Source organism: Cinclus cinclus, chromosome 2, assembly GCF_963662255.1.
Source record: "Cinclus cinclus chromosome 2, bCinCin1.1, whole genome shotgun sequence".
Classification (NCBI taxonomy): domain Eukaryota; kingdom Metazoa; phylum Chordata; class Aves; order Passeriformes; family Cinclidae; genus Cinclus; species Cinclus cinclus.
The window spans coordinates 27,275,455-27,339,968 of record NC_085047.1 but is presented as its reverse complement, the minus strand read 5'-3'; the positions used below and the strand labels follow the sequence as shown (position 1 = coordinate 27,339,968).

Here is a 64,514-nt window from a genome sequence, read left to right as displayed (position 1 = left end):
ACTAATAACACTGGGGAGAGTCAATTAGAGACAACATCTAGCTTATATAGGCCAACACTTCTGACAATGTGCTTCCATTTGGAGAAGCAGCTGAAGTCACATCTGTAAAGGGCAGAAGAGGCTTGTGTTTTTTGGAACAGGAGCAGGACAACATTAGAACAATTCCCAACAGTAACATGTCAAAAGCCCTTAGCCCTGTGGGAAGGAAGGGTAGACATCATCCCGTTTTCCAAATCCACATCCTGCATTAGGTGATAAGAGAAATAAAAAGGAGGGGAGTTAAGGATTTAATCACTGGTTTGGGGAAACACATGCAAATAGGGAAAAGAGAGGGATTGCAGCTATGGACAGAGGTACCTTGGCATAGCCCAGCACTCCCGTGGCACACAGCAGCACTCTCACATGCCTTCTGCCCAGGCAACTGCTGCCTCCAGCAAACACAGGACTAAAGTCATGCTGTGCTTCCAGAGTTGGCAAAAGACCACTTTAAACTAGATCCCACTGTAATTTTCTGCTCACAGCAGCTTTCAAAGCTGTTAGCAATAAAACAGGCAACCACTGCTTTCAGGTCTCTCCTTTCCCAAAGACAGAGGGACAACAACAGAAATCCTGCTTTGGCCAACTATTCTTGCCAGCAATATGATTCCTCCACTAACACCCCTGCAAAAGCTCATAGAAGAGCAGAGAGCTCTACCATGTGCAAACTGTGCCAAAGAAGGAAGCCTCTTCCCCACAGGGCTCCTTGGCTGGCAGTGCAATGTGCAACGAAGTAAAACAGCATCCCCACTGCATCCAGAGCTGCAGGCATTTGCACAACACTTGGGCTTTCCAGGGCTCTTCGAAAGCAGAAGGGCATGGGGACCTTTTGTGTACAGAATTCCCAAGCTCTAAGGGCATGTTGTGCCTCGAGAAAACCTTAAGGCATCAGGGTATACAAAAAGGACAAATAAGTATGGGACCATAAGGCCAGGTTTCAGGAGGAAAGGCATGAGGATGGATTTAAACACAGTAAAAGGCACAGCCCAATGTGGAAAATGGCATAATTACTGTAACAAGAATAAAAATCCCCCAGCCTAAGACGTGATGTTAAGACTCATTAACTCCTTAGATTTGTACACAGCTTGTACCTTACAGCTCCAGCAATAGGCTGTGACTCATTAAAGCTGATTTTTACCTCTACTGTCCTGCTAGGCAACCACAGAAAAAATTCTTTCTCTGTGTTTGTCTTCCTCCAATAAATGGGGGTAAGGCCACCACCCCACTACATTCAAAAAGCACTGCAAGGAAATGGCTACACAGGACTTTGCAGTCATTAGGCACCTCGGACCAGAAATACCCTCAGCTGAACAAAAGGTGACAAGTTACTGTAGTCTTAAACCACTGTTTGTGATGTCACTTGAGCCCCCTTGAGAGCAACCATTGCCTTCACAGGTACATACCACTACATTACAGGAATAGGAAAAGCAAGGAGAACTGCTGGCATACATCAGTAAGGGTTACGTATTTTTCCAAGCCCTCTAGGAAAGTATAAACTCTCACCCTTTTCCTCTAACCACATAAAAGAATTTTCCCCCAAATCCCAGGCACAAGAGTCAGAGCTGAGATGGGGACAGGGAATAGAACTCCTCTTTTGACCCCTCTCACCCCATAAGCACAGGATCATTCTTCTCTGGAGGCCTCTGGGAACATTTCTGTAGGTAGAGGCTGCCGTGGAAATTCACATGCTGCCTGAGCAGGATCCATGAACAAGCAGTGCCCATTCGAAGGTGAGTGAAGCAAGGCAGTGCTGGGCACCAGGCAGAAAAAAACACCACAGGAATGTCAGGGCAGGCTGGATCACACCAACTCTCCTTTTCTGTGTAGGCAAGAGCAATGACAGCTCTGTGAAAAGTCAGCAAGGTGGCTCCCAAAAACCATCAAGACTCCTGGATCACCATCAAAAGCAGTAATCCTACAAGTATTTTCCAACCTAAATGATTTTACCACGAACTCGGGGACTCCACACCTCCTCCTTGCCCCGACTGCAGGATACACCACTGGCTAAATAGATCTTCCTCTTGAAGTACTCACAGGGCTGTCAGGAACAAAATTTATCTGCCCAACCTCAGCTGAAAAAAGCAGAAGACCACCGGCTTTGCCTGGTGCCCAACTGAGACTATCAAGAAGGCTTTCTAGATTTGTCCAACAGAGGGTAGCCTGGATTGCTAGATAGACACCACTCCCAGGGAAGGAGGGAAGAGAACAGTCCAAACACACACTCCTCAACAGCCATGCCAAGCCAGCTACCCACCTCCTGATCTATTTCATAGCAGGAAGACAGGGCAGCCTTACACCAGAAAAGTTTCTTCTGTGGAAGAGGTAAGGAAGGGACAATTAACATGCTAAACTACATCTCTGGGTTGGAGCTCTTCCAATGGCATAGACAGAATTCAACCCTGAATTAGCCACCACCCCAAGAGTGCCCACTACTCTTGAGAGTAGTCTCAAGACTACTCTCTTGAGTAGAGCCTGAGGAAACCTGGAGAAGACAAGCTGTACACATGCCCTTCATAACACAGCCACATCGAAACTAAGCACAGTTTTTACAACACACCTCCACTACTAAATCACTGTTAATGATGATTCCTACCCCTCTGGGAAAGAACAACTGCTCTACTTAAAGCAGCAGCCCCGTCATTTGGGGCCTCATCCCTCCACAAAAAAGCATGAATTCAGAGTCCAGTGTAGCCAGAAATGGCTTCACAAAAGATCATTACACCTCGCAGGACTCCGCTGAAGGCATGGTCTGTTTGCAGAGCTTTTGGCCCTGCATGAAACAAAGCTCTGCTGGCCTGAGGGTACAGTTGCACTGTATCTCAGCGTTGACAAGAAAGCTGGTGTAAGTAGCTTCCACCTCCACACCACGGTTCACCACTCTCGGCTGTGTCAACACAATTCTCAGCATGCAAACAGTTCTGCTGGAAAACAAAACAAAAAATCCTTTTTCTCCCCCCTGCCACGCTTTTGTCTTGGATTTGTCTTGGATCCTTTCCGTGACCTAGTTCACAGCACAGCTCAAAACATCAAAACCAACATCAGGGTGAATAGCAGCACAAGCAAACAGCTAGAGGGGAGATGGGAATGCCTGCTCTGCTCCACCACAATTGTATAAACTGTACACCCCGAACTTTGCTCCCAGTACGGCCAGCACTCTCACTTTGTCTCTCCCTTACCGATGACAGAAAGAAGCCAAGTATAAGATGGAAAACAATGGTAAGGGCATCCCAAAGTAAATTCTGGGACCCTGTGCTGGCAAGGAAGATTGCCACACCCTGCATGACAGTGAAGAAATGTATACCCCGAATACCTCAGAGATTACTGTAATTACAGTTTCTATGCAGCTACACAACTCATTGTAACTCCCTCTTTTCATATGCTCATAAATCTCAGAAAGAGTTATTTTGAATCGCTATTTTCCATACTGGAAGCCCAATCCTATTTCCAATGAAGTTTGCTTTGTGATCACTTTGTGAAAGTGATCACTTTCAAGTGAGCACAGTTTGGCTCCCAGCCCAAGAGAAATTTAAAAGAGCAAGTTACATCTTTAAATCAAAGAGGGCAAACACAAACAGCAGCTCCCTTTTACATCCCATGCTTTCCCAATGGATTTTCCCCTGTGAAGTTGAGGCAAATAACTCCAGAGCAGCTCATCTTTGATTTTTTTTGTAGTTTCAACCTTGCTCTGTGTAAAAGTTGCAATCAGTTAGCATTGGTTTACCAGTCAGTTCATGAAGTTATATTCATTTGGAAGTGCCACCTGAAGTGCAAGCAGCCAGAAGTGTCCATGAGGATGTGGGCAAAATTCAGCTCCAAATGCCGTCAGCTTCATTTGCTAAACAGCACCAGATGCCTATGGGGTAATGGATGCCCACAAACTATTGCACTGAGAGATCTTTTTTCCCTTCATTTAGTGAAACAAAGAGCTTTGCAAATCAAGCACACGGAACCTCAAATGCTGAGGATTCAACAGTAAAAACAATTAAGGCAGCTAAACAGCGAGGAAGCTTTTTCAACTCTGGCACTGGCTTGGCTGCACAGTACCACTGCAAGACATGCCCATTATTCACTTCAGTAAAATGAGAAGTTGCATAACTTGCTATGTTCAACTGCAGCCATAGTAAGACCTATGAGCAATGCCACAGGAACCTCCAGCTTTTGAATTTCCTGAGCAAGCCCCAATCCAGCAACACGATCTGTAAGCACAGAAGTTCGTCCATGCTAATCTACTCATAGAGCCAAGACTTGCAGTTTTAATGGGCAATGAGCTTTGGGAAACAAGGTTTTTCTAAAATACTTGTGTTTATTTTTGCAGGTCATTAAATAAGGTTGATTTTGGTCTTCAATAGATATACAAGTAAACCAGGCTTTTACTCTATGGTGGTGGCTCTTGATTTGCATGCCCCTCATCTAAAAAAAAAAAAAAAAACAACAAAAAAAACCAAAACCAAAACAAAAAACCTTGCCATTTAGTAGTCAGCAAATTCAAGCCCTCTAGCAATAGGTTCTCTTTTCTTTTGCTTCTCAGAGGCTCCTCAGAAAGATTTCACAGATACCCTGGAATTTCTAACCCCAAAGCTGAAAACCATTAGTCCATGACATGGATATTTCAGAAAGAAAAGCCACTTGGTTTATTGAAGCAATTCACTGTTTAACCAGAATGTGCAACAACACAGGTCTGAAAACAAAGCAACCAACAAGAGAAATACCCAGGCAAAGCCACCACCCAAGGGAGGGGTGTTTCCAAGCAGTAACTCCCAGCATCTTGCTCCCTTTTTACAAAGCTGGAAGCTCTCTACATGGGGTCTATCTGTGAAGCATTTCCCTGGAGGATGTCTTCTGCCCATTCCAAGAGCCACATCTGTGCTGTCCAAGTTTCTGAAGCACAGTGAGCAGTCAAGACCATCATACAAATTACACCTCAGTGCCATCCTGGTGAAAGCTTGTGCTTCCTCACTCATGGGTCTGTTCTGAGCTGCCAGATCTTCCAGAGCTCCTCTTAATCCCAGAGCCATGCAATATGGTATAAGGTATTGTGGCCTTAACCTCAGGACACCAGAGCACCTGGGACTGTCCACAGGAATACAGTTTTCCACACTGTCATTTAAAACTGTACTGAAACAAATGGGGAAAAGAGTCTCACAAGATACTGCTGACTCTGCCTATCCCAACAGGTAGTACCTGTACCTTATTTTCAATACTTATTTTTAGCCATAGCACTGAGATATTGAGTTAGCATTAAAAGGTATGGACTGCAAAAGGTTTCTCTACTGAAAGAGCACCCCCTCCTTTAAGACACTACATTATCTGCCAGCATTTTCTATTTAAATTTAGAACAAAAAAGAAGTCTACAGACCCTGAGCAAATCCCCAGTACACAGCACAATGGGACTCCACAGTATGGAGTCTCTCTATCTCCCTCATGCTCAAGTATGTACAAGTCCAATGCCATCCTGTCCTTGCAAGGAGAGGGCAAAGGTGTTGACCCCTGAGGATATATTGATTTTTAATTTGACCCAAGTCAGAAAATTCTGACATACAGGCTAATGAGAAAGTATTGAGATAGTTTTTACATGGGTTCATTTTCTTCTTCCGAGCAACAGTACCAGACATGGAGAAACATGAACTTACTGTTTCCCACCAGCAGAACTGGAGATAACAGTTCTTCACTCAGGTCCCCACACAGAAGCACAAGCCCTGTAGCAGCAAAGCTGCATTTCTGATATCATGCTTTGCTTTGGCTGCAAGAGGTGGGGGGTAAGGAAGGCAGGCTACAACAACACAACATGCAGTTCTGCTAGGACAACTGCAATCATTTGCTGGTGTTTTCCTAGTACTGTATCCCAGTCTTGCAATGACAGTAAGCCATCTCCAAGTGCATGTAACCATAAGACAACAGCCACCAGGAAAAACTGCCACTGCTAACCAAAACCAAAAGTCCAGAAGCAACCACTGGGAGCTGCTGGTCAGTGGCTGTAAACAGTTAGATATTTGCCTGGCTGGTTCCAGTATAGTCTGGGATTATTCCAAATTTTCAGCTATAGGAAACATTTTTAAAGGAGGCTTTTTACAAGACTCCATTCACAATTATTTTTCAAAATTAACAACTGTAGTGATCACAGAGCCAACACTGACCTTGTAACTTGTTTGGCCAGCTAAATAGCCAAACCCCAAGGGGAAAAGAGCCAAGCATGGTCAAAACGCAGCTGTTCAAAGCATTGCTGAAGCTCCCTTCTCCACAACTCTCCTCCTTGAAGTCAGGCTGAGCTCACAGGCAATGATATCACAGAACATACCTCGTAACATCCTAATTTGCACTTCCAGCCAGCTTGACTCCATTTCTTAACTCTTTATAGCTGCACAGATCTTGTGGGCAGTTCATTACTGACAAACCTGGAGTGAAAAAAATCCCACTGCTCCAAACAGTCTTCCTCCCCAGATCGAAATCCCTGCCATCAAATCACTTATGCATTCACACACTGCAATTCAGAGAGTTCAGCCCTTGGCATAAGAGAGTTAGTTCACCACCCTGACAACCTTCTGAATAAAAAAACCAAACCTCCACCGCGTTGTTTCGCAGCAGCTCCCCTTCCCCTCCCTTCTGCTCTCCCTCCCGTGCTGCCCAGCGGGATGAGCCCAGACACAGAGCAGTTTGTTTCAAACGGCGTGGGCACGCAAGGCACCATCAGCACAACAGTCACACCAGCGGGGAGCCCCTCGCACAAACAGCGCACGGGTTCCTTGGAAGGCGAGGTTCGGCAGCTCGAGCGCCGCTCGCCGAGCGGGGCTGCCCCCACGGCCCTCGCCGGCACCGAAGGGCTTATCCCGGGATGCCGAGATCGCGGATCCGCCGCCCCAGCAGCCTCACGGCGGGCCAGCAGGGAGGCCGCCGCCCGCCTTCCACCTCCGCCCGGGAACGGGAACCAGCGCGCAGCCCGGAAAGCGCCGGGCAGGGCAGCGGGACGCAGCGGGCCGGCCCTCGCAGCGGGTACCACCGGGGCTCGCAGCCGCACCGCCGCTCCAGCACCGGGGTCCCGGCGGCGGGAGGGCGTGGTGGGGGCAGCGGCATTCCCCCCCCGCTCCGCACAGACAGACGGGCAGATGGACGAACTCACCTCCCTCCCACGGCCGTCCCATGCTGCTGCCGGCACCGACCCGACCCTCCGCCGCCGCGTCGCTCCCGGCCACCTTCCCCGGCAGCGGCCACCGTTGCTGCCGCCGCCGCTTTCCGCTTCCTGTGCCCGGCACCGCCCCGCACTCCCTCCCTCCCCCGCCGGAGCCACCGCCCCTGGGCGAAGCTTCGCTGCCCGGGGAGTGGCCGCCCAGACCGTGGCTGAGGCTCCGGCCCTAGATTTCCCCGGAGCCGGGCGGTGTTGCAGCCGCACCTGGTGCAGCTCTGCGGCGGGACCCGCTACTCAGCCTCCGAGGCCTGATTTGACGCTCGAACCTCTCGCCGTAGTTCAGCCTCCTCTGCACCTCGGGGGCGTACACACGCTCCTTCACAACTCCTGCCGCTGCTTTCCCCTTCGCTCCCCTCATTGCTCCCGGTGCCCACCCCCAGCGCCCCGCAGCTCTTTCCAAGGCTCTGCAGCTCTCCTCCACCGAGCCGTGCGCCTCGCCTGTCCTATACCGTCACCGTCTCCTCCAGGAGGAAAGATCAGTCCCTTGGAGCTATCCCATCCCAGACTATGGTATCCGTGAGTTTTCTCCAAGTCTGTGTATTGCCAGGCACTATAATGCCTCGCCTTCGGTACGGCTTGGTCTGTTCCTCCACCCAAAGCCTGCAGGTGCAGCGCCCTTTGCCTCTGGTGACAAGAGGATTGCCATGAGGAGGGACCTCCTGCTGCCCAGGGAGAAGGGCCTGGTTTGCCTGAAGCCTGCTTTGGGCACCCCAAATTCCTGGCACCATTTGCTCTGGGTGGGAGAGTCCTATGTTAGCACAAGTTACTTTTTCCACATGTAAATGTTGCTATTTCATTTCACCTTTAGGTTGTCTTGCCCTCTAAAAATATCTAAGTTTTCAGGACACACAATGAACTAGCAACTGGGAATGTGTGAAGAAAATCTAGACCTCCAAGATTCCAGTCCTGCACTTTGCTCAGGAATGACCCAGGCCACACATGGAACAAATGCAGAAGAAACTGAAGGTATTCCTATTAGATACTGTATACTTTGCATTATTGTGGCTTCTGTACATGGCATCCTTTATTTTTTCTTCTCCACTTTTCCTTCACTCCCTTTTTCCAAAATAATGCCACTGTTTTATTTGTGGTGCTTGCCCCCTACTCAACACCCACAGCCCACAGAATGACTTCACAATGAAACAGTCAACCAGGAATGACAAGAAGCCTTTCCATATCACTCTGATTTGGTAGTTACATTACCTCCTATTTTGCATGGCATACATGCTTACCCAACCCTGTGACTGACTGGAAGAGTCTGATATCAACTGATAGGCTCCATTTTGTATTATGCATCAACATGTGTCTAAACTTGCCCAAGGCCGGAGTACTCTGCTGCATTCCAGGGATTGTCTCTGCCCTGAAAAGTTTCTGACACCCTGCTGAAAGCCTGCCTCAGTCTCACTGCTGCTAAGGGCTCTCCACAGCTCATGGACTTGCATCATCCCTGCTCAGAGGTGGGCAAAAGGTGATAAAAGATGACAGGCTTGAGCTTACACAGGACACACAGCTGAGGCAGGGGAAAGACTGGGTACAAGGAGGAAGGTTTTACCTGTGCCGTGTGGGGGAGATACTGTCCTGCCTGAAAGGCTATGGAAACTCGGTAAAACATCAGCAAAGGAAAGAGGCCTTTACCAAAAGTCTTTCATTAGACTTCTTTGAAAGTTAACAAAGAAACTCTGCTAAATCTATTTTCCTACCATGTTGCTCCAGCAGCTGCTCAAGTTCATCGTTTAGAGCAGCAGGACTTGTTGCAGTACCCCACAGAAATGAGATTGCTAGAAGACCTAAGCTAGGGATGTATGCAAACCTCAGTAAGGACCAGCACCCATGCCCTGCCCAAACCTGATGCACATACCTGTTAGACTCAGCAGTGAAGCCCCTCACACCTAAATAGGTCAAGGTCTTACACAGAAGACTGGCAAAGGAGGAATACACTGAAGATGGTCTCCAGGGCAGATTCTGAGATACTGTTAACATGCTTATCTCTCATCATCTGTTTAAACCTCTGAGACATGAGGAAATGTTTTGTATGAGTCAAGCTACCTGTGTAGTACGGTCATAGTTCAGAAATTTGTGAAGTACTCTAAGTGCTAGGTAAAATTAGAATTTATTATGGTTTTCTTTAAGATACCTGAATGGATCTCATAGATTCATGGGAGAATTGTTTCAGTTGGAATGGACCTCTGGAAGTTCAGTCTTCCCATTCAGAACAGGGTCAATTAAAGCAGGTTGCTTGGGGCTGTGCCAGGCAGGGTTTTGAACGAGTCCAAAGACAGAGTGCACAAGCTCCCTGGGCAACCTGTTCCAGTGTTTAACATATGCAGAGTAAAAATGTTTCTTTTTTTTTTTTCATGTTTAAATGTAATTTCGTATATCTCAGTTTGCACCTGTTCCCTCTTTTCCTTTCACTAGCTCCCACTGAGTCTGGCTCCACCTTTTTTACTCCCTTCCAGTAAATTATATACATATTGATAACATGTTTACACACATCAACTGTACTCTGAAACCTCTTCTTAAAGCTAAAAAATCCCAGCTCCTGGTATGTCAGTGTACCTATTCTTGAATCATGTTAGTGGACTCCAGGATGTCCATGTCAAACAAAGTTGGTCTCTGGTCCAGAGTGTGCTTGAAATGCAAGACAGTTTCACTGTTCCATTCTCCTCTGCTTTGATCTTTTCCTGTTCCTGCTGCAACAGTGGTCAGCAGGTATTTTAGGAAGGATTTGCAAGTGGTCGAGTATATGGTCTAATACTGCTTTATGGCATAATCTTAGATGCACACATAGATAGGTGAGGAGCTAGGGCACTCATGTGAAGCCAGGCCCCAACTGTTTCATGAAGTGGCACACAAGAAAGGGATATGATTTCAGATTCTTCATCCCTTTCTGCAGCAGGCTTGAGGTCATTTTATGAGATTTATGAGATCATAGATACCTTTTGTTTACTCCAAATTTGTTTTTCTTCTATGAAAATAAAACACTTGCATCTTTATGATGCAAGTGTCAATGCTGCAATCTCAAATTCACTGGAAGCAGCAGAGAAAGGCTGGTAGATGCCCTACTTATTTTAGGAAGTTAATAATTCTTTTCTGCTTAAGCCACCAAAACCTGAGCCTTTTTCAGATTTTACAAAAAGCAACGTCTTTCCTTAACTCTCTGTTATTTGTTTTCTTCAACAGCAACATGATTAGCATTCTCATTTCATACAGCTCATTGAGGGGGTTGTTTCTATCCTTAGCTTTGAAGAAATACACAGGAAAATGTTACAAGTGCAAGCAGGAACATTCTCTTCCTGCCTGAAAGGTGAGGATACAGACAGTTCCTGTCTTCATCCCATTTTCTGAAGGGTCTACATGCCTTCCCACCAATGCAGTACCATCTGACCAGGGCCAAGATGGGTGGATGGTATAGTCCAACATGAAATAGACACACTTGCAAGAAATTAAAAATGATACAGAGATCTACATTCTAGAGAAGACACTCATATGTAATTCTGCTAATCCATCTACTGCATTTCTCAGACTTGGACTTTTCACTGTGAAAAGCACGAGTTGGACAGAAAACCAGCGAGAGATGAGGCACTCTCTGAAATGTGGACATTATCCTTTGTTATGGTGAATCCATTAGGGCTTTGAATCATTCCGTCTTACACTTTGATTTGCTGATGGCAGTGCATGAGCAACACTGCTATTTACTGAAATAATCTGAATAAACTTCCAGGATTATGCATTGTAAAGTGGTGGGAGTCTTCACACAACTTAACATGTATGTTACACTTTTAAGTCATCCCTCAGCTCAAAAGTTTGCTTTTCTTTTTCCTCTAGGACCTTGGCTTCACTTATTTTTAAATTAATCAATCTTCTTATCCTTATATTTTTCTATGGATCACTTTTGTGGGTCAGATTCTGCTTTTTCTGGAGATACACACATACATTATTTTTATTAAGACATTTGAGGTTGAGATTTTCTCCATTACCTTGGAAATCAGTCTTCTTCCTTCCTCAGAATACAGGCTCCACTATTGCCAACACATAGTAACATATGCAGATACTTTTTGTCTGTGACAAAATTCAGTGACAAAATCACATATCTACAATGTCCATAAAACCTGATGCATTTCTGAGTTGGTACTGGTTTTACTACGTCCTGAATAGAAGGGAAAGATCATTCTCAAGTTACAGGCCACTAAACACAAAATTTGTGTGCGTAATGCCCTGAGAATCAGAGGCAGTGCTTTGTCAAGAAACACAAGCATGAGCTGAGCCAGCATAAGTATAAATGTCACTCAGAATTACAGCCTGCTTTGATATAGCATCAGCTGGAGCCTCCAGCATGGAGTGCAAAGTTTTTTCCTGAGACTGGATGTCACTTCATAGGTCCTATCTGATGAAACTGCTTGTACAGCCAATCTGAGCTGTGCATGATCATGCTCTCAGCTGCTGACCTCCTTCCAGCAGCTTACATCAAAAGTTTAAGTAAACGTGCAGTGACAGAAATGCACAAGGTGCCATTTTTCAGCTCTTCTGCTGCAAAAAAATCTTATTTGAAAGAAGAGAGAGGGAGGCCAGAGGGACATGACTACAAAAGAACTTCCTTCCCTCTTGGGGTGGTTGCTATTTAGAAAGGGAAAATGCATAGTACTGCACAGCTGAAGAAACAGCATGATACATATATTTTGTATAGCAACTTGTATAAAAGCTGCTGAGCCCTTTATAGAATTAATTATCTGAAATACATGATTTCTGCCCAAATAAAGAAAAATGGTGGTGGGTAGCAACACTAGAAAAATGAGAAAAACTTCGCTTAGCTGAGATTCTGCAAAACCCAATTCAGGATTCAGTTGAAATCTCACTTCCATTTCAAAGCAGACTGAGGTAAAGCTTTTCTTTGGGTTCAGCAGATTTAAAGAATACTAAAAAATATTGCTTAAAAAAACAGAGAGAAACCCACAACAAAGTCCCCACATTCTAGAAGCGTTTCCTAAGTATATTTAGAGAAGAAAATAATGTAGATTTCATCTGTACAGTTAAAAGAGATAAGAGGAAAATAACCTGATTTATTTACTTTTCCCTGAGTTAGAGGGCTAGAATCTGTTACATACCATGACCTTTCCTCCGTGTTACAGGTACCTCTCAGCTCCCTGTACACTTTAAGGGGTAAGGGACATTAACAGTCAGCCCTCTTCTCCCTTACAACTCTAGTCAATCATAGCAGGGTGGGGGGCACAGGACAGAGGCTGAAACAAAGGAAAGCATGAGGCCTCAAAAAGAAATAGCTTGCCATAGTGGGGGCAGCCACACTACTTCAGTCTGTTCTGGGGGACCCAGCCACAGGACAAATCCTCTGTTTATGTTCAGCAGGTGGTAAGAGAATCTGTAGGTGTGTGTGAAGCTGAGGAACAAGACTGCACACACTGGAACACTTGGGAACTAAGGCTTTTAACAAAGGGCAATAAACATGCAGGAAAAAGGAGAGGTGAAGGAACACAGCCTTGAGTCTGCAGACTGAAATTATGTGTTCAGTCAAGCTGACAAAGAAAAAGGTGTAATTGGTGTTTTAATTATGGGAAAGAGGGACAGTTTTTCCAGGCTGGAGAAGCACTGTGAGCTGCTGCAGCTGATTAACAGTGCCACCAGCCGGCCTGCTGGAAGAGGGCCAGTTTGAGAGACTGGGGAAAACAAGGTACATCCACTCACCACCTCTCACCCCTCCAAGTCCTCACAGTAGGACTCTGATCCGGCAGGCACTTTGCCAAATGCAGAGGGGAGCTGTTCCTGGGAACAGCTGCAAGAAAGGTCTTACCCACAGAGGTGCTGTACAGCACTGGCTGCCCTCAGCTGCATTAGGGTCAAAAGAGGTTACAAATTCCATGAGGTTGTCTGCTACAGCCAAGAGTGAACAACACAGTATCCAACTCAGGAGGGCTTCTCCTTGTGTGGAGCACACCAGTCAGCATGATGAGCCATAGCACACCTGGAATTATTAAATAACCAGATGGTATCACAAGGGCAGTGTAAATGAAGCCAGTGAGATGTATGTTGGCAGCAAGATATTTAGGAACATACTTTCCACTACTTGTGGGGTGATTTCCTATTGGAAGATGAATTTTAAATTGAATTAAGTTTGGCACCTCATAGTGTCCCTGGTCACAGCACTTACTAGGAGAGTTTCTATTGCCTGGTTATACAAAAACACCCTAAAAATATGTTGGCTAAAAATAATGTCAACAGTGTGAAAAACAGGGAAGTTCTCTTGCAGCAGAGCAAAGCCAACATCAAAAACTCTGCCCTAAAAAGTGAATCAAAGGGTCATGGAACCTTTCACATAGGTTTTTTAGACAGCAGTAAGGAGCCAGTTTTGCTCTACAGCTGCAACAAAAAGCTGTATAATGAAATAAGAGTTGTGGGAGAAGGAAAGGTATCATTTATAGTCAGTCTCAAATTTTGGCAGACTAGCACACCTTTGCCAAGGTCAGCATTTTGCTAGACTATAACCACATGATTAGATAGCTAAATTTTATATTTGAACAAATGTAAGTAAAATGGATTTCTGAGAAATCAGAAGAGTATAAAGAGTTTATCCTGTATGGTTGTCATACAGCTGACAGGTTCCTTTCTACTGAGTTATATGTGGACATGTAGACTGAATGCCAGGTAACAACTAAAAAGGTAATTGAAAAGAGGTATAGTGATATAAGGTAGAAATCTGAGAGGGAGGGGGCAGGGAAATACAGCTAAACATACTGTATTTCAACCCCTAACAATAACTTAATGTAAGGGATAACAATGAACCATCAGTTAAAAGCTTAATTTTTCATTTCCAAAAGAGATCTGGGATTGAGCCAAGATCCTTCCTCTTTGGGCTCTGAAGCTAGATAGAATCTCATTCCAATCCACAGCCACTGACAACATGCAAATGTTGGGGCTGGTCACAGCAGAGAGGGAAAGGTATGAATAATGGCTGTGCAACCCATGTTTCTGACATGAATGCACATGGACTGCCTGAGTGATGGTCACTTTTTGTGCATGTTCTTGGTGAAATTACTGCATCTTCATGGCTTTGAGACTGTTGTTGAAGATGAATATGGCTGTGAAGCAGAGGAAGACCCTTTATTCCTAGAGAAGTAGTATCTAATAAAATGTCAAGGAAATGCTGTCAAGTGTCAACAAATACCAGACAACATGTTCACTAACAGATTTACCAAGGAAGACAGCCAGAATGCTCTGAATACTTTTGTCTTTGTTTCTTTTTGGTTTCACAGAATTGCTGCCAGTGTCAGTATAGCAAATGCATGTCTTCCAAGAGAAGTGACAAAACAGAACCTCCTTGTAAACCTGCTTCCTTTCCTGGAAGGTGAAAACCTTCCTAAACCTGTCCTAACACACCAACTTTCATCATGTTCAACCAAGGAAGTAGACTATCACCTGTTTGGAACATTGTAATGTTTTTTTTATATTCTGACTTTTGCTGCTTTGAGTCACTGCCATTAATCTGAAATTCCAGTCACAGATGTGGCATACACAAGGCTGCACTGTCAATGGAAGACTAGCACCTGGTTCTGACGAATTCTGACAGGCACACTGAATCACACTTATCTATCGTTATCACCTAAAATTCTAAGTCTTCAGTGTGGAACGAGTATGTGGATGCTGTCAGAAATGCTGGATGCTGATAGCAAAGTGAGAGGAAACAGGTTTTTCAGCTGGACTGGGGCATCTGTGCCTAGCCTTACTTCCTTGCTTTGCATTTACCAAGATATTTACAGGATCATTTCATACTAGATGGTGAAAAGAATGAGACACACTACAAAAGGATACATAAGAGTGGGCACACCCCGAGTTGCCAGGTGCTTTCGGATGAGCCGCTCGGTGCAGTACCAGTTGAAGCCTTTTGTTGCATACCCGATCCGTGGAAGATGCACTGTTGCTGAGAAGGAGGGAACAGAGAGTGCACACTCTTCAGCAGAAGATACACATACAGAAAGCAATCTAGAAAAAGACTTCAAGCTACCCAACAAAGAACATAAGAAATACTTTTGAGCAACCTATCTGCTATGGAGATCTCACTTCACTTCAGAAAAAAACACTACAGAGGTGGAAATTGGTCATCATCTTTAGGTGCAACCACACATGTATGGATTTGCTGTTCTACTGCACAGACACTTACCATTCCTTTTCTTAGCTGCTAAATAAATCTTTTTCAGGCCTTTTTCCAATGCTGACAGCTTAATGCCAGACAAGTTGTTGGACCGATCCCGGTGCTGAGCTACAATCAAGGCCAGCTAAGGAGAAAATGAAAAAAATTGAAATAGAATCTATACACAGTACTAAGAGACACAGTAACAGTGCTGGAAAACTGCGTTACTGTTAGCTTTAATAAATGAAGAAAAGAACTCATCTCTAATATTTAACTGCAACTTAGCCATGTTCAGTAATCAGTGCCATTACTGTGAAAAAGACATAAGGTTCACTCCACACAGCTTCAAGAACATATGGATAGAGCAAAAGAGGAAAGAGCATTCTCACCAAATCTTGTCCTTTTTTCCTGGATATTTTATCATCAATGGGGAATAGCAAGGTTCCTCCTAATTGCAGGTCTGTCCAGAAAAAGAACAACAATAAAAAAATCAGTCCTGAAGAGTAAACAAGCAGATGAAGCAGTGACTTCACTGTCACATTCTGTTATTATTCTCTGAGACTACCTTGTCATGATGGTTTCAGCAGTCAGGTCCTTTGCCCAGGGAAACAAGACAAACACTTTCTCCCCTGAGCCACAAAGTCACACACACACATCCCAGTTAAAGACAACAACTGGGAAGAGAGACACTGAAATGAGAAGAAAGCAACTCCCGGGAAATTAGAAAGATCAACAGGTCCATCTTATAGCAAGATGTCCATTCCTAACCAGCTGCAGGTATCTCAAAACTGTTAGTATATGTTCAGGGAAAGATTAGTGCTTGGAAGGAAACAAAGGCTCAGCTAAATGGTGCCTGAGATGGGTTTCATCCTTCTTGAAAGCACTTTGACAGAAGATGCAATGCTCTGTCTTATTTAGTGAAAAACATTCTGTGAATAATGTACAAGTTTGGAGTTTTTTCCCTCTTATTTATGACTTGCAGGATGGATTGGAATGATCAGCCCCTACACAGAGCTCTCACACTCCAAACAAGCCAAGTCAAAGCACCCACTGAAGTACTACTTTCAGAGCTAGGGATGCACATATCCAGAGAAAAACACATGAGTATCAAGGTATCCAGGCACTTCACTCCTGCAGTGACAGTATGATTTTACCTCTTTCAAGTATCTTGGCCTCAAGTCATATTTTAATCCCTTACCTTTCATCTTTCCCGCCATCTCATATATTTTCCTTGGCTGATCAGAACGAGCCTCTAGAGCAGTGAATAAACCACCCCTTCCCCAGCAACCAGAGTCATCTAGAATGAAATAACAAGTTAGATTCCTTTTAGAAGTGAGGTTGAGACCACCCCTGCAGGAAAGGTACCTGCTCTGTACACAAGAAATGAACGATTATCAAAACCAGGTATGAGAACTGCATACAAACTTAAGTCAACCACTGTTCAAGACACTATCCTAAAGGATACACCTCAGCCCTGGAGAAAAACAAACCTATCACGGTTCCCTGAAAAACTCTGCAGAAAAATTCTTAACTGTCCACCAAGAATGTTGAAACAAGCACTAACCACAGCACTGAGCATATAAACCTGACAGTATCCTCACATACATACAGGTGTAATACACTACAGAGCTTTCATGTACTATGTCCCCAGACTGGTGCCTTGAGTTTCCCACACCAGGTGTCTGGTATCTGCAGTCTTTCAGTTCTACTTGGCATTTGTATTTCAACCATGAACTTTCATGCAGAGTGTAACATAAGTCAAAGCAGATGATGATGTTCTGCTGTAGTCCTGGACAGAGAGCAGCTCCAACACTGCTTCAGGAGGAACTTTCTCTCCCACAGCTTTAATGTCTTAAAAGAGGGCCTTAAATCAGGAGACTAGTCTCAAGCCTCTGTACTGTCAGTGTTGAGAGACAACCACCAAGAGACTCTGACCTCAGCCTCTGGAAATGTCTGTCTTTCTCTGCTAACCAGAAAAAGAAGATGAATTTCAGTATCTCAGTTTGATCCCTACAGCTTTCACAGAATAAACAAAAGGCCCTGCTCTCAGGAACTGTCATCATTTAGCCACAAATATAAAATTTCAAGCCCTACAAGCACCTTTGAAGAGGTTTACCATAAATCCAGAATGGGCATGCAAAGACCCTTGCACACCTTGCTAGTACTTATGTGGGTTATATATACCGGAGTAGAGGCTGTATTGCCTCTGCACCACTTGAAATTAAGTCAGACTCAAATCCAAATTATTTCAGAATTAGAAATTATTGAACCATTAGGGACAATTCAGCTCCCTTGTTCACCCCACCCAACAGTACTCCTGTTGTTCACAAGTCCCACCTAGGCAATGGACAATGATGGCATCTTCCTCTTCTGCCTGGGGGTAGGTTACATCTCCCATGACATACTTGATATAGTTCTGGTCTCCATCTTTGTAATCTAAATCCACATTCTGCCCCAACTCATCCTCCTCAAACTCTTCCTCAGAGCCACTTTCCTCTGAAGGAAGGCAGGTAGATGTGTAATGATTGGCCTCCCACCAGGCCATCCTGAAACCAAGAGAAGGGGATATTCAGTGAAAACTGAAGGCGGGGGCAAACAGCTTGGTTTAAATCACTGTAGTGAAACACAGGAGACCTAGATCTGCATTCCCTCTGCTCCCTCCCCATTTTATGCCAGAACAACAGTTACCAAAGTTCTTATTTATAATATTAGGAGTCACATGCCAATGTGATAAGCCAATTGCAGGCATGGAAAAAGGGAACACATAACAAAGGGCAAGGAGCTACTTGGAGTGGTGAAAAGGAAGAACAGCTGGGAAACAAGGAGAAAGTTAAGATGCGCCAGAGAGTCACAGATGTCAGACCAATTTATAGGGACCAACTGTGACATTTCAGAAAGCTTCTTCCAAACGTTCATTGATTGTACAGTCAGATATGGGGCTCTTATTCAGGCCATTCTCTGTGAATTAAAGTCAGGCAGGGTATTCAGGAGGAAAGAACCCTTGCTTGAGACTCAAGCCATTTTTCCACCTTCACATCCCCATGTTATGCAGTTTGAGCATATTATTTCCATCAATCAGACACATTCCAAGACTACAGTGCAACAGACATTACTTTACAAGTAGTAGATTCAATGCAAACCATACTTTTTCTTGTGTTCTGCCTCTGCTTTTGCTGCCTTCTTTTCCTCCATGAGCCTTGCTCTCTTTGCTGCTGCTTCTTGGCGCTTCTTCTTCCGAGCCTCCAGTTCCTCCTCACTCAGCAAGTGTTTCCTCCTGGCTGACTGTTCCCGAAGGCCTGTGAGAAGGACCTGGAGAAAGAAAGAGGTATCACAGAAACAAACTGCTCATCTTAAAGACATGCCTGATGCTCTCCTTAACCTACATTCTTTTCCCATTTGTTTACTTGTCCACAAGCCTTAAGCATCAGATCTCAACTGTCACATAAAATATGCAGTTTTGTGACCTGAGTTTATAGAAGTACCCTGTACAGCATATCGCAGATCTGTTAGCAGAACTGCTGAACTGTCAAGCCCAGATTCCAGAGCCAGCTTTAGTACATTGACTTCCAAATCTTGTAACATGCCTTCTGCAAGCTGTAGGTAAAGAGAGAAAACTGCCAAGTTTCATTTTCCACAAGCAAATGAAAGAGCATCATGCTTCTTGCCATGCTCTGGCATCTGCCTTACGTTTGCTTTGTTCCGGAGAGCTCTCCCTTCCTTACTGGTCTCTTCAATCAATGCTTTCTGAAGATCCAAAAGCTGATCAAATGTTTTTTTGTCTTCTCTGCTGGGTTCTTTTGAATAATCTTTGCCTTCATACACGTACATGTGATCTTTAAAAAATAATTAAAAAGTGTGAAAAGGAACTAAAACCTACTAACACCTAAAATGTACAGTGAGATCAAAAGAAATCTGGCTCTTCTGTGACATCCTCAGCAAAGAAGTATCTTCACTCTCACAATTTTTTGGTATGACCAGAGTCAGTATCATGTAGAAACAAGAGAACCAAGATTTGCTTCCTCTGACAAAAGCTCATTATTTAAGATAATTTAAGATATTTAGACTGACAAGGAAGTTTTCTTCCTATTTCAGTTAATTAATTATTTTAAATTGTGGTTCCATTGCTGTTCTCTTTGGTCATTCCATCTCTGCCAGTGGAGAATTCATTCAGCTCTGCTATGTACTTATAGGCAACTCTTGAAAAGGGTCAGCAAATTTTTGCTTCTGACTTCCCAAATGAAATGAAAGCACAGAACTCTGGCAGCCCAGGGCTGCTGCTCACCATGTGAGTTATTTTCACTATACCTATTACACAGTGTGGTACTACTGCTCCTCTTTCAAGTCACCACCAGAAAATACCACTCTTGGCTAACTCTCAGCAAATAATTACTCATTGCTGGCAACTGCTGCTAGATGGACAATAACTGTCCTGCAGAGACACATTTCTGCTTCAGTCACAAATCCATATTTAACTGCTACTGTGTACCCAGACAAAAATTCAACCTTTCTCTGGGAAAGAAGGTACTGGAAGAGGGAAGTATCCTTAGAATTTATTTTCATATAGTATGGGACTATGAAAAACTAAACACAATTGCATGAGATTTGGGCTGGAAAGCAGTTTTGAAGACAGAGTAGGTTTGTTTCTATTAGGATTATTTGTAAAATAATCTTTTATTTGGAGATAAAAAATGAAACACTTGCTACACAGCATTTCCTTAAGTTACTATTACATCTCCAAAACTTAAGATTTATCTTAATGGTTCTCTGTGGGAAAAGCAGTAGCTACAATGTGAATATTTCTCCATTTCTCAGCAATTTCCATCTGAGATATTAAAATATGAAAAGGAATTCAACTCTCAGCCACCAAAACTGGGCAAGTATTGCTAACATTACCTTACAAACGGGCAAATAAGTACACTAAAAAAGAACAAAAACACCAATAAAGACTCAGATGTCTGTGGATAGGCCACAAACAAAATCCAAGTAACTTAATTACAATTCTGCTTTTCTTATTCTTGCCTGAAAAAAATGCCACCCCCACCTGGGATGCCTTCTCTACCAGCACTCAAGTGACACAGATATTGAGATTCTTAACTTACTCTTTGTATCTTCCTCTTCATTCTCTTCCTTTTGTGGCAGCACAGTGTCCATTATCCACTGCCCTCCTTTTGTCTCTCCAAGGATGTTTTCCAGCTCCACATCCTGTATAGCACTTCCCTCAGAAGAGAGCAATTTATTCAGGCCAAATTTCAAGATTTCACTCAGCTTTAACAAAGAGAAGGGGAAGTTCAGTATTATTATCTTCTAATTCCATGTCAATCCCAGTGTCTCGAGCTTCTCAGGCTTAAATGCAAAGGATGTATGAGTAGAGGAAGCTAAGCTTTAAGGCTGCCTGTCAAAATACTTACTGTTTAACATACCCCATTCTCCCAACACCTGATGGGACAAGCCCCAACAACACGTCTCCCTCAATCATAACTCATCCAGACTTGAACAGTCGTTTTTCTTCAGGGCTAAATGACAAAATAGCACTGTACTGACTGCATTCAAGCAGCTTTTTTCATAGCCAGAAAGGCCAGGCTTGCTTTTGCCCTCAACCCCTTGAAAACAAAAGCCTAAATACCATAAAAATCCAAGGGGAGAAAATATCAGCATGGAATTTCCTATGGGTTCAGTTCCACTTCTCCCATAGAGACTATAATTACTCAGATAAATACAAATAGGGCAGGGAGGGCAGGCAGAGGAAAGGATACACTAAATCCTAGTACACTAGGATACACTCTCATAGGTCTAGCTGCACACAGGGAATATATTCCCTCAAATGTCACTTTGCTTGTTTGATGTTTTGAAGCCAAGTTCTCAACACAAACCTCAGCTTTCAGATCAGAACTGTAAATCATGCCCTGACTCCTGGGACACTGTATTTGCCAAGAGACCAAAAGAAGGTTGACTGAGTTTCAGACTAACAACCAAAAGCCGACTGACTAGGTTATCACCTGACTTCTTATCAACTCTGTTTGTGAGAGAAAAGCATCAGAGACAGATCAGTTCTGGAAACAATGAGTCAGCTTCCACTTTTTATAATTGCCACTAATTATAGTTAAAAGACAAGTCAGACAAAGGAAGGTTCTGTCTTCCCCTCTTCCCCAAGACAACACACCCTTTTTCCGTAATGAACACACTTCAAAAATTGTAACAACTGTCTTCAAACATCAGATGTTGTCTGGACCTGGGATGTCATTTCGGTTCCTACATACAAAAGCTGTCATGTCAATGCACAACTGTTTGCAGAGGTTCAAATCTGAGGTAAACACAGAAACATTGTGGGACATTTCTAAGGTGGTTACTGGAGTCAAATTCAGTATACACTCTGGCTTACCTGTAACTCTGCTGTTCCCTGAGGCTTGGGTGCTCCCAGAGCAAACTGCCCCCCCTCTACAATGGCATTGGTCAGCCGGAGCTTCGAAGCAGCTCTTCGGTAGATTATTTCTTCAACAGTATCTCGCCCAATCAAACGGATAATTTTTACAGGCCTTGAAAAGTTTAAGAAAATTCTTACTACTTACTTTGTTTTGAGGTGCACCAAGGTATTTACAATCCCCTCACCCACCCCTTTGGTACGTAAAGAAGGCAAGAACAAAATGAGCAAAAATAATCAGCAGAAATGTGATGCTGATACAATTCTGCTTGACACAGAGAAATCTTCACTGCAGAAGTGCCTCCACCCTCCACCCTCCATCTCCTACTCCAAATTTACCAAGTTCCCACCCTGGATAGAGGACAACACTGTATGAGACTGCAACTGGAAAATGAAGGCATAAAATCCCCTCTGCTCCCCTTTGATCTTCAACCTATCCTTGTACTTTAACCTTCCTTTGCCTATGGAAGGGGAAAGGAATACTCAGAGGCCAAGAGAGTGAGCAACCAACCACAAGTAGTGACATTTCTCACTTGTGCTGCCCAATTCGGTGAGCTCTTGCTATTGCTTGCAAGTCATTTTGTGGGTTAAAATCATTATCAGTAAAAATAACTGTATCTGCTGCCATCAGATTCATGCCAACTCCACCTACAAACAAAAGAAGGAGGTCATAAAATATGCCACCAACAGAAAATAAAGGAGAAGCTGGAGAATTTATACTGTGCAAAGTTTTGTCAGATCTGATCAATTGTATCTAATCCAATCCATCTCTCAAATCCAAAGCTAAGTCTCATAAGGATCTAAACAGATGGGTAAGTCTTCCATTTCCAGCTTCCAGCTTTGTGTAAGAGTCCATAAAAGAAGCTATACAATGCAATGTAATCAAAAAACATAGAGTGTGAGCGAACCAATTGTCTTAGGTAGCAATACAGGATGTGACCAAAAGTATTTATTCTATCACCATCTGTTCAAACTAGGTGGGGCAGTGATCCTTAACTCCATGGGAGATATTCTCTGCTAATGGGCCATCTGTTAAAATCAGGTAGGGCCTTTATCTTTTCCACAACCCATCCTTCCTCCAGGAAGGTATCAGCTGCTAAAGTCCCACATATGACTGATGAAATTACATTATCCCACTGGGAGATGCTCCAGCCAGGGGAGGAGCCAAGCCTTTCCTACCTAGATAAAAACTGAGATTTGGAATACCAAAGCAGCCTTTTTCCCACTGGATTCCAGAGTAAAACTGGACCTTTCCATATCATCACTGGGCCTCCTGAAGAAAACTGCACCCTTCTACAGTACCACTGCTTCAATTGAACCACATCTGTCACTCCAGGAGGAGTGTAGCCACCATTTATGTGCCTCCAACACCCTGACTGGTGGGGTGTCAGGTTATATTCTGATAGTGTTTTGGGTTTGCTCTTTGTAATACTGTATTTCTATTTTAATTTTCCTAGTAAAGAACTGTGATTCCTATTTCCCATATCTTTGTCTGAAAGCCCCTTAATTTCAAAATTATAATAATTTAGAAGGAGGGGATTTACATTCTTCATTCCAAAGAAAGGCTTCTGCCTTTCTTAGCAGACACCTGTCTTTCAAACCAAGACACCAATGCAAAAGGGACTGATTGTCAAGACTGATGAACATAGACATAATTCTTCTGCTGGCAGGCAGATCACCCCAGCAAGGACTGGCTTCCCTGAAGCCACAAGGGACAGTCCAAGTCATGACTTGGCTGCAGCACAGAACCAGCTGTAAATACACCACTGAAACAGTGGAAAGCACCAAGCCAAACTATACAATAACCAGAGCCCAAGCGTTTGTATGACTTAAAGGTTTTAAGGTTAGAACTTGGGCTCTCATGAAATTAAAATATAAAAAACCCAACTAATTTTACATTTTAAAATACCTCTACTGTGACCACATACTGTAGTTAAAGAAGGTACAGCCTGCTGCTTTACATTTACCCCACCTCATGACAAGATACCTTCCCTGCAATCAGAATATCCCTGCAAGAGAAGACAGTCATGCACCTGGAAATCTCTGTCTATAATATAACAGAAATTACAATACTGTTAGCACACCTGCTCCCAGCTGAATACAAGATGCTTTGGCCAAACATAGCATTGTGCAACAAAAAATGACCCTAAGTCTGGCTGGCATGGGAGGGAGAGGCATGAGAGCACGGCATGAGAGCTCAGTCACTGTGGTGAGAGTCACATATACTCCTGATGCACATCCAGCAGTGGAGTCTTCACTGTCCCTGTGTGCTCCCCTCTGTGCACTGTGGTGCAGGCTCATCAAGACAAGTCTAACCAGAAGCCCAAAGGAAGACCTGGTTCCAGTTTTATGTTTGAGCCCAAGCAGGTTGGATTCCTCCTCTGGAGACAAGCAGAAGCCTGGCTCTGTGCTTCTTTGAACAGAGAGACAGGGAGGTTTGAAACTGTGTAAAAGACACAGACTTGCCCAGGGAGCAAAGAGGGGAACCAGCACAGATGGCAGTACCACAGAATTCTCTGCAGCCTCAGGACAGTAAAAGCTTCTCATTTCAGTCTGTCTGCCAGCTAAAGAGCACATCCATGTTCAGCAAACTTGAGAAGCAATTCCACTAGCTTACTTAAAGGAAGTCTGTTTCTGCCTAAAGTTTGATGCTTGCAAAAATAAAATGGTAGTGAGAGTCCTTAAACTCAAACTGCTACAGAGACAGGCATTATACAACTTGGAATAAAACGAACTCAAGAGGCTGCAATACAAAGAGGATCTTGGCATCAGCTGCTAAAAGGAAAGCACAGAAACCAGATGTCCTAGACGAGAGACCCAAGCTCAGGATGTGTCCTGTCTCCCTCAAAACTCCCCCACACGAGCAAGCACTGCAGAATTCAGAATTCCCTGAAACTTTGCCAGAGAGAATAAAATAAAGAGTGCAGAAGCAATATGAGTTTTTTTGTCTCTCATTACATACCTGCTCTGGTGCTTAACAGGAAGATAAAGATGGGCTGTTGACCAAAGTTCTTGATGGCAAGGTGTCTCTCCTCACCCCTAACAGAGCCGTCCAGCCGCTCATAGCTGTAGCCTTTCCAAACAAACAACGTGAACATTTCTGAAATTTTGCCTTCGGTCTTACCCTCTCACCTCATTCTATATTGTCTCACTGCTGTCATTAATCTTTTTGTACCAAGTCCTCCTGACTTGATTTTCATTTTATTGCCTTCAACTCCTTCATTTTTTCCCAGTTAAACCTCGTATGAACTGAGGTAATGACCCTGACTTCCAGATTGACTGTAGGTAAAGAGTAATTTAGCTAAGTCTGAAGCAGAGACTCTTACTATTTAATTTACTGCTTGGAAACACATCAGGAAAATTCAGAGCCCAAGTAAAAGAACATTAGCACACAGACCCATTTCAGACTATGCTGTGCTGGCTGTTGGCCCCACAAAGCAGGCCAATAACCATCAGATCTTCCTTATCCAAACTCCTATGGCCTTCAGTGTGTGCTTTGCTGTGAGGAAGCAGTATGGAATACAGCACTACATTTGGCTTTATCCTACATTTTCAGTTGTCCAAAACCATAAACACCAAACAAAAGCTTCTTTCATGGGAAATCCTAAGTTGGCATAGAGCCATGTGGATTGAAACAAAAGAAAATGTCCCAGGAACACACTGCTAACCATGCCAAAAATGATCTGATCCAACCTGCCCTCACAGACATGTTGGGGCCCCACTGTCAACAGCTGTTTTAATCAAAAATTAATTTCCTGGTATAACCGTGGCGCAGTTTGTGTTTTGTGCTGGACAAAGTGAAGCTAGAGCAAGCCTATTGCCTTTATTGCAATTACTTCAGGACACAGGTGCACAACTGAACACAGTTGAATTGAAATGAAATATTGCTACCTTGCCATTTGTTAGCTCCATTTCATCAAGGCACAAAAGATGAAGCTACTTTGAAGAACAACACTTAACTGCCAGCTTATTTCAGGAAGCTAGTAACAGCAAAGAGCTGAACTCAAGACCCTCCAACTCACAGAGCTGCTGCGGGAATATGGTCCCTATCTAAGAACCAAAACAACTTTATCACATTCCTTTCTCCATCCCAGATGGATCAACCAAAATCACAGGAACAATATCTGGCAGGGATCATTAGGATAAGCCCTCTCCTATCCAAGTGTGCAGAACATACCTCTGTAGTTCATGTAGTCCTGCAGGATATCGAGCAATTGAGTCATCTGAGAAAACAGCAACACACGGTGGCCACTGCAAGAAGAACATGAAACCCTGTGATCCTCAGCATACTATGACAGCATTTCACAGTGTGCTGCGGGTTCACAATAGCTTAACCAGTCATTATTAGTCCCTGTTACACAGCAAGGCCTCCCAGAATCACGCCTGTTCCCTCACCACATTTTCAGCTCCATATCTAAATGCAATCAGTTAAGATTTATCTGCCATCATCATTTGCCCTGTCCAGACTGTGGAGTCACAGAGAAGTAACAGGGCTCTGGCAAAGTTTTGCTGCTGGCTGAATACAGGCTGATGAGTAGCCTGTCTAAAAAGACCCCCAGCTTCAGCCTAGCATGATGAGGTCTTTACCACGTGACTGCTCTCAAATCACACACTACAATGGATCTGAAATACTGGGAAAACAAAATATCAGCATCTCTGTAATAGCAGAATATTTCATTCTCCAGGAAATGACCCTCAAAGATCAAGATCTACCTGCAAAGGTGTGTAAGAAATCAACTCTCCTTCTTCCCAGTCCTAGGCTCAGACAGCGCTCTGTTTAAATCAGACCTTACCCTACAGCAGAACACAGACATTTTCGAGCCCAGAATTTGCACAGGGCTGATCCTGCAGCAAAGACATTCAGTGAAGAGGCAGCCACTCACAAGGGGCTACACAGCAGCACAAAGACAACAAAATCACATCAGAACTTCACAAGGGCTGTTGAAGCTCTGTCCTTTGGTCTTTGGATTCCAGGTTCTGAACTCACCAGAGCACAACACAAGGGGCTCTGAACATCAATCCCAAAACTTCTGAAGTTTCATCTTATTCTTGGCCTTTTCTTTTTCACATTTGCCATGGATTGTGCCTCCTAGGCTAACAAAGGCATGATAGCACAAAGGAACTCAATTGAGGCATTGGAAACCACTCTTAGGAAACTCATAATCAAAGCAGATATGTTGAATACAAAGTCACATGGCTATTGTCCCAGGTGCTCAAATATAGCAAATATAAGAGCATGTGAGAGAGTAAGTCAACCTTTGAGAAATGCTTAAAAGGAACCTACAAAAATGTTCAAGGTCCCTCTACCATCTCTAATACAGCTTTTTTTACTTCTTTCAGGTAGTGAGTAATGTGCAATAAATAAGTCAGTGCTTGTGTTGTGATGAATAACTGTTCAGTCTATGGCTAAATAAAGTAGTCTGCTTTCCTAGTTTACTTTTGCTCCCTATGCCAACCCCATCCCAATATGACATACCCAGCATACAAGAATGAAAGGAGTTTATCCAACAAACACATCTTGCCACTGGCTTCAACAATATGGTCTCCAATCTCAAAGGGTTCTGGCTCAACACCTGGAACAGAAAGGAGTTTCAAAAGCTGAGTTAATACAACAGAAATAACAATTCTGTGGTGAACCTCAGTGTGTCTGCACTGTCACTTTTGCTGAGCAGAGCCACATGAAGCTTGCTTGAGAAGTGATGGTCCTTCTCTATCTCTAAATGACACCCTCAGTAGTTCACAAAGCACTGTGATTTCTTTGCTTAGATGAAAGAAGACACAGAAATAGAAAGCTGCAGTTAGAAACTCAGACGTCACACAGTCTCCTACTTTATTTGTCATTATTGATGAACTGTCATGTGTTGGAACTGGTCACAAACTCACAGCTGCTACTGATTCAAGTACAAGAGCGTTTATTTCTTGCTTCTTCTAAGCATTACACTAATAATAGAAAAACTGTGTAAATCAAGAAAGTTATTTTTTCTGTTTCAAAAGAGAACAGTGCTTTCCTACCATTGAAGAGGTATGGGTGGGCAACACACTTCCGAAGCTGAATTAAGACATTCTGGAGTGTAACCTTCCTTCCTGTTTCATTTTCAAATGCATCTGGAACAAAGAGCAGAGAAAAGAACAGAGCAAGGAAGCCCATGCTCCATTAATGGCTGTGATTGGGAATGTCCTGGTACTAAGCATTGCTCTGAAGTGCTTCAGTACTGGTGTACTTCTGTGTATCACATCTGGATTTGAATTTCCCATCTCAAGACTAATACATCTGTTTTCATTGACTAAAAAAAAATCCCCTCACACTTGTTGACAAGATTTTAGAAATAAGACCCTGATAAGCACTACTTTGCCTTGTCAGACTCACTGAGCTTTCCGTACTCTCTGGAAAAGATCACTGTAATTTTTCTGAAAGTGAATCATCTAAATAAGTGAAAGAAATTTGATGCGGTTCATTTACATTTTCCAAAAAAATATACAGCACAGTCAAGATCTCCTAGGCAACCAGAACATTAAGAAGAGTTGTATTTTTGTGAGGAAAAAAAAAATTCATGCACATATGTTGACTACAGAAGATGAAGTTTTGGATTTCTGGGTGATGTTTGTGCAAAGTTCTAAAAAGTCACAGAAGAGCAAAGGATCTCCAACTCCCCAGTTTTAATTTCCCTACAACAAATATGCACTCACACACCACATGATGGTAGTGGTTGCATTGTCTGATAAGTATTTTTAATTACTTCAATTACTTTGAGACTGGCCCAAAGCAGATCCTCAAGTTTACCCTTCCTAGCTCGCAATACCTGAGCAATAGATCAATACATATGTCTGTTATTCTGCCACAAGATAAAACCAATTAATCAAAATTAAGCAGCCCAAATTCGGCATATTCATGCTGTACATATTCTGCAAACCAAAGTAACTTTTGCTTCTTTACAACAGAGCACGCATGTACAACAGGAATTAGTTTTAGTTTTAAAAATAATGTATAGACTTCAGAATGCCCAGTTACCTAGATCTTTTGTCAAAATGGCTTTGTAATACTTCTTCTGCAGAGCTGACATTCCATGGTATAGAACCACTTCCACCTTCTTTGGAAGCTCTGCAGCCACCTCAGATTTGACTCTCCGAAGCAGAAATGGCTGCAGAAGACTGTGCAATTCTTTGGCTATGCAGAGGCAGGGAAAAATTAAAAGAAAATCAAAACAAAACAAAACAAAAAACTATCCAAACAAAACACACACACACACAAAAACCCACCACCAACAAAAACAACAAAAACACATATGAAAAAAAAAAACAAACAAACACACAACAACAACAAAAAAAAAACCCAGAGAAGAATACTGTGTTAAAGATAAGGAATTCATACAATACATTAAGAAGTACACTTTAAAAATAAATGTAAAAGGCATCTCGCATCTATCAGTGAAATCATTCAAGCCACATTTTATAAACAGAGAAAGCAAAACATAGCTGCATACCTGCAACACTTAGGAACTACATTAAGAGAGCTCTTGCCTTAAAAGTAATCATTAGCTTTTGTGGCTTCATTCTAAAGCTTGTCACCATTAAAAGAAAGCAAAAAAAAGAGGCTACAACATGGTTGTTTCCTAGTCAAGATAAAAGCTGGCTCTGACTGAAGTGCAGTGTTGCTTATTACTGACCTCGCTCACTCTCCTTTTCAATAACTCGGTAATACTCAACAAACTCTTTCACTTGTTCCCTAGGAAAGATGTCAGGGTCAATAAGGCTGAGTAAGGAGTACAATTCCTGGAGGCTGTTCTGGACTGGAGTGCCTGTGAGTAGCAGGCTGAAGCCTACTGAGAACTGAAAAAAAACAGCAATAAAACAAAATTATTAGGAAAAAGTATCTGTAATAAGAAGTTAGTTAATACACAAGTTCACCCACACCACTCCTAACTTAGAAGATGTGAGGCAGCACAGAACTGCTCACAGAATGCTGCAGATTTGCCAAAACCATCCAAACATGAGGTGTGGTGTGACAGTCAAACAGCTGCCAACTGACTAGGCTGACACCAGTGCAAGGAATTCAGTGTTAGAAAAATAAGAACATAGTGCAAAACTGACTCAATTAAAATGCTCAGGTCCATGCAGTCTATGGTCTAATATTGCATACTAGATGTTACATAAGGAGGGATAACTGGAAAATATGGTTGGAACAGGACAGTGAAATGAAACTGCATCAGACAAAGTTCCATTTCTGTTTGCTGAGTAACTCTCACAAACAGCAATATCATCTGGTCCATGTTGCTTACAGTAATCCCCATAAAGAGACTTGGGAAATATGTTTACCTTTGGAAAGATACAAATTTCTCTCAAGTTTGGTAATAGAAAATAGATTAAGGGAACAGATGAGGTGAATCATGTCTTTTGTTTTGTGATTATAACCAAAGCCCCTGAATTACAGATATCATGGACAGTATGTTCAGAATATGTAAGACTTTCAGGAATTCAATAAAACCCCAAACCCTCCCTACTTTCCAAGCTGTATTGTAGTACGTTGTGGCTGATAACAGCACTAAACACTAAACACAGGTGTTTCACTGCCAAGACAAGAAGTGCAGTCTTCATTCAGGCATTTGTGCTGCTCTGGCAGGGTGCTTTGGAAGATGGAGTAATTCTCCTAGTTTCAGTAAACAAGGGTGGCTCCATTAAATGGGACAGTGGAAGTCAGTAGTTCAAGACTTGAGGTCTCATGAGCTAGTCAAGGGTTTCTTCATCCTGCCAGAGCTGGAGATGGCCTCTTTTCCTTAGGTGACCCAGACTTCTACTTCTGCAGTAGCACAGCTGTGGTTCATCATCATGTCTGGCTGTTTTACTTTTTCAAGTCTTTCAAACTGCTCCAACATGATAAGCCTAAACATGAAGCAGAATGAGAAGGAAACTCTAAATACGGCCCACTGATATGAAAAGCCAACAAGGCCTATATGTGTATGCCACTAAATATAGGAATCTGTTCACCAGCTCTGAAGGAAATGAGTGACGGCTCAGAACTTAATGCTCTGGGAACTGGGAATCTGAAAAGGGAAAAGTCCTAAGACACTAGAAGATAAATGAGTTACTTTACCTCAGAAAGTGTCTTGTAAAGCAGAGAATTTTGATTTTTCAGCCTGTGAGCTTCATCTACAACCAAGGCAGCCCAGTTAAAGCTGAATAAGCAAAAAACAGCATCTTCAGTTAGGGGCTGACAATTCATTATTTTAAGTATAAAAAGATCAAAGTGGTGCCTCTGCTTGGCTCAACTTGAGGTGGGGTCCCACCCCATGAACAACAAGCAAACACCAAAAGTGGGGTGGAATTCACAGGTACTGTTTTTGAAGAGACAACACAGGTTTTTTAACTATAGTCCGGGTAAGTTTTTTCTGAAATCAAGACTAACAAAATTCACTTGAATTTCTTGCTTCTCTCTAGACCTCTGTTACTATCAGAAAAATGACATAAACACAGTTCATTGAACATTCAAGGAGGTCTGTGATTTGGAAAAAGAGATATGAAACTAGGCCCTAGAACCTGTGCAAAAACCCAGCAACTATCATGAGGCAGTGACGGAAGAGCAATCCCAAGGCTATTGCAAATCACCCAAAGCAGGAGCTTCAACTTATTCTGTGTTCATACAGCTCTATGCAGAGTGTCCTCAAGCAGGCTGCAGAATCACTGCTGATCCAGTAGATCCACTAGGCTTAACTGAAACTCCACATCTTCTCAACCCTCAGTGTTTGTGCCTCCTTATCACTAGGACTTCAACTTCCACATCAGAGTCATTTCCAAGGGTAGGAAAGTGCGAACCTCCTCTCACCCTCCGTCTGAAATCACAATGACCTACATTCTTCCCAAAAAGCCTTTTTGTTTGCCTGGATTTCCCTCTCTGCTGTAACACAGAGGTTCTCTGTGAAGGCCCATGGGCCTGCCACGGCTCCACCCATAGCCTTGCCCTGGAGGGATATCCCTTGAATGGGATGTCCCTTGAGTGGGCTGTGGTTAGCTTATCTCAACCTTCCTGGAAGGATGCTCCTTAGGTTGGCACACCTTTTCTTCTCATGGTGAGCTATCCCCTAACAGCTTCTGTTATCCCACCATGCCCTAGTACCCATGTTAATCCTTTGTAACCCATTGGTCTTTTCCCCCTTGGTACTACCCTTGCTCTCCCCCATAAAAACCCCAGTATTTTCCCCAGTTCAGGAGGGAGCAGTCGTTCCTGGCTCCCTTCACAGAGCCACTGGATAATAAAGGAATCTCTGTGGAATTTGCCATACAACACTTCCCATCTCTCTGTCCCTGAGTTGGCCTGGGATAGCCTGGCAAGCAGAGCTGGAATCACTGAGCTGAAATCACTGATCAGAGCTGATCACTTGTGGCCATGGCCACCGCTTGCTGAGGCTTATACGGTGGCTGGGAGACCAGCAAGGAGAATCCCTAGAATGAAGTTCCTTGTGGGACTCTCTCTCTGGGAAGGTTGGTGGCTTCCTGGGTCTGGAGCATTGGATCTCCACGGACCCCCTAGCAGCATTCAGTTCTCCACTGCCAGAACAATCAGATGTCATTACTCTTATTCTATGAGCTCAGGAGATGAATTGCAGAAGCACTGCACTGTGAAGCACTGCATAAGCTCATGTGCAGAGCAGAGTCTGATCCCTCATCTATTCCATTAGAGCATGGCTCTTGCTCAACTCATTTGTTCTGTTACACTGCTTGTAAGGAATAGTGGTGGGGAGACATCTGATAATTCTGACCCACCTTTACAAAGTGCTCCAAACGCTCTCACACAGGACAAGGTACAAATGATGAGAAACCACTTTTTTTTCAGAAGGGAGACTAAAGGGCAAAGCCCTAAATTTGAGTGATATGGCTTTGAGGTTATTTATTAGCTTTAGAAGCAGGAAATTACTCTGAAGCTCACGTTTCTGTGATACTAGGGCTGGCTACTTGCTTTCCCTGGGTGCTACATGCCTGGGCTACACTTTAAAATAGAATAATATGCAGCAACACAGAACATGATATGAAACTATAAGGACAATACAGTCATGGCAACCTTTCATTAGACCTGGTTTTACCATGATGTGCAGCGCAGTCTGCTACTTCCAGCAGTGGCCAAGGACAGGTGCTTTGCTGAAAGACAGGAGGGTGCCCACTGTGGGCCTGACTAGTCCTGACAGACACAAAACTGTGCCAGTGGGGGCCACTGGATTTCTTCTTCTACACAGATACTGAGCCATTCATTACATATAGCTGCCCTCAGCATTTGTCACAACACCATTGCAAGGCAGTGGCACTACTGCTAAGAAAAAAATTCCTCCCCATTTCAAGTGAAGACTCCTGTGGAATTCTGTGTGACCATGACACTACCTCCTACAAGCTGAATTTCAGCTGAATAATCAGTCTTTGTAGAAAGCTCAATGCTTCCTAAGTCCTCCGCAGTTCTGACTGGAGCCAATAAACTTCAGGACATGGTATTAGCACATTATCACTGTTATAATGCAGGTCAGTTTCAGTGAATTTTGCAACTAACACCTTTATAACCTGAAGCTCTTGAGGATGTCCTCTGCTGGACTGATATTTAATGTACTGCTCTAAGTCACTATGTGTAATATCACTTGGAGTTAACTGGCTTGAAAACTGTCCTTGGGGGATGTTCACACATATTTTAGCTGATTTTAAAGACTGAAAGTTGGAAAAGGCAAAGTTCTAAACACAAGCTGAGAACATCCCTGTCTCTTGTGAAACAACAAAAAATCTTGCCCATACAAACATCCACCTAAGAAATCACTGACAGATATGCAGACTAAAATTTCAAGAAATTAAAACCAGACTCACGACTTTAGAAATGCTGCATCTTTCAGGCAAATCTGCAATGAAAGAAAATGAACTGTGATTTATGATTTAAGTAAATACATCAGTTAAGAAACAGAACATTTTTCTGTCTGCTTGTAAACTATGGTGAAATGGAGCAGAGTGGAATGAAGGCACTTACTACCTGAGGAAAAAAACATGACAGCTACATGACACCTTCAGCATGTCATGGTTTAACATCACACACCCTCTCACTCACTCTCCACCCAGGAAGGGAGGGGAAGAGAATTGGAAAGGTAAAACTGAGAAAACTTGTGGCCTGACGAGGCATGAACTGGGTGCTACAGAGGAATCAAAAAGGCAGGGGAAACTTGAGCCCCCCTTTCAAGTGACAAAGACATCATGTACCTCATATGTTGTCAGGAGTGCATAGAAGTGAGAGTCCTCTTTCAGACTCTCCTGCAATTTGGGTCGCTCTTCCTTGCTGCCTACATACGTAATGAAAGAAAGACCTGGACCAAACCTGTTGTTAAGAGAAAGGGAGCCAAGCTAAGTATTTCCATGTGTTTATTACCCAGACCCCATTATTAAACACAGCCACTGCACAGTGAGAATTCCTATCCAAACACCTTATACTCCTGTGAGATGTGTTTGGATCTCAGCTTTTGAATCTCACTCCTTCATAATTTTCACCTCAGGTTGGCACTTCAGTTGCTGGCTATGGTTTGGACAAGTCCTAAATAAACCTGCATTCTTCTAGGTGTAAGAGTCAAAGGCAGATGATTGAAAACCAGTCTTATGACCTAATTACTATTCTGAACTGAAAAAAGTTCATAAGAAGTAGGTGAATTAATACAGTTGGCCCAGATGAGGCCGAAAAATTGGCCTGAATCATACTAAAATAAAGAAAAAAAAATTCTTCCACAAAGAGGTCCAAGTCAAGGCCTCAAAAATGTATTCTCTCAGTCAAAAAGCAGATAAAACCAGTTCCAATTGCTGGGACCATAAAATTTTTCCTTATTTAATCCCACTACTGTTAATTACCTAACATTCCTTTTGGAAAGTTGCACTGCTGATCTACGAAGGAATGCACTCTCTCCCAACTATTCCAACTCTAAGTCTATCCAAATCAGTTGAGCTCACTTCCAAATGTAACCTGGATGACTTCAGATGCTGAGAGACAGCATCAGCCAACGGCCACACAGATTTCTATTCTAACCCTTAACTTCTAGTCCTTCCTCTTAAAAGGAATTTGTGGGCTACAGACCACAAATGTATATATTTCAGGCACAGCAGGCAGACCATCAGCACAGTCATCCCAGTGAGGATGGGCTGCATGCACAGGTGTGATGTATTTTGTGTGCATATGTGAGCATGCTCCCCAACTTGGGTCTTACCTTTCATTATAAAGATTCCTGGCTGTCTTCAGCAGATTTTGCCTAAGAGAGGCTGGGTAGGGAGGGTTACAAATCAATAAAAAGCAAAGAGCCAGTGGAGGCCTTCGGACTGAAAGTCAACCAATAATATAGGATGGATGGATTCATGTATACCACAACATCATAAAGACTACGCATTGACTGCATACTCTGCATTGATTTGTTGGTTCAGCAGCAGCTTCCCTTTTTACTTTTTATCCCTTTGAAAGGATAAAAAGAAAGTGCTGGAGTGAGCATATTTGAAAACTATCTTTGCCATCTTGCAACTTGCAAACTGCAATTGCAAGTCTGAGCAATAATATAGTAAAGCAGACAACTGTTGAAACTTACCTCTCCAGTTCTTCCTTCCAGTTGCTCAGAACTGACAGAGGACAAAGTATCAGAAATCTCTCTTTGTTGGTTATTTTTTTTGTCAAATAAAGAAGTAGAGAAATGGTCTAAAAGGCAAGGAAAATATTTTTTTATAACAAATGAAGGGCTCAACCCAATAGACTGATCCTACATAAGCTGTCTCCTTGTTGAGCTTTGCAGCAGAGTTAACAGGATATCAAGTGGGATACAGACAAAAAGCCTTAGATTCTGAAACATGACTTCAATATATGAAGCCGCCTTCCAAAGGCCTTTCTTGCACAGTCACAAACCAGGTCTACTGTGCATCACTTTCTAAAACTATCTGTAATTTAAGATCTATTAAATAAAATCAGCTGATCAAAAGCACAGTCATTTTCCAACAAAACTTAAACCCACTGAAAAACACAGAAAAAAAATCCAACAAACCTCTAAAAATATTAGACCTATAGATTTTAATCCATGTGTTGACAAACACAAAGTCCCCTTGCTTTGGGTGCATCAAAAGGACATTATTTTCCCTGTAGTGTCTGTGTATTGTGCCTTCAACTCTGCACATTATGGATTATGCATTAAAGTGTTTGGATCAAATGGCCAGTCATCTTTTTACAAAATCCTGAAACCTATTTAGAGCTACTCAGGACTTAACTCAGGACTTGTTTTAAGTGATTAAGGACTGAAAGAGACAATGAGCTCTCTCTTGAGTATGGAATTCTGAAGGGGTGTGGGGGGGTAATCATTAGGGTGCTTTTTCTTTTTCATTCTGCGGAAACACTGGGCTAAAAAAACCAAAAATTTAAGCAAAGATCATTTTCCAGAAGAAGATGACACACCTGACAAGTTTTCCCAAGGCCCATCTCATCACCCAGGATACAGCCATGCTGGACTTCATAGCATTGCACCAGCCAGTTTATACCTTCTAATTGATAGGGACGAAGTTTAATGCCTGGGAATAAAAGTGATTTGTTACACTTACAGTCACACAATGCACTCTATACACACCCACACTAGAAACAGGTCCTGCCCAGAACAGGCCTTGCCAAACATGTGCCTTACAGGAAAAGCACAGCAACCTTCAGCAGAAGTTGGTTTACCCTCCTGGACAGCAAAGATCCCAGTGTTATAGCAATTCCATTAAATTAAAGCATATTCAGAAACTTACATACACAAAAATGTCCTGAGTCATTGCAACAGACTGTAAAAGGAACCCGGTCTAATAATTTGGCTGGTTTTTTGCATTCCTTTAGACAGCTTGATTTTCAGCTTGAGTAATTTTTTAAAATATATCAGTACTAGAGCCAGGGACATGCTTTAGGCTACCAGAAATGTTTGTCACAATCTCTTATTGTATAATAATAATTTCTCAACAAGATGCTTTCCAGCTTTTCTGTACTTAAAGCTAAAGCAGACCTCCACTATAGGCCACTATGACTACTATCACCATTGCAATCCTTATTATGGGGCACAGTATGTCAAAACTAATACAAAACAAGTCACATAGGAGTTGGCAAGACTCTTCCTTGTACTTGGACTCAAGTGCTATATACTGTGCTACTGTTGTCCTCTCCTCCCCCGGAAAATGGGCACACTGAGTGCATGAAGTAACTTACCAGCCCATAGGACCCAAACCAGCCTGGGGACTGAGGCAAGGATTTCCAGTAGCTAAAGAAAATGTGTGGGCAGGGTGGATTGCCCAGGCGTTTCCCATTGATATCACCCTCCAGGCAGTGGAAATCACTTTAATTCATGCTCAACATCAGACCATTTAGAGGCTACTGAACAGGACAACCCTTGTCCATGTTGTCCTGAAACACAGAGCTGTCTAAGGCTGTGCTGAGGCACTAGGGGGGTTAAAACCGAGCTCAGCCCTGGCCCAAACACCCACCTAATCACAAAGCCAAGGGCAAGGACTGCAGCATCTGAGGAAGAGTGGAGAGCATGGCAGCAATGCCATCTCTGTAGCAGCTCACTTTGACAGGTCCGGAAACCACTTTATTTGCATTTCATTCATTTTTCTGTTAGTACAAGCTACAGGTACAACTACAACCCGAGAGAACGCGGGTTGTCCGGGCTGAAAAAAGAGAAGGCTTCAGGGTGACCTAATTGAGGCCTTTCAGTACCTGAAGGGAATGTACAGGAAAGACAGGGCAAGACTATTTACAGGAGCCTGCACTGACAGGACAAGAGCGAATGTGTTTAAACTGAAAGAGAGTATATTTAGATCAGATATTTTAGGGAAAAAAATCTTTACTGTGAGGACGGTGAGCCACTGAAACAGGTTGCCCAGGGAAGCTGTGGATATCCCGTCCCTGGAGGTGTTCAAGGCCAAGTAGGATGGGGCTTTGGGCAACCCGGTCTAGAGGGAGGCGTCCCTGCCCGTGGCGGGGGGGGTTGCAATTGGGTAATCTTCAGGGTGCCCCTCCAACCCAAGCCATTCTATGAGCTGGGCAGCACCAGGCAGCGCGGGGCCGCTCTACCGCCTCCCGCCATCTCTGACACCAACCACACCCCTAGGGCTCCCTCCCGACCCTTTCCCCGGGCTCCCCGCTGACCTGTCAGCCCCCACCGCTGCACGTCCGCCTCCTGCACGCCCGGACCCCCGGCCCGGGCGCGGCCGGCGCGGCGGAGGGCCTGGAAGAAGCGGGACATAGCGAGACGTCAGTCACCCCCAGCGCCGCTCCGCTCCCGCCGAACGCGGCCGGCTACGGGCGGGGCCAGCCGCAGCACCGCCCCGACGACGGGAGGGCTCTCTGGGAAGGGGGTTCCGCGATGGCGCCCTTGCTGCTGCTGCTCCTGTCGCTGCTGCCCGTGGCCGCCGCCGCCTACCTGTGCTGCGTGCGGCGGCACACGGGCAGTGCGGCGGCCGTGCTGCACCGTCGGGGGCCGCGCCAGGCCGGGCCGCCGGGCCCGCCCCGGGACACTGTGAGCGCCGGGCCGGGCGGGGGGCGGCGGGCGCGGGGTGGCGAGGCCAGCGCTCACCTCACTTCTCGCCTTCTCTTCGCAGTGGGCTCCGAGGCTGTCCGGCGCCGGACTGCGCCTCTTCGTCCATGTGGCCAACACGGTGAGTGCGGGCCGGCAGACGGGGCGGTGGAACCCGGGGCTGCGCGGGGGGAACAGGGCGGGAGGATCCGGAGGGAGCGGGGCTCGGCGGGGAGGTTGTGGCTCTCTGCGTGCTCTGGGGTTCCCCCGGGACCCCCGGGTGTGGAGAGCCCAAAGCTGACATCAGACTCGAAATATAGCTGCTGGAAGCTTTCCTTGGAAGGATTTGGGTCCTTCAGCCCTCTGAGAGGGTCTCCAGCAGGGTGCTGAAGGCAGGTGCGCCACTGGTGCTCCTCTCGGGTGGGCTCTGTTTGGAAGCCTGCGGGCTGATCCCGCTGTGGCAGTGGGACCGCTCGCTGTAAGCGTGCATGGGGGACAAAAGCCTGCATCCCCTGGGCACTGCCCACCTCGCACCAGCTTCTGCTGGAAGCAGCTGAGTTTGATTACTGCTGCTGTTGCTTGGCCTTTTCCCTTTGAGCGAGGTAGGCACAGAAGTTTCTTTTCCCTTGTGTCGCCTGAAACAAAGCTTGGTGTCCGGCTGGGCCTGGAATGAAACAGCTTGATGAGCTGTGTTTATTTGTGAGAATACCTTAGGAGTGGCTTTCTGGCAAGATGTAACAACCAGAGTACTTTGTTATCTTTTGCTTTGTGGTTGCTTCTGGTGCATAGCGAGGGGTTCCTTTCCTTTCCCTACATCTCCCTTGGAAGGGGGCTGTGAGATTCTCAATTTCCTACGGGATTGTGCTGTGTTAGATTAGATGTCGATCAGGAGCCACGTGTTTACAAAAAGGTGCTGTAATTCTTATGCAATGTGTGAGGTAACATGTCACTTGGTGGGACTAGCAGTGTGAGCCTTGTCTCAGACTTGTACTGTATTTGTACCTCTCACATGTTTCTGAAGTCCATTGTTAAGATATTAAGACAGGCTGGAACAAGGCTGGTCTCTTTGGGACTGCTGATGCTGCTACACTGGGAGTCAGGGTATTGAAGGAGTATTTTCAGCTGTCTGCTACCACAGAGTCTCTAAATTTTTTCACACTTTTCCAAGCTGACTCATTTTACTGTGGGAGCTGGTTGAGAGATGGGAAAGGTCCTAACAGTAAATAAAATAATAAGCTCCTACCTTATCCAGTGTTTGCATAGTCTGTGGAACATGAAGAAAATAACAGATGGGAGCTGTATAGATGCTTCCTAACAGTGTTGCAGATGCAGGCTTTCTATCTGAGTCAGGGAAAGACAAAGGCAGAAGAATTGGAAGAATACTCTTTTTATAATTATATAAAATATGAGAGTTGGGGGAAAAGCATTTCAGGCCTTTTTTTGTGGTGTAAAATACGAGTGTTTGTGCTGTTTCTTTAGTGCATAGCATTGCTTGCTCTCTAGGGTGCTCTGAGCCTGCAGCAATTGTGAGCATATTCGTCATTCTTTGTCTAGTAAAAGAAGATGTTCAGGTCAAAGTTGCTGCAAACCAACATTTCTGCTTGCTTTTTTCCTAGGCTTTTGGGCAGATCTGCTTACTGCCGTTCTTAATGAGGTAAGGGGGGGGGGGGCATTTCTCCCACTCCTAGTTTCTTTTATTTCTTTTTTAAGGTTTAAGGTACTTGCACTGCACGCTGCTTGTAGGTTATCTGAAATTGTAGTTTTTTAAAGAGAAAAGTTGCATAATTTATTTGGAGAGTAATATTATTTCATAGGTGTTTGCTAGATTTTTTTTTTTTTACTACTGTCATTTGTGTGGGTCTCTATGAGAAGAAATTAACCTTTTTTCACACTCATGCAGGTGCATAGAAATTGTATTCACCAGCTTTTCTTTTCTCCCTTTGTTTGCCTTTATGTCTCTTTGCCTTTGATCTTTTGTTAAAGGACAATTTTTTTTTTCAAAGCTGGTGGATGTGCTTATAGTGATAGGGTTAAAAGAATAGCAGTAGTGGGAAAGTGAGGCCAGACAAAGTTCAGAGGTTTTGGTAAGTTCTTTTTAATTATGTTCTCTATTTTAGGTCAACCTTTTTTCTTTCTCTCTCTCATGCGTGTTTTTGTTCAGAAACCAATTTCAAGTATGCATTGCAGTAGGAGACACTTGGGTAAGAGGTTCAGGAACCTCTTCATGCTTTTTTCGTATGGTTTGCTCATCATTTGAAGGGCCACCTGTGCAGATCCCAGGACACTGAGAACTGTGTCACCCCTGAATTTGATTTGGGATGTGGGCTTTGTGAGCCAATCAAACCCAGGCAAGTGTCTCTGCACTTATACCACAGATCATTCCTGGATATCTGTGACAGGGTTTTGATTTCCTGACTTTATGTGGTCCAAGCAATGGATTTATGCTGCAATCCCCATTGTATCTGATTGCCAACAAACTATGTTGAAGCAGATCATGGAAAAGTCTGACGAGGTGCTTGTTTTAACACGATTAATGGTTGAATGTATGGCTTACACTGCGTTCTCCTTTTATTTTCCTCTCCGTTCCTGTCTTGTTTGGTGTGTGTATGGGAGGTCTAATTAAAGTAAATCAAAAACTTCCACCGTTTGTTTCCCAGCTCAGGTTTACAGCGGCTGGCCTTATGTCAAGAGGCAGGAGGCTTTGTTAAGCAGGCAGAATAGATTTGATGCTGCCTTTAGGAAATATGTGAGAGATATTAGCTTGTAACTGTTGCAACTCCCTGCTGTGAAAGCAGACTGCTAAGACAAAATGTTCTTGGGTAAGGTTCCTTCTGAACAGTCTGAAAAATTAGTCATTGTCGAGGTTGAAAACTCCAGCAGTGACTTTCTCTTATTCAGAATGAACAACTTCTCACTTATGCGTTCCCTTGACATTCATGAAGATCCCACGTTTATCCCGGAGGTTGCTGCGGGGATTACAGAAGACAAGTCTGAGGCTAAAAGCCCTTCAGATGTTATCAAGCAGCTGACAGATGAAAGGTCAGTATGTGACATATAAGAGAGAAGTGGAAGAACACACGTGCTGGCAGTGTTACGTTAGTGGGAAGTTGTCATTGTCAGCAATTTAGATTGAATTCTTGTTTCCATGCCCAGCCATTTCACAGAACAAATAGTGCTGTCAGTCATCTTGCCTTTTCTAACTTGTAAATCACCAATAATTATAAGCCATCTGAAAGGGAAAAGCTTAATGGAGTCTGCCTACTGGGGAGAGACCGAATTCTGTCCTTACCAGGGCTCTGGTTGCACTATTAGAACAGGTAGACTTAGTGTTTGGCTAGTCAGTAAATGGATTCCTCTAAGTTACTTTACAGGAGTGCTGTTTCTAGCCTGCAGGGAATCTCAAAGAGAACACCAGGCTTTAAAGAAAATGATGCACAACAAATTAACTTGATTAGTGATGAGAAATGGTCTACTGCTTATGTGCTAGAGCCATTGACTTGGTGTTGAAGCAGTTTGCTTTTGTGTATCTTTGTGTGTGCTGCATGGTGCCTTTTCTCACTCCTGCACTACACACCCAAGTCTGCTGTTGGCTGTCTCTGGATTGAACTTTTGACAGAGTAGGTTCACAAGTATACTCCAGCTAGGCTTAATGTTGCAGTGGTGAATAGCAAATGTAAATCTGGAATACATTTTGAACAGTTTAATGACTGGTCTGTTTCAGTAAAAATATGAAGAAACTAGAACATACTGTCAAAACTGATCCATTATTTCTGTGGCATCTGTAGTGTACCTGCTGCCTGGCTTGTGTGCAAGGAGTCTGACAGAGTGTGAACTGCAGTTCAGGGGCTGGCAATCCACATGGTTTGCTGTGAGTGATGCCCAAATCTGCATTGGACAGTGATGCTGAAGTCTACAGGCCTAAACAAACCTGGCTTTGGTGGCTCACAGTTGCCCTTTCTAATCCTTTCTTTTGCAGGTCTGATTCTGCTAGGAATGGGTTTAGCTTCAAAGGGATCAAAGACTATCTGGAATGCTACCGGTAGGTGAAATGGTGATCTGGAAACAACCCGACCCGCATGTTCCTCTGCTGTGGGCTGCCACTGTTCTACAGGCTCTCAGGCATCTGTTAGCATTGTCCTTGAGGTGCCATTGTTAATCATCACTTCATGCTATTCTTTCCCATTAGTAGAATGACAAAGGAAAGTCAGCTGGGAGAGCCGGCACAACTTTACAAGCCCTACAAGGATATTTAAATGCCATTTTCTTTGGCTTATTGTCAGTATTGTCTGAGAGAGGTTTCTACATATCTTGTTTGCTCAAACATGAGTGACAAGTAGATGAAGGTTGACTTGGATTATGCGAGTTGTGAATACTGTGGGTCTCTGATGAATCCCCTGGTTCCCCAGCTCCTTGTGTTTCTCTGAGCATGACGCTTGCTTTCACCTAGTAAATGTGTCCTGTTTGGAAAGAGCTGAAAACAACCCCCTGACTCTGGGGTTCCATGAACTGTTGGCTGCCTGGTAGTCCTAGCTGCCTCTGGGAGACATGTCAGATGTGGAACCCTTAGATAAATATTCCTGCACTCCTATAATTTGTTCCTCAAAGGCCACTTCTGCCTGCAGGCTGTGGTATTGGAACAAAGGGCTGACACTGCAGTCTGGTGTTACAGGTGCATCTTGGCCAAAAGGCTTTTGTGTCAGCCAGAGATGATGCATATGTGGTGTAACACAGCCTTTGCCAGGAGGGAGGGAAGGTTTATTAAAGGTAGGGTATGACAGTACTGCTGGGAGCCTCTTCTCTGTAATAGGAGGCCTGCATAAAGGAGTCTGACCTCTTGGTCTTAGCTCATTATACTGGGAGTTCTATAGCTTCCAAGCTTTCAGGAGCTTGCGACTCTCAATGTAGCTTTTAGCTGTTTGTCCCTGTTTGTCTGTCTGGTGGTTCAGGAATATTTGGGTAACTCTCCTAACTTTTTCTCCTCTAAGGAGCATTCTGTGTAGGCAAATTCTCCCCTTAAGGAAAAGAATCTTCTGTCTTGATGGTGTCAACAGTGTTCAGATCATCACCACACAGAGATTCTTACCTAATTCTTGCTTAAAGCTGTGACAGCTGCTATCTTGCTGCATGGGAGACAAAACCTGCGAGTGGATGTGGCGAGGGGAGGTCCTGTAACAAACTCCCAACTTCTGTCCCGTAGGAGTGGGAAGCTGACGCCATCCCAGGTAGCCAAGAACATCATTGCCATGTTGGAGGACTGCGACAAATCCACGCCACCACTCAGAGCCATAGTGCAATGGGATCAGGAGCAAATAATGCTGGTAATGTCTGCCTCTGGTAGGAAATGGGCCTCTGCCACCCCAAGGGCAGTAGCATCCATTAGAAGGGCCAATAGGCACAGAAAAATAAGTACATTTTTCCTTCTTCTTTGTTTAGAGGAGTACAAACAAGTTTGCTTTCCTTCATGCAAAGAGAGGTAGCATTAAAGCAATCTATTTCCTGCTGGCTGACTGTTTATAATAGGACTTCTGTGCTTATATGGCATCCATTAGTGTAGATGGTTCCAAGTTGTAGTTTCCCACTAGCTTATGGTGGAAGAAGGAAACTTTGATAGACTGGCCAAGAAAGCCATATTTTATATCCATTCCAGTACTGGTGATGACCTTCAGCTCAGCTAAATATATATAACATATGCTTTATGCTTTTTATTTTTCTCTGTGCAGATGGCTGAGGCCTCCACTACTCGTTACAGGAATAAGTGTACCCTGTCTTGTCTGGATGGCATCCCAGTGTGCCTGAAAGAAGAGTTCAAAGTGGTGAGTTTTTTTGTCTAGCTGCCAGTTCCTGCTGCAGGTGGTTAACCTGGACAACACACTGTGGTAAGGTTTTAAGACCAACTTCTCAGCAGCAGCTTGAGAATATGTTTGTAATGAGGGGTTATATATGAGTTTGTAGTGAGTAGGATTAACAAGTTTTGCAAGGTGAAAACAGATCTTGCGTACAGCAAACATGTTCCATATCTTGATCTCTTTAATCCATGCAGAGTAGAGGGTGGGTGTGGGAAACAATCTCTTATGTTGAAATGAGAATGTATAAAAGCATCTGTACAGTGGGTGTAACTGTCTGTATTTCTCAGGCACTGACTCTGCTCCACTGGCAAAGCATCCCTCTCTCCTTACCTTAAAATACACATGCCAGAAATACACAAGTTACTTTGAAAATCCCTACTGACAAAGATTTTTACCTTTGGCCTAACAACAGCTAACAGTAAATGCAGTGCCATCAGGCTGTTGTAGGCTCTGCAGAGACCTACCCCTATGGTGGAAGTCCTGTTTATGTACAGATTCTTCTGTTGCTGCCTCGAAGTAAAGAGTACTTAACATACCCTGAAAATAAAATCTGTTATTTTGGCATCCAGCTAATCTTGATGCCAGGTTTCAAAGCTTACAGATCTGAAATGTTGTAGCTCTGTCCATGGAAAAAAGGAACACAGAGCTGTGTGCTGTGGGGCCAAGGTGATCTTCAGCCTCTGGGCATAGCAATTGCATTGCTGCAGGGAGGCAGGCTTTGACCATCTACATGTTTCTGTTCTTCTGTATCATGGTGTGAAAAGGACTTCTCCACACAGAAGGACCAAATATTGAAGGGTTAAGTGTCGCCTCCTGACAGAGGCCAACAAGGTCAAGTTGAAGAGTGGTGCACCCTAGCCATTGCTTACTTCCATGGATCCTAATATCTGGGATCTGTCATGATGTTGAGTGTGCATGTGCTCCTTTGCCAGGGTTTTAGAATGAATAATTATGTGTTTTCTTGCTAAGGTACCTTACCATCACCGAGTGGGAACAGTGTATCTTGGGACACAGCCAGAAACAGAAGACGCTACTGTGGCCAAGAAGCTGCGAGAGGCTGGGGCTATCATTATTGGGGTCTCAAACATGCATGAACTAGGGACTGGAACAACTGGATGCAACCCTAATAGGTAAAAATCCCTTTCCTCTCTCTTCTCCCAGTCTAGAAATACCTATGATTGTCCAGAACTCACAGGGAAGGGTACAAAAATTAGGGGAAGCATGACAGAACCCTGGGGGTATGAAAACCTAGTACTGTAGATTTGAGGGTTAGAGTAGCTGTGGAAGCCTGAAGGCTTCTGAAACTGAAGGAGGGAGAGGCTCCAAGTGTTGTCTGCTGAGAGAGGAACTTGGTTTGTCGGGCCTTACAAGGCCTGGAGGTGTGAATGTTTATAGGATGAGTTGTAGACAGAAGCTGTGACAGAAAACAAATAGTCATGTAATGCTCAACCTCAGTGATGGCTGAAGGCCTAGAACATTCAGAAGAACATAGTTGTTCCTAGCTAAAACAAGTTCACTGAATTTGCTTTACTATGGTGAATTCTCCAGCTGTAGCCAAGCTGAGAACTCAGTTCCAGAGCAGTGGTGCTCATGGCCTTTATAAGCCTTGTGTAATGCCACACTTGGTGCAGGTGCAGCTGGGTGGAACTAGGGCTCCCCATCAGCTGCAACAGTGTGCCAGCATTCCCTCACCATGGGAGGGCAGCTGGTTACCCAGTGGCTTGGCAGGGCCCTGCTGGCTAGGGCTGTGGTCAGGCTGGAGATGTTGGGAGCTGCTTCTTGGGAATAAAGGGCAGAGCTGACTTACTTGTCTGTAAGGATTGTTGGCCACCAATTGCTCCACCTTTTGGAATTGCATCATGCACTGTGGCAGGCAGTAATGGCATGGTGCCATTGCCAACAGAAGAGCTGAAGTGGCACCTTTTCTCTTGCTTTGGGCCTCTTTTGGGTGGGCAGCTTATGCTCACAGGAGATTGGACTCTGAGGCAGAAGTCTTTTTTGCATCCTGTTTTCTAGGGACATGGTACTTTCTGAGATTAAATGGCATCTCCTAACCAAGAGATCAGAATCCCTGAGCTGTGTTTCTGGATCTTTTCCTACCCTGTAGTGCACACAGTCCTCCTAAGAAAATGTTAAACAGTCTTTGTCTGCTTCAGGTACCACAAGATCCCTAGGAATCCCTACAATCCTAACCACTTCACAGGTGGGAGCTCCAGTGGGTCAGCAGCAGCTGTAGCAGCAGGTAGGTGGTCCTCAGTGGAGTTGGTGGGAGGAAGGTCCTGAGCCAGACATTTCGTTTTTATGGGGGAGTTGGGTTTAGTAGCTGAAGGGAACCTCTACCTAAACAAGAGAGCTCTGTGTGCTGTCTTGGATACAACTACTGGTAGAATGGACAGGGCAGCATGATGTGTCTCTGATCACAGGCCAATGTGTGGGTTTTTTGTAGGTCTCTGCCCTGTGGCTATTGGCACAGATGGAGGAGGCTCTGTGAGGATTCCTGCTTCGTTCTGTGGTGTGGTGGGGCTGAAAGGTAGAGCCCTTTAATCATTGAGGGGTGTGTGCTTGTCTTGTTTGCTGTTCCAGATAGAATGCCACAAACAAGTCAGACACTCCTGTGAAGTGAAATTTGACTAGAGAAACTATGAAATATAACACCCTGAGAGTCATGAGGGTTAGACTGGTAGCATGGAAGCATTCTCTACTTTCTGTTGAACAGATGTTCAAAAATCCTAACTTACTTACATCACATACTAAACAAAATATGCCTGCTGCTTTTCCTTTCTACCTTTCATCCAAGACCAGATATTCAGCCACTACTCTCTTTCCATCCTTCACATGTGGTCAACTCAACTAATCTTGATTCATCCAAGGATGATCATGATGATGACAAAATGCAACTGGTCAGAAAGGTGATATGAGTGCTTGCAGAAGACAGCTGGTGTTAGGCATGAAGTCTCACCAGTGAAGTGGGTGAGACCTCCCAGGGGGTGCTGTCTCCTTGCTGTTGATAATCCTATTCCTGCTTCTCCATCCTCCACACCACAAATGCTGCTTTTGCATATTTAAATACAAATATTCTAATATGTCCCTGCAATAATTCCTATTGGGGGAAACCAATTTCACTATTCATATATTTTACTGATGAGATAGATTGGGGTCAGCAGAACAGGTCACTGAAGGATGAGAGACTGGGCTCTAAAACAGCAGACATAAAAGTGACTGGCAGGGTTTGTTGTTTATCCTGGGTGCACCAGAGCCATGTAGTCGCTCTTCCTAGTGACTGCTGATACCTAAGTCCCATTTCTTGTTCACCAGGTACATTTGGGCGCATCAGTTGTCATGGCAGCTTGCCACTCTCCTACTCCACAGTCAGCGTAGGTAAGAGGACTTCTGCGCTACTTCAGGGACCTTATTGTGTGCTGCTCTCACAGGGGAGGCAATCTCTGCCTAGGAAAGACCTGGGGAGGAAGCTACTGTTTACCTCTTGTCACTTTTTTTATAACTGGTCTCTTACAGGCCCAATCTGTACATCAGTGGCAGATGCAGCCATTGTTTACAGTATCCTTGCTGAACCAGATGTGCTCTACCCATATGGTAGGTGAGCCCTCTCCCTCCCTGAAACCAGATGCTCTCCCTTCCTAGAGGCATCCGAGAATAAAAGGAGGAACTCTTCTTTGTTTCCTGCAGGACTAAAACAGCCCAAAGCAACCCTATCTGATATGTGTGCTCCCGACCTGAAAGGCTTAAAACTGGGAGTGGACTGGACATTTTTTAAGGTGCCTGGTTTTTCTGTATCTTTCTGCTGCTTTGCAAAGAAAGACTTTAAAGGAGCCCAGTGCATTCATTGTTCCCTTGCCTGTCATCATTAAAGCTTCTTATATTTAGTCCTGTAGTTGGAAGCTAATACAGCCTGTGTGAAAACATCAACATGGAGATATTTTTTCCTAAGGCAGCCTTTTGAGTAACAGTCTGTTGGAGGCACGAGGAAAGGTAATGACTACTGCTGATTCTATGGGAAGCAATGCTTCTGAACTGATAACAAAAGGCAGTTAGTTTAAAATCAAATGAGGGAAAAGAGTGTATCCACTTGGTGACAGTGCTGTAGCTGCTAAGTATTATTTTGTTATTCCAATGTAGAAACTGGGCTTCCAAGGCAGTACTGCTTGAAAATTGTAATGCAGCCCCAAAAGTGTGATCAGAATTTCTTCCTGGAGGTACAAAAAAGTCTCTTACTGGCTCTGGCACAGTGCAGATGAGGAATATTCTCTGCTCTGGAAAAGCTGACCTTTCCTTTTCATTAAGGGTGTGACCTGCAAACTGTTCTCTTGCAGCATGTGACCTAATTTCTGTAGGATTGTGTTTCATTGCTGTTAGGGACAGGAACAAGGAAAGCACCATGAGGACTGAAGTCCTGGTGAGTGTGCTCACCAAGAGGAGGAGAGCAGTTACTAAAGTTGTTTCCTTTTATTTTTTAGGCATGTGATGCTGAAGTCCTGTCTGTCTGTGAGAAAGGTAAAGAGGGAAATTCTGTAAGTCTCTTACTGTGTTTGATATTATGGTGTCACTTTGTGATCCTCTTATGTATGCATTAAATAGCTCTTGCCTGAAGTCCTTAAAGGCAGTTGCTTGAAGGGGTCTGACTGGATTAACAGCAGTAACTTTGTATTAGGGAAAACCTCCTGACTGCTGAGGGTTAAAAAGCTCAGCAGTTGTAGGCTTGTCAGATTACAATGGAAGAATGCAGTCCAGTGTACTCAGCCTCTGTGTGTATAAAGACAGATCTGTGCTTGGTAATACTCTGCAAGATTTAATGTAAAAGACTTTTAAGGAAAGACCTTGTTTAACAACATAATGCTCAGTAGTAATACAGTGCTAGGTCTTTGTGATATATCCAGTTGTCTGGTATTTCCTTGAAATCAGCCAAGTGGTGCCTTTAGGATGCCTTTGTTAGAGTTTAGACTAAGTAAAATTGACTCTGGTGAGTACTTGGGGCAGGAGAGAAAGCTTCTACAATACCTGGTAGGGTAGTTGCATTGGAGCTGAGATAGTTCACTGTATTCCTGCTTTGTCTGGATTTTCTCCACCCTCCTGATTTCCATAGACACACTTCTACATTTATAGAGTTTTCTTAGAAGAGATGGACCACAGGCAAGCTTGGGTGTTTATGAAGAAGTTGGGATCACAAGAAAGAAGATTCTTTTCAGACTAAAGAAGATTCACTTTTTCCAAAGTCTTGGTGTTCAGCCTTGTTAAAGTGTATCAAGGTTTAGTGGCCCTGTATTATTTACCTGGTCTCTTTAGTATTTCCTGGTTCCTTTACCATTATGGTTTAGAAGAGGCTTTGAATGGGAATTTCTTGATGCTAAATAATCACTTCATGCTGATAGAACACTGTGAAATGCTCAGGGAAACAGTGTCAGTCCTTTTACTCTTTGGCTTAACTGAGAGGCTACTAGGATGAGGTGAATTTGCCTAAAATACAGCAGGTAAGTTAATGACCTGTCTGCCAGCCCCTGCCCTGTTGGACTACTGTGATGTAGTTAGGTTGAAAGCATTGCCCTAGGGGAAGCAGCTGCCAAGCTGCACATGCCACGCAGTGCACTGAAGATGCTTGCCCTGTGGTGGCATATGGGGCTTCTCATTCTGCAGGGGTTGGGGATTTGCAGCCTTTCTGTAAAGTCTGGTGAATTCAGGGATGCTTGTCTGTGCTTTATCTGTCTTATACACAGCGGTGAAGCACCTGCAGAGTTTGGGAGCCAGTGTGGTTGAAATCTCTCTTCCAGAGATGGAGGAAGCACAAGTGGCACACGTGATCTGCATTCTCAGTGAGATGAGGGACTTCCTGCAACCTGACTTCAATAAACATTTCCATGAAATGGTAAGTAGCAGCAGCTTGGAGCAGTGTCAGTAGCTGTTCTGGCTGATACAGAAAAAATGTCATGTCAGTGAGAAACCTGAGGCCCTCCTGCTGCTTCTGTGACAAGCTACCTGTTGGATGACTACTGGTACAGAAGAGCAGATCTGGAAGAGAGCTCCTGGGCTGTCACAGTTCAGTTTCCTGCAAACAGAGCTTTGATCAGTTTTTTTTTTAATTTCAGAATTTGGAAACTCGGGCTAGCCTGGCCTTGGCTTCCCAGTTCACAGCTCTGGATTATATTACGGTAAGGAACATACTGGGGTGAAGGCTGAAGGGAAGCATTTAGTGAAACTGTAAAGGTGGGACAGGGGCTTCTGTTAGCCTCCCCTTACCCATGGGAAGATGTTGCCCAGCTGTTCTCTGCTGTGAGAGCATGTGGGATGGTAGGTCACCACAGAGGACATGCCACTGTCCTGCACTCTGATTCCAAATTGCGGGAACGGTGTCTTTTGCAAAGGTAGAGATGCTGATGGGCAGTCTGCCACCATCAAACATGACTTTTGTGAGCCAAGAGGATCCATCAGACAGTATTCTCTCTGCTTGCAGGCAAATCGACAGAGAAGTCGGAGCATGAGATTTTTGCAAGAGATCTTCAGCACCGTGAACTGTATCCTTACACCAGGTATTGGCACTCTTGGCTAAAGAGCCAGTCCTCAACAGCTGTGTAGTGCCTTCAAGAACAGTTAAAAGGCACTTGCCCTCCTCAATTTTAAGAGTATGACTTTTGTGCACTTTGCTGTGCCTTGCACCCTTAAAAGATAATGCAGCCTGATTAGAAAGACTGCTGTATATTTCTAGACTTACTGGTTGTATCCATGGCACTGCATCAGGTTGCCCAGAGAGCCTGTGGGATCTTCATCCTTAGGAATATTCAAAAGCTATTTGGACATGGTCACCAGCAACCTGCACTAGCTGACCATTCCTGAGCCAAAGGTTAGACAAGATGATTTCCTAAAGTCCTTTTCAAGTTCAGTCATTTTGTGATTCCTCCACAGCTGTTCCTTGCACTGCCCCAAGAATTCATGAGTCTGACCTCTTGACTGGAAGCAGTGATATGTCCTTCACAGTCCGGTCCATGAGGTAAGGAAAGTGCTACTTGCACTACAGAAACAGAAGTTTGGGAACAGCTGGAAAAGAACTTCAGACTGTAAGGCTGGAGAGATTAATCATAGCTGCCTCTACCAAAAAAGGATGAATTTGCTGCTGTCCCCAGGAATACTGATGACAGCTTTTTCCCCCTAGGTTCATGCAGCTTGGTAACTTCACTGGGATTCCGGGCCTTGTGGTGCCCATTGGATATTCTACTGCTGGGCTTCCGATTAGCTTCCAGGTGAGTATTTCCTCTTTGTGAATGCTGGGGCACAAAATTCCCAGCTGGCTTTGTCCTGAAGCCTCACAACCAGGTCCCTGCTGTTCCTCACAGCTCACTTGAGGAGCTGTCAGGTAGTGGAAATAAAAGCTTTAATTTGGAGGTGATTTGCTTCATTCCTAAATGGAAGAGGTATCTTTGAGAAAGATTTCTCCGTCTCCCTGTCTACTTGCATCAATACTCAGTATTGGTCACTACACTTTCCTCTCTTATTTCTCATTTCTGTAACTTCTTTATATCCTTTCCCCTTGAAACAGGTCTCATGTAAAGGAAAGATTTATGTCTTGCAACTGAAAGTCACACAGCTGCCTTTATCCCAAATACAGTGATGCCGTGCTTACTGGGGTAAAAGGAGAAAACATCTTCTGAGGTTGTTGAGGAAAATTGTCGCCAAGGCTTTCAAGAACATCTGTATGTGCCATTTTTTTCATTCATCCTTCTGCTTCTCATCTTCTCTCAGGTCATGGCAAAATGGTGGGATGAAGCTGTTCTTCTGAGGATTGGCCTAAAGCTGGAGCAGTTCCGTGACCAGACCAAAAAACCATCCATTTATTATGACATCCTTGCATGATGGAGCAACCAAAATGGGGAACAAGTCTGTTTTTTTCCTAGTCTGACCTGACCAAGTATTAGAATGAACTTGTTTTCAGTGATCATCAGAATAAGGCTTAGTAGCAGGCCCATCTGAGGAATGGGAACAAAGGACTGATCTAATCAGGCTGAGGCTGAGCAGACATAATTTCTGCTTCCTGCTTGGTGGATGGTCCAGTTTATTCCAGGAAGACTAACTCTGCTAGCTAATTAGGTGTTTGCCAACAGGAAAAGCTGCAACTGTCTTCCACAATTTCTTCCCCTGTAGAGGTCCTGTGTATGGGTGGAAGGCAGTTGCACCTGCAGGACTGTATGCAGGCAGTTCATACTACTGTACATGGCAAGATACAACCTTAACCTTCTCAAGGAACTCCTCCGGGACAGAAGAGAGGTACTGGTTTTTACTGAAGGGGAAAGGCAGCAAACACTGCCTAGCACCCTCAGAATGAGGAGGATCTTAACCAAGCTGCACTTAGTGTTTGTTTTGGCCCTGTACTCGGGCACTGGGAGCAAACCATAAAGCCTGTAGCTAAGGAGGTGTTGCTGCCAACAGTGCAAGGTCAGCCCAAAGGCTGCACTTGTCTGGGTGTGCCCACTGCCCCCAAGTCCTGCCTCCTTTCAGCCTGGTATGCAAGGGGAGGAAAAGCCACACTGTGAACCCTCCTTGACTTGCCCTCCACCAAAGCCCTGGTACAGTGTTCTGGCTTTTTTTTGTGCATCTCCATTTCCCAAGCTAAGCCTTGGAAAGCCTCTTGTCTCCTGCTGGTTGTTAATATATAAGCCTAGTATTATCTAGCTGTCTAAATGGAAGAAACCACTGGATGCTGTGAAAAACTGTTCAAGGGGTGCTGAGCCAGCTCAGGTGGAACTTATAGGAAACAGGTAGAATTTGTAGGAAATGCCACTGAGCTACTGCAAAAATTGAAGCTGGATGCAAGAAAGGTGTTGCAGAAAGCCATGTGCAGCAAAGAGCCTGCTCTAGATAGGAAGTCAGCCTTCTCTTATCTTTAAATTACTTCCTAAAGTAATCAGGGTAGACATAGATTAGTACATAAAGTATGATATGGCTGTAAGCCACCGTGTTGTTTTATTGAAAGGCTCCAGACTGTAAATTCCGTAGTACCTTTGTCCTGCCTGCACCATTAGGGCCATGTGAAAGGAAAGGCTTGGGAGTAACTAAACCTAAGCATTTGTGTTCATTTTGGGGTGAAGGCTCAGAGGCATCTCCTGTTGCCTACCTTACCAGGCATCTTGGACTTGTGATCAGGCTGCTGGAGAACCGTTCTACAGACAGCAGAGATCACTGTATTATGTAGCTTGGAAGGAAAGAAGAAACAGAAAGTAGTTGCAGTTTCTCAGTACAGTTTTGGGATTTTTTTCCCCCATACCTATATACTCCTTAACCAGAGTTAGCAAGTTGTCAAATGGCATCTGAATGCAAGAACATTGCATTGCTGTCTCCTGCTTAATTACCTGAGTTAAAACATCAACTCCCACCCTCCTCAGCTGTCACCAGCATGCACAGTTAATTGTACATTTTATCTTGAATTCCTCTATGTGATACTGCTACAACTGTTTTTTCACTGCAGTCTAGTATAGCTCAGCTTTAGGAAGAATAGTCTCAAAGCAAAGTATTGCCTCTATTAGTAATGATAAGTTATTAACATTGCCCGCATAAATTACAATGAAACTGCTGAAATGTACTGCTTAGCAATTCAGGGAGTTGGTAAGTGTTTCACAAGAATAAATTTCAGCTAGGAACACTGCTGCTTGAAGGAAATAGATCAAGCTACTTATTTCAAATCCCTTCCTAAATGCTATGCTACCCTAAAATTCTAATTTCAATATTTAGTTCATTGGGTGGGCATGGTGATGGGGGCTCAGGTTACTAGGAGGAGAGAGGCTAAAGTAAACAGTTTTTTTTTTTTTTAAATACCTGCATCCTCCTAACAATGGGAAGAAGAAAACTGAGTTTTTACTGACTGTCAGTAACTCAGCCTCTCTTTTCACACACTGCTTCCTCCCTTTACCAAAACATATCTCAGCAATGCACATTTCCAGTGCAAGACTTTCCTAGTATTGAGGTCACTTAAAATAAATTTTACTCATCCTGGTGAAAGGCTTCTGTGTTTCCGTTTTTCCCCTGGCTGTTAGTTTATCCGGATTCTACAGCAGACCAGTTCCTGATTACCAGCAGTTCTGTGAGCAAAGCAGACACAGTGACCACACACACAATCCTGTTGCTTCACATAGATATATGTATGGGTATAGATATATGGTATATACACAAGGATTTTTTTATATATATATATATATATAAAATAACACCTTGTTTATAAAGTGACATTTAATTGCCACTGGTTCCCTTCCCACCCCACAAAAACAATAGTATACAAAATATAAAATATTTTAAATATTTATAAACGTCGCAAGAAAAAAATAGAACTGTACGAAAATATTTTTTTTTTTCTGAGGTTCCCTCCCTACCCTGTGGGATGAGGAAGAAAAGACTGGCCAGCCTAGTCTGCCTTGAGTCCATAGTTGTTAAGTGGGTAGGAGTATGCCCTGCCTAATACTATCCGGTCCCGAAGGAGCTTAAATAAGACATAATAATTGCAGAAAAGGATGAGGGCCATGGAGAGGGTGTGGTTCCACTTCTCTGAGCGCAGCAGGGAGTAGAGCTGGTAGCAGACCACACTGCCTTCGATGAGAATCAGCAGGTTGAGCAGCCGTAAAGGACGGTGAAAGAGGAACTGCAGGGAAAGAGTTCAGGAGAGATTTCGGTCATGTGTTGCTGGGTTGAAGTGAGGAGGAATATGGACATAATGCTGTCAGGGACCACTGTGGGGCAGAAGCAATGCTTGTGCTCCAGCCACCACTAGCTGCTGCAAAACAGTAATAAACAAGGCATGTAGAAGTGGCATTTTGCTTGAGAAGAGGAAGTGGGTGAAATAAACCTATTGGCCTGCTGACACACTCTCCCATTTCCCTGAAAAGTGTTAAACAGAACCCTCTCAGCAATGCAACTGCCTGATGGGAGAGCTGTGTCATCTCGATGAAAAAGCACTGACAAGGTAGCCCAGAGGTCACTGTAAGACAAAATGGGAAAGCCCCAGTGCTGCCAACATGTATTTTGCTCAGCAGCATCAGCCTGTCATGTAACACTGAACTGTCTTGCACGATCTGCTCTGCTGCAGCCTCTCCTCCCTCCCACAGCTGTAAGGGACCAAGCAGAAGAGATACTTGCATAAAAGCGGGCATGAGACACGTCTGAAGGCACTGCTACGTTGTAGGGCCCAACTGCTTTATACAGGCACCGGCTCCGTCGCACCAGAACTCCCTGTGGCCATATTGTGTTTTCTGACCAGCTGTAGGGAAACAATGCCAGAGTGTTACCATCTGTGCTCCCAGCCCCCTGAACGACTGTTCACAGCAATGGACTGCATCTTGAAAAATACCAAAGCCTCTGCCACAATGACATGTCCCAGCTCCCACTGGAAAAAGCACTGAGGTGTGATCACAAGCCCATTCAATGGTCTCTCAGTAATATGAACTAATGGCTCCCAGTGCAAGAACTTTGTCCACTGCAGTGGAGGGGGCCACCCCCTGCCTCTACTCAAGATACTCTCCATTAGCCAAGAAGAATGTCAGCATTTCTTTCTGGGAAGAAACCAGCAGTGACTGGAGTAGCTTAGATAGCTCTCTAGAGCAGCCATTTCTGTTTTCAGTGAACAAGGCCAGTAGATTTGCATGGGGAGTGGAGACATATCCTCAGTAGATAAACACTGCTGGTATTTACTCATCCACTAGAATGTCTCAGTCCCTTGCCAGGCATACCAAGCCCTGCCCATCCCCACACTCACATGTGCTGTGGAGCATTGCTGTAGGAGCCATGTTCTAGTTTCTGCCACTTGCCAAGGTGGGCAGCAGACCTGTGGAGCAGGTCACAGTACTTGGGAGGCAGCAGCTGAGTGGTGAGCATGACAAAGGCATTGATCCACACCATGATGAGGTGCTCACAGGACCACCGCATGTCATAGTACTGGGTGCTCTGTGAAGAGACCATACAGGAACTTAGCACCACTGTTACAAAACAGAAGGAGGAACGACAAGGGACATACTGCATATGCATCCACACCACACATTACAAGCATGCGCTTTTGGATTGGTGATTTTGGAGGGTTATAGCTTAGGAGACACTCAAGGCTCCCTTCCCCTTGAGCTGAAGGAGAAAGGGCAGGGGAAGATGCTGCAGCTGGTGCATCTTCTCCTCCAGCAGCAGCAGCAGGTAACAAGGCAGTTTGCTTGTTAGAGAACTGCCCCAGGAGCACCAAATGCACCAAGACTGCTACATGGATTGTGGAGCCCTGGCCATTTCTCTGCACCAACTGGAGCTTGTTCAAGTTAGAGAAATGACAGATGAAAAAAATACAACCCCCACACTGACAAGAGGTTCTTGGATTTAGTTTGCCAAGCCTCCCAGTTCGCTCTAACAGGCTGACCGCCAAAGCCTCTGATCCAAGAACTCAAAAGCCATGATGCTGGATCTGAGACAGGTAACAACAGGTTCTCTTTTCTAGGAAGAACACAGCTATCCATCTGCCTAGGACAGGGGTGGGAGAAGGGGAGTTAGTAAGTGGGGTGATGGGACTAGAGGTGCATCACATTTATGGCAATACCTATCTGCCAACCAGGAGCAGTACTAGTACACTCCGGATGCAGCCATGCTCCGCTATCCAGGCTGCCAAAGGGGAGACAGAGAAAAGGGGAATTAACCAGGAATCTGGCCTGGCAGCAGTTCACACAACATTCAGAAGGAGACGGCGGGCAGGGGCACAAAGAGAGCCAGACAACAGCTACCTTCACAAAACACAGTGGCAGGAATGCCACATAGTAGGCACTGAAGAGAGAATTGAAGAGAACTTCCTTGATCCTGCGGTTGAAGTCTGCTTTTAGGCACTCCACCTCATTGCGGATGAGATCTGGGGAAAGGGGGCAGCTGTGGGTGGGGATAGACATAGGATTATTGAACTGTTCTCTCAGAGATTCCCACAGAAGCGAGAAGAAGTCTTTGACCAGGCTGCTGACAGCTGAAGCTCCATCATCTGCCACCTGGTCCTGTACCAAGTAACCACAGTCTGAAGGCAGAGGCTGTGCTCTGCTGTCCTGGTGGAAGCAGCACAGAGGGACGTAGACACCAAACCTGTCATGAAAGAAAGAAAACAATGGCTGAAATAACAGGCATCCCAACAGGGAACAGGGGTACCTCCTCAACAAATACTGGCCCTGACGAGAGTGACAGCACATAGGAACCCTCACTCCAGAAACTAATAGCCAACTATTCTCCCCACTAAAAGGCCAGAGGTTGCAGCTTCAACACCTGTGCACAGAAGCTTTTTAAAATTCTGTTTGTAGAACCAACAATCCCAAAGGCTCAGTTTTCAAGTGGCAGCAAAGGCCCCTCACATGCACAGCAGCTGAGGCAATTCACTTCATCCAGCTGGGTGCCACCTCCCCACACCATCCCCCAGCCACTCCTGCTTCCTTTTTAATCCTAAGTCGAGGAAACAATACAGTCAACAGCTCTGCTTCCTACGCTGGCTCATGGCACCCCCAAGCAGCTGTGCCCCCCCCATCCACCCAGAGGGTTCAAGGTGGTGTCACTCACGGGTAGCCCAGGAAGAGAAGGTTGAGAACAGAATGGCTGCGGAAGAGGTTGATCAGAGTCCAGCAGAGCACCCAACCACAGACGGTGAGCAGCACCAGGCGCACCATGTAGCAAATCAGTGATGTTGCACCCACCTGAGAGGCCTGCAAATAGAGAGGAAACACTCAGCAGTCCTACAACAACCAGTCCTAGAAGATGAGCACAAGGGATGCCTGCGGAGGAGGAGCAGGGAGAGGGGTGCCAGGAGGTACCAGAAGAGGGATAGCTGCCCTCTTCCTCTCAGAAACAGGAAATTGATTCTCTTACAAACATAAAGGCCTTTGATTTTATTAATGATTGACAGGATCCAAAGGATTCAAATAATCACAAGTTGTGGGGCATGACTAAAATAGAACTTTCTTCTTTTTTTTTTTTTTTTGAAGAAAAATTCAGAGCTGCAAAGCAGAAAAATATTTTTGCTCAAGTCTCTTATGCTCTGATGATGGCCCAGGATGGCCTGAAACCCATTTCCTCTCTCTCTTTTCTTTAGAAGGATCAGGTCTCAGTATTGTGAAAGGTCACAGTTCACAGCTGTAGGAAGAGAAGATGTGCACCTTATCAATCCCAAACCCAGATTTCCATAATTTAGCTCTACTGACTATGCAGGTTGCAGTGAAGTGAGGAGGGACCATAGCAAGAAAGCCTGATCCATTCTCCAGAGAGAAAGAAACTGAGCTATGAATAGATTCTTAAGGGTTAGAGCCTACACAGGGTATGCACAAGAACCTGCATGGAAGATTTCAAGGCAGAAATTTCAGTCTATGGGAAGTTTTACAGAGGATGTGAACATAAACAAAAATGGAAGGAATCAGATGAAGAGACCTTCAGAGCTCCCACATTCTCCACTCATCTATTCAACAGGACATAACTGTTCCTTTATTTAATTTACTTACTTTTAAACACTGCTTAGTTGCTTAGCCTAGAGTTGTATTAACCATTTCAGTGGACAAAAACTTCTATTTTCCTAAAAATGACCTTTTACAGATACCTAACTTGGCCTGGTTCTGCTCCCACAAACACAGAGAAGGTGTCAAAATCTGTGGTGACATGACCAGAGTCTGAGTTACTGAGTAACCAAGACTGGAAAAGCAGTTCTACCAGTATTCCTATTTCACTTCAGTGTAGTCAGACATCCCCCTCCTGACCTTTCCCCCTATGATCTCCTGATCATTCTTCTTGTCTTGGCCAACTTCCCTATTTGCCTTTTTACTACCTGACTTGCAATTCTCTCAGCCACTTCTCTAGCATGAGATAGTGGGGTACAGTATTGTACCTACAGAGATAAATAAGCAAGTGGGACATTTAATGTCCTTATAGATGCAGAGCCAACAGAGCTACCCAATACTATGGGACATGACTGGTCTCAAGGAGAAAACACCAAGGTGGAAGGGCATCCTCAAAATCTTAGTCCTTCACACCCAGACTCTTCTGAAGGAAGAAACTCTGCAACCTGCAGAATTTTCTTAGGCCATGGATGATGATGTTCTGAAGCAAGTGCTACAGGCAGGAGAGGGAACAGTGGGAATGTTACCTCAGAGATAATGGCCCACACCAGCCTCCGTGCCAGCATCACTGTGATGAACGCCGCCAGGTGGTAGTCAATGAGGTGAAAATTCTGAAGGAGGAAAGAAAAAAGGTCTTCACCAGGAAAAGGGACTCTGAAATCACCCAGATGGGGTGGGACTAGAAAGCCGGCTGCTGTGAAGTACATTAGGACCGTTAGGACCTCACGTAAGCATTCCACAAATCTCTCTATTAGGGATGAGGTAAAAGAGATAAACATTAGTAACACATGAATGTCTGTCTCCAGAAGCAAGATCTCCTCCACAGGGATATTCACTCCCATGGAGAGGTACACAGAAAACAAAACAAACCCACCCTTCAGGCAGGTATTTTTGGGGTCAAAGGGTCATCTAGAAGCAGAATCCTACCATGGAAAACAGGTTGCAGGTTCTCCACAGAAAAGCCCCTGAGCAACCAGAGAAAGGGCAGCCAAACCCTAGAGTGAGCACACTAGCTTACTTTCCCTCTTGGTCTCAAAAATTGTCTGTAGTAATCACTGCTTCCTGATGAAACCAAGTTGATCTGAGAAACCTCATCTTCATTGGTCATGAAGAAGTTCTCTAGGTCCATCAAGTTAGATACAGCTCTTACAGCTATTCAGTGAATTTGTCCATACATTCTGGCCAGAGGAGTTAGTAGACTCTGAATACTTAGTAGACTGCTGTTTGGTACTCTGAATAGTTAATAGACTGCTGTATGTCCTTAAAGGACATTTTGGGTAAAATATAATGCTCCAGTTGTGATGGGAATAAACAAATAAGCATTAAATCCTGCCAGGTATGGAGCCCCAAACAGAATGCTTTGACTTCTAAGCCAGCTGTGTCCAGCACGGCAACGCCGAGCAGGAGGCTGGTAACTGGAACACCAGCACCACCTGTCGGTACAGGTAACTGAGGGACCACCTCGTGCTTCCAACAGCCTTTATGACACGGTTCCAGCTGCACGGGCTGGCTTTGCTCATGTGAGGCTCGCTGGCTCAAAGGCAACTTATTGGGGCAACAAGAACACTGAAACCGAAGAGGATGAGAGCTTTACATAAACTGGGGATCTGACCCCCTCCCCAACTGTGCTGCTGACCTGCTGTGGGATCCTAACAAAAATCTACACATCTTCCTTCTCTCAGGCTCTGTTGTTTTGACTGGCAAGGGGTACTCACAGCAGCAGACAGCTCCTGGAGTCTCAACCCGTGTCAAACCCTAGGAGCAAGCTAGGCCATGCAAACGTGGAAGAAATTTCCCCTGAAGGAGTCCTGCTGACTCCTCTCTCTCATCTGCCATGTATTTTCTCCCCTGTAAAATGGGGGATAACATGGCCCTAACTGATGGGGGTGCCTGTGAACTCCCATTCACTCCATCAGTGTCAAATGCTTGGTGATTCCTGGACTGAAGAAGCATGAAAATAAGCTATGTAATGAAAAAGCCCAAGTGATGGTACTTGTTGGGGAGCTCACCAGTGAGGTACAGGAAGCAGGGTGATTGTATGGGTACCACCAGACAGTCTTGTAGATGTTGATGTACTGAATGAAGAGGGCTACCAGAAGGTAGATGAAGAACAGGAACTCAAAGAGAAGGCTCCCATCCAATGGCAGTTCAGGGATCCGGCAGTGACGCACAGGCTCTGGAGTAATCAGTGCTGTGATCGGAGGCGCCGAGAGGCTGATGGCACTACCATTCCTGAAGCAGATGGACATCACTTACTTGGTAAACATTCTACATCATCTCTGACATTTTCCAGGATAGAGTACTTGAGGCTGTGAATTTGAGACTGGGCATTACTAGGGAGAGGTGACAGCAGTCTTGGATTCATATTTCTGATATGAGGCTGGTGGTGAGCTCCATCATTTTAGCTCAGACAAAACCCCTATCCAGAATTTTCTCTGGACAACAGCTTGATCTGTCAGAAGTGCTGTGACATGCCCAGCAATTTTTCAGTAAATTTGCAGATTGAAGAGGGGAGATACAGAGAAAAAAAATCTGTGCTACATCCAACACTTAACATTGGCTCTTTCCACCCATCACCATGACATTACGGTAGCACCCAGCCTCCTTCTCCAGCACAGCAAAGTGTCTGCTGTCTTACTGCTCATAGTTCCTCTTTTAAAAAGAGGAGTAACTAAAAATGGAATGGAGTAGTTCAGCCACTTCCTAGAGGCTAACCTCTCAAGTGTTCTCACACTTCCTTCTTTTCTAGCTTTTAGAGGAGGCTAGAACAACTAAAAGCTCTGGCATAATGAATTGGTGGAGGAACTATGCTGTGTCTGACTGGAGATAAGCAATGCTCTCCCAGAACCCTGGGGCCCTGATTCCACAGTCTTGACAGTCACTTGCTTCTCAAGAACCTCAAACTGTGCTATCTGCCCCTCTATCCATGACAGAGAAGTCTGTAAAGGCCAAAGATAAATGGCTTGGATTGCTCTACTCAGTAAGAATGAACCTATACCAGGGCCCCAGCATGCAGCAAATAGCTCCTCTAGTCTGCCAACTTTTTTATGGAAAGAAGTAATGCTGGGCCCTTTCAGTTTTTATACCGAATGTGGTAATCTCAATGTCACTGTGGATGTGCTCCTGTTTCAGCCCCCAACTTCCCCAGAAAATACAGGTCATCTTTACCAACTATGAGAACTAGTTTCATCTGCAACCAGCAGGTCTAAAACAGAATATGGGCATCCTCCTGCCCTGCCTTTCCATTATGTAGGAGGAGGAGTCACAGCTGTGCTCTGAGGTGTCACACTAATTCCCCAGGGCAGGGAAGGCAAGTGAGTGAGACAAAGACTCATAATTTGCTAGGACTCACTGCTCTGGGAACTGCCACAGGAAAGACAAATGGAGCATTGTGTGATTTCCACCCCGGCTGTTGTGACCACAGTGAGTGGTGAAGGGGGGCTGAGACCACTTCCACAATTCCCTTCATGGGGCTGGTTTTAACGCATGAAATCAAAAGAGGGGCTGAAGTGGGAAGCATGTACCACAGCACAGCTGAGAAGAGAAGCTGGAAGAGGTTTGTCACACAGGACTCATTCCCTCTTGGATAAGCCATTTCATAATGCCACAGTGGAGAGCTCATGGTTCCCCTCTCCCAACCCCTCATTTTCACCACAAATCCATGCTCCCTTGCAAGGTTCAGGATGGATCAACGCTCCTTGTTTTCAGTGCTGTCCCAGCCACAGATGTCTCGACAACCCTGCCTTTGTGCTCACCTGTTTCTCAAACCAGTACCGTTTCCACAGCTCCCACCAACCAGAGTCTGGAGAGAAGGCAAAGCTGAACGGCTTAGCTGCTGCCGGCTGGGTCCCCTCCTTCCACCGGGCATGACCAGGAACCAGTCCACTTCCAGTGCCTCCAGCAGGCTGTGCCCCGACACTCAGACAATGATCCAAAAGCCTTCCCAAATCTGCAAAGGAGGCAGAAACATCACTTAAGCTTCAAGCTACTGGTCACACTCACCCAGTTCACGCTCCAGACAAGCAAATTCATGCAGAAGGAAGTCACTCTCATATACTCAGAGCCTTGTGGGACAGCCCTCACCACTCTAAAACACTGTGCCACTTCAATGGCAGCAAGTCAGTGTCTGCTTGCACACCTAGAATGAGCACCACTGACACCATGTCTCTAAAAAAGGGGCTGCTTACATTAGCCATCAACAACTGACAGCACTTATTGCTGGCTTGAAAGCACTACTGAGCATCTCCAGAAATGGAGATGACACAAACATGTGCTTTATTTCAAAAGCAAGCCTGGGAAAAGCCCTCTCCATGATGTGGTTGAGCTACTAGAGATTCACAGCTCTTTTTTGGCACCCAGCATGTTACCTTCCAGGCTCTGATGCTGGTAGGTAATTCAAACACCCTCTGGCAGAGCTCTGAACAGACAGACTGGTGTCCTTGAAGGAAACTGCATAGTTCAGCTCCCTTCTGTGCTAAGAATGCCCAAACGACACCAAGGTAATACACCCATTTAAAAGCGGGTTTAGTTAGCAGAGAAGTGTAGCAAAACACACATGTATGCATGTACTTCAAATGTACATATGGGCAATCACATAATCCAGACCTGAAAAGAAAAATAATTCAGAAGTAAAGTTGTACATATTTATCCATTTATTTTTTAATGACACACTTAATTCTATAAATTCCTTAAAATAAACTAGTAAGAGAGGCTGGGCAACTCAGAACATCAGAAACAATGGTGTAGTTTCTGGCACAGACTTTATTACTTCCCATACAATTCTTCTTCTATTTCACTGGTCTACCACGTGACACTGCAAGGATTTTGGCAGTCAGGAAAGTTTGCAATGGAAACATATAGCAGACATAAGGGAGTAAAGGACTGAACTGGAGTGCACGTGTGCTGTACAGAACAAGACACGAAGCCAGCATCTCACTACAAGGACTTTGGTGTGTCTGTTTGCCTGGAGTCTAAATCAGCTGACCTTTTGGAAAAATATCATAGCCAGAATCAACCCAGTGGCCAAAAATGCACACCCACCTTCTGGGAAACTCTAGATGTAGCTTTGAAATGTACAGATGGAACCTATGGTCTATTTATAATTCAGCCATCACCTTTAAAATCCTGAGAAATCACAGCTGGCAGAAGTGCCAGAAGTTCTCTGTGAGTCACAGGACTGTCACCATGCACATAGTGTGCAGGAGTACTTCTCTAAAAAATTCCCTCAAAGAAGTACCCTTTGTATTAAAACTTCCCAATCTTCATCTCTACTCCAATAAACAATTGTCATGACTGAAACCAGGATACCAATTCTCAAACTTTCAACAAAAATTAAGATGTTTCGAACGATGAAAGGTTTCTGCATACCCACACGAAAGTCACTTGGAAAAATCAAATCAAACCAAACCAAGCCCAAAAAAACCCCACACTGATAAATGGAGATCCAGGAGAGAGGAGAAGAAAAAAAAAATTAAAAAAATTAAAAGGAGATGTGAAAATGCACAAAAGGCACACAAACATTGGAGAATTTTGGTTTTGAGGTAAATAGTGTGTTTTGGCAGACTTAAAATCTCTCCTATCTCCAGTAACAACACAACAGAGATTGAAGCCTTCCTTTCCTTTCTAGTCAAGCAAGGCTTTAAACCTTTCAGATACTTTTCCCTAGGATGTTCTCGAGTTTTATTTGTATTTCAGGAATGAAATATAAACAAGAAAATTCTACTGCATGTGTAAGATGAGCAGGGGCAGCAACAAACAGTGCAGAATTCACTTAGGGCATTCAGACACTTTTGATAAGC

At 44.3% G+C, this 64,514-nt stretch overlaps 3 protein-coding genes across 5 annotated transcripts; 1 reads left to right on the top strand and 2 right to left on the bottom strand.

Annotated features, from left to right (window-relative positions):
- Positions 1-10,724: 10,724 nt before the first annotated feature.
- Positions 10,725-38,019, bottom strand: CHD1L (chromodomain helicase DNA binding protein 1 like). 3 transcript variants are annotated; one of them, XM_062515498.1, is made up of 23 exons: positions 37,916-38,019; positions 36,197-36,309; positions 35,346-35,452; positions 33,988-34,102; positions 33,604-33,635; positions 30,860-30,941; positions 29,436-29,598; positions 28,781-28,936; positions 27,784-27,876; positions 27,248-27,344; positions 25,949-26,022; positions 24,734-24,844; positions 22,305-22,419; positions 21,733-21,886; positions 20,453-20,618; positions 19,041-19,186; positions 18,499-18,662; positions 17,691-17,899; positions 16,552-16,650; positions 15,743-15,813; positions 15,384-15,498; positions 15,035-15,143; positions 10,725-14,347 (listed from the first exon to the last, which is right to left on the bottom strand). In XM_062515498.1, the coding sequence occupies exons 1-23, from the start codon at positions 38,010-38,012 to the stop codon at positions 14,269-14,271; spliced, it is 2,667 nt and encodes an 888-aa protein (XP_062371482.1). In that variant the 5' UTR covers positions 38,013-38,019; the 3' UTR covers positions 10,725-14,268. The 3 variants fall into 3 exon arrangements, 2 of the variants coding, with proteins under 2 accessions (XP_062371482.1, XP_062371483.1); XM_062515499.1 differs by having other exon boundaries at positions 20,453-20,555; XR_009934393.1 differs by lacking the exons at positions 10,725-14,347; positions 15,035-15,143 and adding an exon at positions 15,919-16,042 and having other exon boundaries at positions 15,471-15,498.
- Positions 38,020-38,132: 113 nt separating this feature from the next.
- LOC134058264 (uncharacterized) lies at positions 38,133-54,255 on the top strand. Its single transcript, XM_062515497.1, has 20 exons — positions 38,133-38,285; positions 38,368-38,424; positions 39,899-39,936; positions 41,181-41,321; positions 42,259-42,321; positions 43,480-43,600; positions 44,003-44,095; positions 45,098-45,258; positions 46,285-46,370; positions 46,575-46,658; positions 47,444-47,506; positions 47,645-47,722; positions 47,816-47,904; positions 48,604-48,640; positions 49,858-50,006; positions 50,227-50,289; positions 50,592-50,667; positions 51,041-51,125; positions 51,288-51,375; positions 51,875-54,255. The coding sequence occupies exons 1-20, from the start codon at positions 38,133-38,135 to the stop codon at positions 51,983-51,985; spliced, it is 1,836 nt and encodes a 611-aa protein (XP_062371481.1). The 3' UTR covers positions 51,986-54,255.
- Positions 54,256-54,446: 191 nt separating this feature from the next.
- Positions 54,447-62,626, bottom strand: TMEM39A (transmembrane protein 39A). The gene is made up of 8 exons (XM_062512789.1): positions 62,472-62,626; positions 60,726-60,948; positions 59,244-59,327; positions 57,674-57,816; positions 56,866-57,208; positions 55,869-56,056; positions 55,253-55,373; positions 54,447-54,758 (listed from the first exon to the last, which is right to left on the bottom strand). The coding sequence occupies exons 1-8, from the start codon at positions 62,582-62,584 to the stop codon at positions 54,525-54,527; spliced, it is 1,449 nt and encodes a 482-aa protein (XP_062368773.1). The 5' UTR covers positions 62,585-62,626; the 3' UTR covers positions 54,447-54,524.
- Positions 62,627-64,514: the final 1,888 nt, after the last annotated feature.

Bases quoted from the DNA above. Each gene is read 5' to 3' on its own strand.
- TMEM39A (XM_062512789.1), bottom strand. From the start codon at position 62,584: ATGCCCGGTGGAAGGAGGGGACCCAGCCGGCAGCAGCTAAGCCGTTCA. The intron at 57,817-59,243 runs GTAACATTCCCA...CTCTATTTGCAG, and splicing joins TGTGGGCCATTATCTCTGAG to GCCTCTCAGGTGGGTGCAAC. The intron at 57,209-57,673 runs GTGAGTGACACC...CTTTCATGACAG, and splicing joins CTTCTCTTCCTGGGCTACCC to GTTTGGTGTCTACGTCCCTC.
- LOC134058264 (XM_062515497.1), top strand. From the start codon at position 38,133: ATGGCGCCCTTGCTGCTGCTGCTCCTGTCGCTGCTGCCCGTGGCCGCC. The intron at 44,096-45,097 runs GTGAGTTTTTTT...TTTCTTGCTAAG, and splicing joins TGAAAGAAGAGTTCAAAGTG to GTACCTTACCATCACCGAGT. The intron at 47,905-48,603 runs GTGCCTGGTTTT...TTTATTTTTTAG, and splicing joins TGGACTGGACATTTTTTAAG to GCATGTGATGCTGAAGTCCT.
- CHD1L (XM_062515498.1), bottom strand. From the start codon at position 38,012: ATGTCCCGCTTCTTCCAGGCCCTCCGCCGCGCCGGCCGCGCCCGGGCC. The intron at 28,937-29,435 runs GTCAGTAATAAG...GCCTCTGCATAG, and splicing joins TGAAAAGGAGAGTGAGCGAG to CCAAAGAATTGCACAGTCTT. The intron at 20,619-21,732 runs GTAAGCCAGAGT...TCTTTGTTAAAG, and splicing joins AGGGAACAGCAGAGTTACAG to CTGAGTGAAATCTTGAAATT.